Source organism: Ovis aries, unplaced genomic scaffold (assembly GCF_016772045.2).
Source record: "Ovis aries strain OAR_USU_Benz2616 breed Rambouillet unplaced genomic scaffold, ARS-UI_Ramb_v3.0 scaffold_87, whole genome shotgun sequence".
Taxonomy (NCBI): domain Eukaryota; kingdom Metazoa; phylum Chordata; class Mammalia; order Artiodactyla; family Bovidae; genus Ovis; species Ovis aries.
The window spans coordinates 1-72089 of record NW_024599828.1 but is presented as its reverse complement, the minus strand read 5'-3'; the positions used below and the strand labels follow the sequence as shown (position 1 = coordinate 72089).

Genomic DNA, 72089 nt, shown 5'->3' with positions numbered 1-72089 from the left:
GGTGGGAATCACAAGGAGAGGGGAACACTCAGGTCCTCAGTCCTCAAAGAGCTTCAGTTCAATCTGAACCCTCAGATCAGTGAACATGGAAAGTCGGCTCTAGCAGACCCTGAAATGGGCCATGTGACAATGAGAATGGCTGGGACAATCCCAGTGTGATATCCCACCATAGGGATTAACAATCTCCTTTCCCTTCTGGAAGTTTTCCTGGTTTGGATGATAAATTACATGTTCACCCTAGTGCCATCTTCCCCTTGCTCTGGCCAGGTACCTTCTTTGTGAGTTGGGGTACCCTACCCCTGTGCAGGAGGTTGGATGCTAAGATGTTAAAGGGTGCACAGGGACTGCTCAGCCCCGGCACAGGGTGGAGGCTTCATGTCAGCACCCTATGGAAGTTGAGAGCTGGCTGATGGGCTCAAAGAAGGCTTTGAGGAAGAGAGCGAATTTCAGGCATTCTAAAACCACAAACTCATGGAGCCATACAGAGGGTTGCTTGGTTCTAGGCGAAACTGCCCTGGATTTCATGCAAATGGCATTCCAAGGTGCTCTGCATTGGGGCACTGGGGACTTATTAGGGGTGATGAGGGCTACAATTGACCAATAGGGATGGAGAACCAGAGTAAGTTACCCAACCAACCCTGGAGTGGCCAAAGAGGGTGAGTGTGGGCCAAAGGAGGCTTCGCAGAGTTGCTGAGTTAAGTCTTCAAGAACGTGTTGTGGGCACTGCTATATTTAAGATGGATAAACTACAATGAGTTACTGTGTAGCACAGGGAACTCCGCTCAGTTATATGACAGCCTGGATGGGAGGGGGATCTTTGGGACCAGGATACATGGATACATATGGTTGAGTCCCTTTACTGTCCACCTGAAACTCAGAATATTGTTAATCAGCTATACTCCAATACAAAATAAAGTTTTTTAATAAAGTACAGATTGTGGAGATGCAGGAGAAAAACAGGCATTCTCTGCAGAGAAAACAAGGAACAGGAGTCAAAAGGAAAAAAACAGGGAGTGAGGAGAACTATGGACACTCTCGCTCTTTTCTAAAAATTGTATTGAATTGTGGCTGATCTTCAGTGTTGCGTTAAGTTCTGCTGCACAGCAATGTGACTCAGTTATACACATATAAAATCTATACTATTTTTCTTATTCATTTTCATGTGGTTTATCACTGAATATTGAATATAGTTCCTTATGCTCTACAGTAGGACTTTGTTGTTTTTCATTCCTCTGTTTCCCCAACTCCCAGTCCTCCCCTCCCCCACAGCCTTCCTCATGGCAACCTCATGTCTTGGCCCTTTTTGGTTTTGGATGAACTCTCATATCCCCTGCTGCTGAGAAAACCCCATGATACTTACCAAAAGAGGGAAATAAAATGAAGAATTGTGCTGGGTCTGGGTATTGGAGAAGTCCCAGGTAAGAGCTCAGGCTGACTGGTGTGTGTCTCTGACTCCCCCAGGATTCTAGAGGCCACTGCTTTACCACCTTTAAAGAGAACACAGTGAGGACATCTACAGAGAACTGGATCCTGGGTGACGTCTTCCTGAGGCTGTATTTCTCCGTGTATGATCGAGGAAATGACAGGATTGGCCTGGCACAGGCAGTGTAAATGCTTGGAGTGGTTCGGGTATCAGTAAGGCTGCTCTGAGCAAACACTCACTCACACTTAGGGCACTCCTGCCCAGGATGCTGGTGAACTGTATTTGGTGGTCTGCACACCCTATTCTCATGAAAGAATAAAGGGTTTCACTCTTAATGGTGCTGAAACAAATGGGTACCTCTGTTTGAGTCTGGGATGTGTACAATGATTGGGAAGGATCTAGAACAAAGTCTGAATCACATTTGAGAGGAGACCACTCCAACTGGATTTACAGAAAGTGGAGACTCATTGAAATGATTCTAGGAATCCAGGACACAAGAATCAGAGCAAATACAAAAATCTCAGTGACTGGAACCAAGAAATCAGAAGTCATCAGTTTTCTCTTTCTCACCCTCACTCTTTCCCTTTCCTCTTCTTTGAAGGTCTTAGCTTGACAAATTTCTTCCTTAAGGCTTCTACGCCTAATATGGGAGTTAGCTACCTGCCTTGTGTTTTATATCCTGAAGGCATCTCCTAGTAAGGAAAGAAGCTTGGAGCCATCAGAGTTCAAGGGTGTTCTCTGAATGACCCACCTCAGTTCACATGGGCAGTCCTAGATCAGCCATCCTGGCAGGGCAATGGGGTCCTATGATTGGCTTTACGTGGTCATTGGCCTGACCCAGCAGCGCACATGATTGCAGTTTCCTCCAGCACTACATGACTGAAGCTGGGGAGAGGCAGCCCCAAGGATAGTGACTGAAGATCGTCTAGGCCATGGAAGAATTTGTGATGACCCACCAACTCCACCACCTCCTCAGTCAGAGGAATTATAAGGGGTAATGAAATAGACTCTTTTCATCCAATCTCAGATGAACTTATCACTGGGCTTCTCCTCTAGGGCAGTTTGGGTGAGGTACTTCATGCAGAGCTGGTTCCCTCTTGTTCCCAAACCCCAGTCACCAGCTCTCTGCCACATATGCCTGCTCTGTCCTTTCCAGTCCTATTTGGTAAGTGATGGCCCCAGTGGATCCCTGAGCCATCCCCCTCCTTCAGGGCCCAGAATGCCCCTTCCTTGGCCTCCAATGCTTCTGGGGAGAATGAAACGCTTGTATCAGGAACCAAGGGTACACAGAGCCTTCAGCCTTTCAGAGCTTCCTCCTGGGGAGGAGCTACAAACTGTTTGCTTGGAGCTGTCATGGTTAGGCACTTTTGCAGTGGAAAAGCATCCGTTCTTTCCACCTAGAGGCCCTCAGTAGATGCCTCAGCTGAGTCAGGGGTCAGAGGTTGATTTCCTTTCCAATTGACTGGTTTGATCTCCTCATTGTATAAGGGACTCTCAAGAATCTTGTCAAGCACCACAGTTCAAAAGCTTCATTTTTTGGCATTCACCCTTTCTTATGGTCCAGATCACACATCTGTACATGGTTACTGGAAAAATCATAGCTTTCATACTACAGACCTCTGTAGCAAAGTGAGTCTCTGCTTTTTAATACACTGTGCAGGTTTTTCATAGCCTTTCTTCCTTCCAAGGAACAAGTGTCTTTTTTTAATATAAATTTATTTCGTGGCTGCAGTCAAGGTCCATAGTGATTTTGGAGCCCAAGAAAATAAAATCTGCCACTGTTTCCACTTTTCCCTCATCTATATGCCATGAAGTGGTAGGACTGGATGCCCTGAATGTTGAGTGTCTGTTTGTGAATAGTTTTTTGAATGTTGAGTTTAAGCTAGTTCTTTCATCTCCTCTCCTCATCACGAGGCTGTTTAGTTCTTCTTTGCTTTCTGCCATTAGGGTGTGTCATCTTTATATCTGTGGATGTTGATATTTTTCCCAGCAAACTTGATTGCATCTTGGGATTGATGCAAGCATATTGAATGATGTATCCTACATACAAGTTCAATAACCAGAGTGACAATGTATACCTTTTCATGCTCCTTTCACAAATTTAAATCTTTCATTTGTTCCGTGTCTGATTCTAACTGCCACTTTTTGACCTACATACAGACTTTCAGGAGACAGGTAAGGTGATCTGGTACTTGAATTTCCTTAAGAATATTCCACAGTTTGTTGTGGTCCACACGGTGAAAGGATTTAGCATAGTCAATGAAGCAGATGTAGATGTGTTTCTGGAATTCCCTTGCTTTCTCTATGATCCAATGGATGTTGGCAATTTTATCTCTGGCTCTTCAAGCTAGTTTGTACATTTGGAAGTTCTCAGTTCATGGAGAGTTGAAGCTTAGCTTGAAGGATTTTGAGCATTACCTTGCTAGCAAGTGAGATGAGCACAACTGCATGATAGGTTGAACATTCTTTGGAATTGCCTTTCTTTGGATTGGAATGAAAACTGACCTTTTCCAGCACTGTGGCCACTGCTGAGTTTTCCAAATTTGGTGACATATTGAATGCAGCACTTTTATAGCACCTTCATTAGGATTTTTGAACAGCTCAGCTGAAATTTGATCCCCTCCACTCGCTTTGTTTGTGGTGATGCTTCCTAAGGCACACTTGACTTCATACTCCAGTATATCTGGCTTTACATGAGTGACCCCAGCATCATTCCTATCCCGGTCATTATGACCATTTTTGTATAGTTCTTCTGTGCATTCTTGCTACCTCTTCTTAATCTCTTCTGCTTCTGTTTATCTTTGATTTTTCTGTCCTTTATTGTGCCCATATTTGCATAAAGTGTTCCTATGGTACCTCCAATTTTCCTGAAGAGATCTAGACTCTTTACAATTCTATTATTTCCTTTAATTCTTGCACTGTTCACTTACAATGACTTTCTTATCTCTCCTTGCTATTCTCTAGAAATCTGCATTCTACTGGGTATATCTTTACCTTTCTCCTTTGCCTTTCACTTCTCTCATTTTCTCAGCTGTTTTTAGGGCCTCCTCAGGCAACCACATTGTCTTCTCACATTTCTTTTTCTTGGGGATGGTTTTGGTGACCACCTCCCACACAATGTTACAAACCTCCATCCATAGTTCTTCAGGCTACCAGACCTAATCCCTCGAATCTATTTTTCATTTCCACTATATAATCATACGGGAATTGATTTAGGTCATAGCTGAATGTTCTAGAGGTTTTCCTTACTTTCTTCAATTTAACCCTGAATATTGCTTGCTTCTGCCTAAGCATTAGTGCCAGATCACCACCCATCACTCCCAGTGTGTGTGGAGCAAAAACACACAATTTGAGGACTGTTACCCTGGGTTTCTGCTTGGCTTTTCACTTGCTTAGCTGTGTCACTTTGATCAAGTCCCTTAACCTCAGTTTCCTCATCTGGAAAATGGGCACCATGATGATAATTCCAACTTGTAGATTGCATGCATGCCTGAAAAGAGTAAGTGACCCTGAGAGGGCTTTCTTTGTTTCTGAGTCTGGAAAAAATATGAATTATTCTCCCACCTGGAGAGAAGGAAATCATCTCTTTAGACGTTATGGCTGCCATCCTCAAGGCTAAATATTGATTCAAGCCAAATGACATCTATTTCTGAACCATGACACAGAACTCTGACTAAGCCAATGCTTCTATTTTCTGGGGTCCCAAAAGAGCTAATGATTACTGGCTCAGATTACTCCTTTCCTCAGCCTTACCAGTCAGCCTTTCCTTGCCAACTACTTCTAGCCTGAAATCACACTGCAAGGAGAGTTGTAAGGCTTTTGGTCTCTTGTCAGTTTCCCACATCTCCAGCATAGCAAGAAGTAGCTGTTATAGTTACTTGTCATAGCAACAACTATGGCAACCTGTACAGTCCAATCTCAGCCTGTTAAATAAAACTGTCCACATATGGCTTCTCATGTTTAAAATAACTACGGTGGCCTTAGAAACATTCTTGTGCTTGCTGTTTAACGATGAAATATGTGTGGACCTGACTTAGTTTTCTTTCCCAAGCATGATTCCAACCATATATTAAAGGAATCAGACATTTAGTCATCTAACTACCCACAGGATTTGACAAAAGCATACCACCCATTGTGCATTTCTCACTTACTTCAAAACAATATTGAAGTGATCTGCTGCAACAATCTGATACATTGGCATGTACACTCCAGTTGGGACACTTTATCTCTGAATTTGTATTCCACCTAGTGCAGAATGTCTACCATGAGCCTGGACCTCCAGCAGCTGATCACCTGATTTTTACAGACTCAGCCCACTCCATATCCCTTCCACATCCCTCAGTAAAATCTAGAGATCAAACTCAGTGAAAGTTCTCATCCCTGCAGAAAAGTGTTTTGTTTTGTTTTGTTTAGAAAACAATGTTTGTTAACACATTCAAAATTTTGTGCTCCTTGCCTTGGATTCAAGGACCTGCACCAGAGAATGGGAAGCCTCCGCTTCCACCTAAATCTTTCTCTGCTGCCACCAGTGCCAGAGGCTTCACTGAACCCTGTGTCCTCATTGGTATTGTTCAGTTGCTAAGTCATGTCTGACTCTTTGTGATTACATGTATGGCAGCAAAACAGGCTTCCCTTACTTTCACTATTTTGTGAAGTTTCCTCAAACTCATGTCCATTGAGTCAGTGATGCCGTCTCACCATCTCATCCTTTTGATCCTTCTCCTGCCCACAGTATTTCCCAGCATCTATGTCTCTTCCAATAAGCTGGGTCTTCACATCAGATGGCTTAAGTGTTGGAGCTTCATCTTCAGCATCAGTCCTTCCACTGAATTTTGCTCTACCAATTCCAAAACAAAACTCATGTTTCCAATCACCCAACAAAATTGAGCATTGATAAAGTTTAATTGAATAGGGATCTTCTGGGAAATCCCAGCACTGCAGCCCTGCCATTCTCTTACCATTCTCTCCACCTGGCATAGAATTGCTTCCCTACAGCTACTCCAGCTTGAAACCAACTGCCGACTCATCATTGTCAGCTATCCAGGAATTGTCCCTTCTTCCTTCCCCAAAGACTTCTGCCTGCTCCCTGATTGTCTTCTATACATCAATTCAGTTCAGTCTCTCAGTTCAGTTCAGTTCCGTCGCTCAGTCGTGTCCGACTCTTTGTGACCCCATGAATTGCAGCACGCCAGGCCTCCGTGTCAATCACCATCTCCCAGAGTTCATTCAAACTCACGTCCATCGAGTCAGTGGTGCCATCCAGCCATCTCATCCTCTGTCGTCCCCTCTTCCTCCTGCCCCCAATCCCTCCCAGCATCAGAGTCTTTTCCAATGAGTCAACTCTTCCCATGAGGTGGCCAAAGTACTGGAGTTTCAGCTGTAGCATCAGTCCTTCCAAAGAACACCCAGGGCTGTTCTCCTTCAGAATGGACTGGTTGGATCTCCTTGCAATCCATGGGACTCTCAAGAGTCTTCTCCAACACCACAGTTCAAAAGCATCAATTCTTCAGTGCTCAGCTTTCTTCACAGTCCAACTCTCACATCCATACATGACCACAGGAAAAACCATAGCCTTGACTAGACAGACCTTTGTGGGCAAAGTAATGTCACTGCTTTTGAATATACTATCTAGGTTGGTCATAACTTTCCTTCCAAAGAGTAAGCTTCTTTTAATTTGATGGCTGCAGTCACCATCTGCAGTGATTTTGGAGCCCCCAAAAATAAATTCTGACACTGTTTCCACTGTTTCCCCATCTATTTCTCAGTCATGTCCAACTCTTTCCTATATCATCGGGTGAAGCATGCAGGGCTCCCTGTCCATCACCAACTCCCAGAGCTTGCTCAAACTCATGTTTATCAAGTCGGTGATGCCACCCAACAATTTCATTTTCTGTCTTCTGCTTTGCCTCCTACCTTTAATCTTTCCCAGCCTCAGGGTCTTTTCTAATGAGTCAGTTCTACCCATCAGGTGGCCAAAGTATTGGAGGTTAGCTTCAGCATCAGTCCTTCCAATGAATATTCAGGACTGGTTTCCTTTAGGATGGACTGGTTGGATCTCCTTGTAGTCCAAGGGACTCTCAAGAGTCTCACCACAGTTCAAAAGCATTAATTCTTTGGTGCTCAGCTTTATTTATGGTCCAGCTCTAACATCCAGTCACGACTTCTCTCAAAATCATAGCTTTAATTGTACAGATCTTTGCTGGTAAAGTAATGTCTCTGCTTTTTAGTATGCTTTCAAGGTTTTTCATAGCTTTTCTTCCAAAGACCAAGCATCTTTTTTTTTCCACAGCTGCAGTCACTGTCTGCAGTGACTTTGGAGCCCAGGAATATAAAGTCTCTCTCTGATTTCATTGTTTCTGCAGGTATTTACCATGAAATAATGGAACTGGATGCAATGATCTTCATTTTTTGATCTGTACTTACCACATCAAGACCATCCCCAAGAAAGAGAAATGCAAAAAGGCAAAATGGTTGTCTGAGGAGGCCTTACAAATAACTTAGAAAAGAAGAGAAGCAAAAGGCAAAGGAGAAAAGAAAGACATACCCATATGAATGCAGAGTTCCACAAAATAGCAAGGAGGAATTACAAGAAAAAAAAAATCCTGCCTAAGTGATCAGTACAAAGAAATAGAGGAAAACAACTCAAAGGGAAAGATCAGAGATCTCTTCAAGAAAATTACAGATAGGGAGGGAATATTTCATGCAAAGATGGGCACAATAAAGGACAAAAATTATATGGACTTAACAGAAGCAAAAGATAATAAGAGGTTGAAAAAATATATAGAAGAACTGTACAAAAAAGATATTACTGACCCAGATAACCACGATGGTGTGATCACTCACCTAGAGCTAGACATCCTAAATTGCAAATCAAGTAGGCCTTCAGAAGCATTACTATGAGCAAAGCTAGTGGAGGTGATGGAATTGCAGTTGAGCTATTTCAAATCCTAAAAGATGATGCTGTTAAAGTGCTGCACTCAGCACTGTTTATAATAGCCAGGACATGGAAACAACCTAGCTGTCCATCAGCAGATGAATGGATAAGAAAGCTGTGGTACATATACACAATGAAGTATTACTCAGCCATTAAAAAGAATACATTTGAATCAGTTCTAATGAGATGGATGAAACTGGAGTCAATTATACAGAGTGAAGTAAGCCAGAAAGAAAAACACCAATACAGTACACTGATACATATATATGGAATTTGGAAAGATGGTAATGATGACCCTGTATGTGAGACAGCAAAAGAGACACAGATGTATAGAATGGACTTTTGGACTCTGAGGGAGAGGGAGAGGTTGGGATGATCTGGGAGAATGGCATTGAAACATGTATACTATCATGTAAGAAACGAAGCGCCAGTCTGTGTTCAATGCAGGATGCAGGATGCTTTGAGCTGGTGCATGGGGATGATCCAGAGAAATGATATGGGGTGGGAGGCGGGGGGGGGGGGGGTGCGGCTCAGGATTTGGAGCTTGTATACACCTGTGGCAGATTCATGTCAATGTATGGCAAAACCAATACAGTATTGTAAAGTAAAATAAAGTAAAAGTTAAAAAAAAATTTATTTAAGTGCTGCACTCAGTGTGCTAGCAAATGTGAAAAACTCAGCAGTGGCCACAGGATGGGAAAGGTCGTTTTCATTGCAATCCCAAAGACAGGCGATTTCAAAGAATGTTCAACTACCACACAGTTGCACTCATCTCACCTGCTACCAAAGTAATTTCTCCAAGCAAGTCTTCAATAGTATATGAACTGTGAAATTCTATATGTTCAAGCTGGATTGAGAAAAGGCAGAGGAACCAGAGATCAAATTGCCAACATCCGTTGGACCATAGAAAAGGCAAAAGAATTCCAAATACCTACTTCTGCTTTGCTGACCATGCAAAAGCCTCACTGTGTGGATCATAACAAACTGTGGGAAACTGTGAAAATACCAGACCATCTTATCTGCCTTCTGAGAAATCTGTATGCATGTCAAGAAGCAACAGTTAGAACTGAACATGGAACAATAGACTTTCCAAATGAGGAAAGGCATATCTCAAGGTTGCATAATGTCACCATGCTTATTAAACTTATATGCAAAGTACATCATGAGAAATGCCCAACTGGATGAAGCACAAGCTGGAATCAAGATTGCCAGGAGAAATGTCAATAACCTCAGATATGCAGATGACACCACCCTCATGGCAGAAAGTGAAGAGGAACTAAAGAGCCTCTTGATGAAAGTGAAAGAGGAGAGTGAAATCTGGCTTAAAATGCACACACAGAAAATGAAGATCATGGCATTTGGTCCCATCACTTCATGGCAAATACATGGGGAAACAATGGAAACAGTGAGAGACTTTATTTTGGGGGGCTTCAAAATCACTGCAGATGATGACTGCAGCCATGAAATTAAAAGATGCTTGCTCGTTTGAAGAAAAGCTCTGACAAACCTAGCAGCATTTTTTAAATATAAATTTATTTTAATTGGAGGTTAATTACTTTACAATATTTTATTGGTGTTGCCATACATCAACATGATTCAGGCATGGGTGTACACATGTTCTCCATCCTAAACAACCCCCCTCCCACCTCCCTCCCCATACCATCCCTCTGGATCATCCTCATGCACCAGCCCCAAGCATCCTCTATCATAAGCAGAGACATTACTTTGCTGAAAATGCTCAGTATAATCAAAGCTATGATTTTTCCAGTTGTCATGTATGGATGTGTGCTGGGAGCCAGCATGAGGAATCCCACCCATGACAAGGTCATGCGGCAGACATCTGATGACGCAAGGCGAGTCAGATCTCAGGGTTTCCCCCTGGTGTTTCTAGAGCATGTACCCCAAAAACCAAAAATCTGCCGGCCTTTGTACTCTGCTTTTCCACTCTCTGACACACTCTGCAAAAAGTCAACTCAGGACTTTAGTCTTCTACATTTGAAAGGGATGTTTCTGTTAAACCCCCTCTGATAGCTCTCTACCTTGCCTAACAGGTTCCCCCGGACTCTTACAGCTTGTGAATTGCTTACAGCCCCCCAACCGTGAGAGGCACAAAGCTTAAAAGCATCTTAAAGATACAGAACCTTTTCTAAAGAGCTAAAAATCATATTGGTGACGGGTTTTCACTGTTGACTCAATGATTGCTGCCAGGCCTCCATATTCGTTATCTTTTAGGCACCCGGGAGGATGTTATCAATGTAAACGGGATATGGAAAAAGATATATAGTAGTTTTGATGTTAGCAACACTAGACTTTTGAGTTAATTACTTTTCTTTTGTTATAAATCACTGTACTCCTTTTACTTGTTATAAGGCACTGTATCTTTGCTATGTAAGAATGTAACTTTATTTAGTGCTTTCTGAGAGTGGCACCAGACTTCGGGAAGATCAACACAAATAAATCTGGTTGACAAACCCTTATCAGAAAAAAGGCTGTAAAATGTTAATTGGCCCTTTTGGCTGGAAGATGATGCAAATCACCTAAGACCTGTGTATACAACTAGGCATGCAGAGAGAAAAGCCTGGTTTTTGATAAAAGTCTGGGCTTCTAACGCTGCATAATTTTGTATTACCCATTGATCTCTATGTACAATCAAAAAGGTATAAAAGGCCTTCTGGACAATAGAGGCCGGGGCCAGTCACTGGACTGGTTTCCCCAGTGTCTCCTCTTTAATTTCAGGCTGAATTCCCATCTGGGTCATGGAGGCTCACCATGTCTACTTACTTGTCCTGGCTTCTAAGATCCGTAAGAGAGAGAGCCCAAGGTGGGGCACTCTCCGATATTCAAACGGGCGACGGTGGCCCAACATAGATGCTGCAAGTTCCTTGTCTGGAACTTTATTGGTTTTCCACGTAAACCAAGTTATTCAGCCTCTTTTCTCCACTTAATTTTCCTACTACACTAATTCCTCCTAATCTAATCTTATATTTCTATATTAATAAATAAATGTTTCTCCTCACCTACACTGTCCACGCTTTGAATTTCCCTGGATCCACCAGGGCTGGACCCCAGCAGATGTGACAGTTGCACCATAAAGAATGGTGAGCAATGAAGAATTGATGGTTTTGAACTGTGGTGTTGGACAAGACTCTTGAAAGTCCCTTGGACTGCAAGGAGATCCAACCAGTCAATCCTAAATGAAATCAATCCTGAGTATTCACTGGCAGGACTGATGCTGAACCTGAAGATTCAATACTTTGGCCAACTGATGTGAAGAACTGACTCATTTAAAAAGACCTGTTGCTTTGAAAGACTGAAGGCAGGAGGAGAAGAGGACGATAGAGGATGAGATGGTTGGGTGGCATCACTGACTTGATGGACATGAGTTTGAGCTGGCTTCAGAAGTTGGTGAAGGACAGGAAGGCCTGGCGTGATGCATTCCACGGGTTTGCAAAGAGTCAGACATGACTGAGCGACTGAACTGAACTGAACATACCACATAGCAAATACTATTTGTAATTGGCATGTTTCTCCAGCAAGACGAGGCTTCCTAAGGCCCCAACACCTATCCCCATTAAAGTTTGCACCCATATACAGAAGTCAGTGCCTAGCTTTCACAAGGCATTCAGTGAGTTCTGATTGCAGGGGTACCTCCATTTTGGTAGACATAGAAGAGCAAAGGACACATTTATCCTTCTGTCTCAAACAACTACAAAATAGACAAGATAAATGAAAGAGTAGTTTTTTACATCAAACATCTGGCAGCAGAGAATGGATTCCTGGGGGGTGGCCAGGAGCAAGCAAGATGAGTTCTACAATTGCCCCAACTCTAGAAATAGTCTTCAACACATACAAGGAGTGGGTATCTAGGCAGAGACAAAAAGTCTCCCCAAGAAGAGAGATTTGAGACTCTAGATAGTTAAGAGTTCACAAGAGAAAGTTACACAGATAGAACTGTGGGAAGGTACAGATGATACCCTCCAGTTTTCAGTGGAGAGTTGATAGTACTGGTCAGAATTATAGGGAACAATCCGTGAGCCTCAAATTGAGCCAAGTCTAATTGTGTCCTCACCCACCAGAGTGGAAATTATTCATAATTACCATGACATCAGTAGGGCCTTAAAGACAATATTGCCTTGCTAGTGGGGAATAATAAACCTCATCTAAAGGTTAGTCTCATCTAAGCTTAAAAAACTGAACAACAAGCCTTCAAAAAGTACAACAGTTTCCAAGAAATTAACAGTGTTTGCAAACAGTGCCAGGAACAATTGATAATAATTTTTAAAAATCCAGCATCCAAAGGGTAAAAATGACTACATCTAAATCCAATTTTAAATTTCTATATAAATTGTGAAAGTATTTGTCCTAGTTCCTTCACAATATTATAAAGTAATTATCCTCTAATTAAGATATATAAAATTTTTTTAAAAAATTCCAGATGTGCAAAGAAGCAAGAAAATATACAAAATGGAAGAAAAATCAATTGGTAAAAACACAGTTCAATCATAACAAACAAATCTGGATATTTGCTGAGTCTTTCACATACAGCAGTGAAAAATTGTTTCCTCCTCTTTTGCACTTCTGGCTCTTTTCAACCAACCATGGCTGTTGTCCCACCTCCTGGGATCCTGGTCCTCTCTCACTTGCAGCCATGTTCCCATACGCTGGGCCTCAATTATGCTCAATGGAATTCCTATGCAGAGTGGCCATTAAACATGCAAAAAGGGAAAGAACAGGCAGCTCCTTACTCTCCTCTCTTGTTCATTCACTACATACATTCACTGAACACCTGTGTAGCAAATCTGTTACATACAAACCTTCAAGTTGAAAACTTTTACACATGTAAAAGTGTATTTGCATGTGCAATCACATCAGTTAGTTCACAGATCTGACACACATTGTCTTGGGCTCATCCCAGACAATTGGGTGTGCTTTTGTGTACTTTACTGTACAGAACTGTATGGAGTACAATAGTGTAGTATTTTTATTTCAAGCCTATACTGTCAAATGCAGCGGTAATATAGATGGCACTACTATTCTATTTTTATAAGTGTGCTTAGTTGCTCAGCTGTGTCCAACTTTGGCAATACATGGAGTGTAGTCAGCCAGGCTCCTCTTGCCATGGGAATTCTCCAAACAAGAATACTGGAGGACTCGGGTGGGCAGAGGGACGGTGGCAGAACCTGCGGGCTAGTTGGGAGGCTCACCCTCTGGGAGGAAGGGAAGTGGAGACCGCCGCTGCTGAGGAGCGAGGAGACGCCTGGAGGCCGAGGGTCAGGCCGCCGCTATCTCCTCCAGCAGTGCACACCGCAGAGATCGCGCAGCCGGCGGGCGCACCGGCCACCAACGGCGACCCTTCGCGCAGGTGGCAGTGTAGAAGCCAAGACGGGAGCTTCCAGAAGTACTTTCAGAAAAATAAGAGTGAACCTCAGAATGCAAACACAGGGATCTGAAAAACCACAGATGGAGAAACTGAGTCCTAAAAGGTTGCAACATCCTTGAAGTTATGCAAAGAACTAAAATAGCATATGGCTTATCTAGGAGGCAAAGATGGGAATTGCTTCTGCTTGATTGGCACCCTCTTGAAGAGAAATACTTTTGTTCAGCTTGTCCCCCAAATCAAAAAGATGGCGGAGGAATAGGACGGGAAGATCACTTTCTCCCTCACAAATTCCTCAAAAGAACATTTCAACACCGAGCAAACTCCACAAAACAACTTCTGTAGGCTGGCAGAGGACATCAGGCAACCAGAAAAGCAGACCATTGTCTTCAAAAACAGCATCCCCCCTCCCCACAGCACGACTGAACTAGTGAGCCTAAAAAACCAGCAAACAGAAGAAGTTAAACAGAGGGAACCACCTTGGAAGTGAGCCCACACGGCCCATAACATCAGAGAAGAGCCAGATATATTTTTAATATTTTTAAAATCATTCCTTTTTTTTTTTTTTGCTTTTTGCTTTTTTTTCTTTTTTTTCCTAGCTTTTTTTAAATTGTTAAGTCTTCTATTTCTCCTCTAATTTTTATTTCTATAACCTAGTATTACTATTTTTTAAAAAAAGACTTTTTTTTTTTAAGGCAAACACCATATATACTCTTTTGGATGGTTGTTGGTGTTTTGTTTTGTTTTGTTTTGTTTGTTTGTTTGTTTTTTAATAATTCTTTTTTTTCTTTCTTCCTTTTTCCTTCTGCTTTTCTTTAATATTGTATCTTTGAAAATCCAACCTCTACTCCAGATTTTTAATCTTTGCTCTTAGGTTTTTGTTGTCAATTTTGTACATTTAAAAACCCAAACTTCACTACCCAAGTTTACCTGAGAGCTAGATTACTGGCTTGACCACTCTCTCCTCCTCTGGACTCTCCTTTTTCTCCACCAGGTGGCCTCTGTCTCTTTTCTCCCCCATCTCTTCTCTATCCAACTCTGTGAATCTCTGTGTGTTTCAGACGGTAGAGAACACCTAAGGAACTGGTTACTGGCAGGATTTGTCTCTCTCCTACTCATTCCTCTCTCTTATCCTCCTGGTCACCTCTGTCTACTTCCTCCCTCTCCTCTGCCCTGTATAACTCTGTAAATACCTCTGAGCGGTTCAGACTATAGAGCGCACATAAGGAAGTGACTACTGGCTAGCTTGCCTCTCCTCTCTTGATCTCACTGCATCTCATTTCAGTTACCTCTAACTACCCCCTCCATCTTCTCTTCTCCTTGTAACTCAGTGAACCTCTCTGAGTGTCCCTCAATGTGGAGAAACTTTTCATCTTTAACCTAGATGTTTTATCATCGGTGCTGTATAGATGGAGAAGCCTAGAGGCTACTGTAAAAATAAAACTGAAAACCAGAAGCAGGAAGCTTAAATCCAAAGCCTGAAAACATTAGAGAACTCTTGAATTCAGGGAACATTAAGAAATAGGAGCCCATCTAATGCCTTCATACCTACACCGAAACAAAGCTCCACCCAAGGGCCAACAAGTTCCAAAACAAGACATACCACTCAAATTCTCCAGCAACACAGGAACACTCCCCTGAGCCTCAATATACAGGCAGCTCAAAATTATCCCAAAACCTTTGATGTCTCATAACCCATTACGGGTCACTCCACTGCACTCCAGAGAGAAGAAACCCAGCTCCACCCACCAAAACTCCAACACAAGCCTCCCTAACCAGGAAACCTTGACAAGCCACTGATAGAACCCCACCCAAAGTGAGGAAGCTCCATAATAAAGAGAACTCCACAAATTACCAGAATATAAAAAGGCCACCCCAAACGCAGCAATATAACCAAGATGAAGAGACAGAGGAATACTCAGCAGGTAAAGGAACAGGAGAGTTGCCCACCAAACCAAACAAAAGAGGAAGAAGTAGGGAATCTACTGGAGAAGGAATTCCGAATATTGATAGTGAAAATGATCCAAAATCTTGAAATCAAAATGGAAACACAGATAAATAGCCTAGAGACAAGGATTGAGAAGATGCAAGAAAGGTTTAACAAGGACCTAGAAGAAATAAAAAGAGTCAAAATATAATGAATAACGCAATAAATGAGATCAGAAACACTCTGGAGGCAACAAATAGTAGAATAACGGAGGCAGAAGATAGGATTAGTGAAATAGAAGATAGAATGGTAGAAATAAATGAATCAGAGAGGAAACAAGAAAAACGAATTAAAAGAAATGAGGACAATCTCAGAGACCTCCAGGACAATATGAAACGCTCCAACATTCGGAATTATAGGAGTCCCAGAAGAAGAAGACAGAAAGAAAGATCATGAGAAAATCCTTGAGGAGATAATAGTTGAAAACTTCCCTAAAATGGGGAAGGAAATAATCACCCAAGTCCAAGAAACACAGAGAGTTCCAAATAGGATAAATCCAAGGCGAAACACCCCAAGACACATATTAATCAAATTAACAAAGATCAAACACAAAGAACAAATATTAAAAGCAGCAAGGGAAAAACAACAAATAACACACAAGGGGATTCCCATAAGGATAACAGCTGATCTTTCAATAGAAACTCTTCAGGCCAGGAGGGAATGGCAAGACATACTTAAAGTGATGAAAGACAATAACCTACAGCCCAGATTACTGTACCCAGCAAGGATCTCATTCAAATACGAAGGAGAAATCAAAAGCTTTACAGACAAGCAAAAGCTGAGAGAATTCAGCACCACCAAACCAGCTCTCCAACAAATTCTAAAGGATATCCTCTAGACAGGAAACACGAAAAGGGTGTATAAACCCGAACCCAAAACAATAAAGTAAATGGTAACGGGATCATACTTATCAATAATTACCTTAAACGTAAATGGGTTGAACGCCCCAACCAAAAGACAAAGACTGGCCGAATGGATACAAAAACAAGACCCCTCTATATGCTGCTTACAAGAGACCCACCTCAAAACAAGGGACACATACAGACTGAAAGTGAAGGGCTGGAAAAGATATACCACGCAAATAGAGACCAAAAGAAAGCAGGAGTGGCAATACTCATATCTGATAAAATAGACTTTAAAACAAAGGCTGTGAAAAGAGACAAAGAAGGTCACTACATAATGATCAAAGGAACAATCCAAGAAGAAGACATAACAATTATAAATATGTATGCACCCAATATAGGAGCACCACAATATGTAAGACAAATGCTAACAAGTATGAAAGGGGAAATCAACAATAACACAATAATAGTGGGAGACTTTAATACCCCACTCACACCTATGGACAGATCAACTAAACAGAAAATCAACAAAGAAACGCAAACTTTAAATGATACATTAGATCAGTTAGACCTAATTGATGTCTATAGGACATTTCACCCCAAAACAATGAATTTCACCTTTTTTCAAGTGCTCATGGAACCTTCTCCAGGATAGATCACATCCTGGGCCATAAATCTAAACTTGATAAATTCAAAAAATTGAAATCATTCCAAGCATCTTTTCTGACCATAATGCATTAAGATTAGATCTCAATTACAGGAGAAAAACTATTTAAAAATTCCAACATATGGAGGATGAACAACACACTTCTGAATAACCAACAAATCACAGAAGAAATCAAAAAGAAATCAAAATATGCATAGAAACGAATGAAAATGAAAACACAACAACCCAAAACCTGTGGGACACTATAAAAGCAGTGCTTAGAGGAAAGTTCATAGCAATACAGGCATACCTCAAGAAACAAGAAAAAAGTCAAATAAATAACCTAACTCTACAACTAAAGCAATAGAAAAGGAAGAGTTGGAGAACCCCAGAGTTAGTAGAAGGAAAGAAATCTTAAAAATTAGGGCAGAAATAAATGCAAAAGAAACAAAAGAGACCATAGCAAAAATCAACAAAGCCAAAAGCTGCTTCTTTGAAAGGATAAATAAAATTGAAAAACCATTAGCCAGACTCATCAAGAAGCAAAGAGAGAAAAATCAAATCAATAAAATTAGAAATGAAAATGGAGAGATCACAACAGACAACACAGAAATACAAAGGATCATAAGAGACTACTATCAGCAGTTGTATGCCAATAAAATGGACAACGTGGAAGAAATGGACAAATTCTTAGAAAAGTACAATTTTCCAAAACTGAACCAGGAAGAAATAGAAAATCTTAACAGACCCATCACAAGCATGGAAATTGAAACTGTAATCAGAAATCTTCCAGCAAACAAAAGCCCAGGTCCAGACGGCTTCACAGCTGAATTCTACCAAAAATTTCGAGAAGAGCTAACACCTATCCTCCTCAAACTCTTCCAGAAATTGCAGAGGAAGGTAAACTTCCAAACTCATTCTATGAGGCCACCATCACCCTAATACCAAAACCTGACAAAGATGTCACAAAAAAGAAAACTACAGGCCAATATCACTGATGAACATAGATGCAAAAATCCTCAACAAAATTCTAGCAATCAGAATCCAACAACACATTAAAAAGATCATACACCATAACCAAGTGGGCTTTATCCCAGGGATGCAAGGATTCTTCAATATCCGCAAATCAATCAATGTAATTCACCACATTAACAAATTGAAAAATAAAAACCATATGATTATCTCAATAGATGCAGAGAAGGCCTTTGACAAAATTCAACATCCATTTATGATAAAAACTCTCCAGAAAGCAGGAATAGAAGGAACATACCTCAACATAATAAAAGCTATCTATGACAAACCCACAGCAAACATTATCCTCAATGGTGAAAAATTGAAAGCATTTCCCCTAAAGTCAGGAACAAGACAAGGGTGTCCACTTTCACCGCTACTATTCAACATAGTCCTGGAAGTTTTGGCCGCAGCAATCAGAGCAGAAAAAGAAATAAAAGGAATCCAAATTGGAAAAGAAGAAGTAAAACTCTCACTGTTTGCAGATGACATGATCCTCTACATGGAAAACCCTAAAGACTCCACCAGAAAATTACTAGAGCTCATCAATGAATATAGTAAAGTTGCAGGATATAAAATCAACACACAGAAATCCCTTGCATTCCTATACACGAATAATGAGAAAGTAGAAAAGAAATTAAGGAAACAATTCCATTCACCATTGCAACGAAAAGAATAAAATACTTAGGAATATATCTACCTAAAGAAACTAAAGACCTATATATAGAAAACTATAAAACACTGATGAAAGAAATCAAAGAGGACACTAATAGATGGAGACATACACCATGTTCATGGATCGGAAGAATCAATATAGTGAAAATGAGTATACTACCCAAAGCAATTTACAAATTCAATGCAATCCCTATCAAGCTATCAGCCACATTTTTCACAGAACTAGAACAAATAATTTCAAGATTTGTATGGAAATACAAAAAAACCTCAAATAGCCAAAGCAATCTTGAGAAAGAAGAATGGAACTGGAGGAATCAACTTGCCTGACTTCAGGCTCTACTATAAAGCCACAGTCATCAAGACAGTATGGTACTGGCACAAAGACAGACATATAGATCAATGGAACAAAATAGAAAGCCCAGAGATAAATCCACACACATATGGACACCTTATCTTTGACAAAGGAGGCAAGAATATACAATGGAGTAAAGACAATCTCTTTAACAAGTGGTGCTGGGAAAACTGGTCAACCACTTGTAAAAGAATGAAACTAGATCACTTTCTAACACCGCACACAAAAATAAACTCAAAATGGATTAAAATTAAAAGCTTCTGCACAACAAAGGAAAATATAAGCAAGGTGAAAAGACAGCCTTCTGAATGGGAGAAAATAATAGCAAATGAAGCAACTGACAAACAACTAATCTCAAAAATATACAAGCAACTTCTGCAGCTCAACTCCAGAAAAATAAACGACCCAATCAAAAAATGGGCCAAAGAACTAAATCGACATTTCTCCAAAGAAGACATACGGATGGCTAACAAACACATGAAAAGATGCTCAACATCACTCATTATTAGAGAAATGCAAATCAAAACCACAATGAGGTACCACTTCACACCAGTCAGAATGGCTGCGATCCAAAAATCTGCAAGCAATAAATGTTGGAGAGGGTGTGGAGAAAGGGAACCCTCCTACACTGTTGGTGGGAATGCAAACTAGTACAGCCACTATGGAGAACAGTGTGGAGATTCCTTAAAAAATTGCAAATAGAACTACCTTATGACCCAGCAATCCCACTTCTGGGCATACACACCAAGGAAACCAGAATTGAAAGAGACACATGTACCCCAATGTTCATCGCAGCACTGTTTATAATAGCCAGGACATGGAAACAACCTAGATGTCCATCAGCAGATGAATGGATAAGAAAGCTGTGGGACATATACACAATGGAGTATTACTCAGCCGTTAAAAAGAATTCATTTGAATCAGTTCTGTTGAGATGGATGAAACTGGAGCCGATCATACAGAGTGAAGTAAGCCAGAAAGAAAAACACCAATACAGTATACTAACACATATATATGGAATTTAGGAAGATGGCAATGACGACCCTGTATGCAAGACAGGGAAAGAGACACAGATGTGTATAACGGACTTTTGGACTCAGAGGGAGAGGGAGAGGGTGGGATGATTTGGGAGAATGACATTCTAACATGTATACTATCATGTGAATTGAATCGCCAGTCTATGTCTGACGCAGGATGCAGCATGCTTGGGGCTGGTGCATGGGGATGACCCAGAAAGATGTTATGGGGAGGGAGGTGGGAGGGGGTTCATGTTTGGGAATGCATGTAAGAATTAAAGATTTTAAAATTTAAAAATAAAAAAAAAAAAAAAAGATCTAAATGTAAGATCAGAAACTATAAAACTCCTAGAGGAGAACATAGGCAAAACACTCTCAGACATAAATCACAGCAGGATCCTCTATGATCCACCTCCCAGAATTCTGGAAATAAAAGCAAAAATAAACAAATGGGATCTAATTAAAATTAAAAGCTTCTGCACAACAAAGGAAAATATAAGCAAGGTGAAAAGACAGCTTTCTGAATGGGAGAAAATAATAGCAAATGAAGCAACTGACAAACAACTAATCTCAAAAATATACAAGCAACTTATGCAGCTCAATTCCAGAAAAATAAACGACCCAATCAAAAAATGGGCCAAAGAACTAAACAGACATTTCTCCAAAGAAGACATATGGATGGCTAACAAACCCATGAAAAGATGCTCAACATCACTCATTATTAGAGAAATGCAAATCAAAACCACAATGAGGTACCACTTCACACCAGTCAGAATGGCTGCGATCCAAAAATCTGCAAGCAATAAATGCTGGAAAGGGTGTGGAGAAAAGGGAACCCTCCTACACTGTTAGTGGGAATGCAAACTAGTACAGCCACTATGGAGAACAGTGTGGAGATTCCTTAAAAAATTGCAAATAGAACTACCTTATGACCCAGCAATCCCACTGCTGGGCATACACACTGAGGAAACCAGAATTGAAAGAGACACATGTACCCCAATGTTCATCGCAGCACTGTTTATAATAGCCAGAACATGGAAACAACCTAGATGTCCATCAGCAAATGAATGGATAAGAAAGCTGTGGTACATATACACAATGGAGTATTACTCAGCCATTAAAAATAATTCATTTGAATCAGTTCTGATGAGATGGATGAAACTGGAGCTGATTATACAGAGTGAAGTAAGCCAGAAAGAAAAACACCAATACAGTATACTAACACATATATATGGAATTTAGGAAGATGGCAATGATGACCCTGTATGTAAGACAGGGAAAGAGACACAGATGTGTATAACGGACTTTTGGACTCAGAGGGAGAGGGAGAGGGTGGGATGATTTGGGAGAATGACATTCTAACATGTATACTATCATGTAAGAATTGAATCGCCAGTCCATGTCTGACGTAGGGTGCAGCATGCTTGGGGCTGGTGCATGGGGATGACCCAGAGAGATGTTGTGGGGAGGGAGGTGGGAGGGGGGGTCATGTTTGGGAACGCATGTAAGAATTAAAGATTTTAAAATTTAAAAAATTTAAAAAAAAAAAAACTACATCATGGGATCCAGGCCCATCCTTCATGGCAAATAGAAGGAGAAAATGTGGAAGCAATGACAGATTTCTGGATGCTGCCTGCAGCCATGAAATCAGAAGTGTTTTGCTTCTTGGCAGAAAAGCTATGAGGAACATAAACAGTGTGTTGAGAAGCAGAAACATCATCCTGCCCAACAAACTGGTAGATATTTGGCTTTTTCATTTGGATTCCTAAAATTTCTGTCCAGTCCCCACTGGTCTTTGAAGTCCCTCAGGTTTCTGGTTCTTCAAGATTCCCAAGATTATTTTGTGCATTTCTTGACCCAGTCCTGAAATCAGCCATCTCTTTAAGAATCTATGGATTGTCTGTTGGGAAATACATTTAGAAGCTACATGTTAGACCTCAGAATAGCCACTGTTATCAAGTTGTCATTGCTTCTAAGCTCTACATTGGTCAGAATAAGAAGTACATTTACCCTAAAAAATAAAATAAAAAGGAATATAATTAGTTGGTACAAAATTATGCTTTCAGTTCAAGATTTAAGACAGTAGGGTTTTAATTAAACTTCTTTATGTTATGTGTGAACCTCTTTTTCTAACCAGTGAAAGTGATTCTTCAGAACAATATTAGTTTTAATTATTGACTTGCTTTTACCTGTTAAGAGACATATGATTCTGTTACAATAACAGAAACAAAATCGGAACAGCAGGTTGTTGAACATAGTTTCAGATTTATTTTCTTTTCATTTTCTTTGGTTTTCTTTTGGATGGGCAGTATTTTTGTTTGTCATTAGAAGATATTCCACTTTGAATGTAGTCATAATTTGAATTTTAAAAACACTTAATTAATGTGTTGTTACATGCAGCTAGTCACCAACTTGATACAATCAGATTTATTATTCTTTCTCCTCTATTTCACTCAGTCCTGTCCGACTCTTTGCAACCCCATCGACTGCATCATGCCAGGCTTCCCTATCCATCACCAACTCCCAGCACTTGCTCAAGCTCATGTCCACCAAGATGGTGATGTTATCCAACCATCTTATCATCTGTCTTCCTATTCTCCTCCTGCCTTCAATCTTTTCCAACATCAGGGTCTTTTCCAATGAGTCCATTCTTCCCATCAGGTGGGCAAACAGTTGGAGCTTCAGCTTCAGCATCAGTCCTTCCGGTGAATATTCAGGACTGATTTCCCTTAGGATGGACTGGTTTGATCCCCTAGCAGTCCAAGGGACTCTTAAGAGACTTCTCCAACACCATCGTTCAAGGGGCATATACGTTTGTCATTTGTCAGTGATGTGATATTACCCTTGTTGGAATTTAACCACCAAAACTGAATTTAAACAATATGCAAAAATGAGGATTAAAACACAGTGCCCCATCTATACACATTTGGCAACCAGGAGAGGCTCCTGTTGTATTCAAGGGACAGGCATGAATAGATCTCATGCCGGAATAGGCCCTGAAAGTCCTGGATGAGTCATTAAACCCGATTGTCTTTACTTTGGCTGCCGCAGTTGTTTTGTGTTCTTTGATTGGTAAGACATTTCAAAATTATTTTTGTATGTTTCATGTGGCAGACAAAATCTTTCATGGCATAGACCCTATGGAAAAATTACACCCAAAATATCTCCATTTATCTTCAGCAGTTAAATTTGCTGGTTTGTATGTCCCTAATGATCTTTATTTATAAATAGAGAGGAAACAAACATGTTTAGTATGCATTCAGTCCCTTTGGAAATCATCCAACTTGAATTTCATACCTTCTTTCCCCAGGGCACTCCCAACTCTAGGCCAGAAATAAAAACCTGCAGAGACTGAAGGCTGATTCTAGCACATCGCTGTGGAGATTTCATGCCCACTGTTTTTTCAGGGGAAAAAATTAGTTGCTAATATTAAAATCAGTATATTGTACATAAATATACAACCTGCTTTCCACATGGTTGAAGTGGAGGAAAGGCTGCTCCCAGTGGTAAGGCCTGTGCTGCCCCAGGGTCCAACATGACAACCTAGTCCTAGTATCATTTCTCTTGCCTCCTGGGGCCATGAGTTTGTAAGAACTAGACTGCTAGCTGTCTTAAGATAAAGACTACTTTTGTCTTGATCAACTTTGACTTTGAAGCCTTTAACCCAGAACCCAGCACACAGTTCTTCCTTGTACATTTGTTGGATGATATAAAATATCTTGTGGATGCATATGACATTTCTTCCAATACTGAAAGCATGCAATTGAAGTACTGCTCTGCCCTAAATCTTTGATGCAGCCTGGCATCATAGGTGCCTCTGATGTCTGCCATTAGACCCACTACCTAAAGCCAGTTGTATGTCCCTGGGCTGTCCCTGAAGTCTTCACTTTGCCATTCGACAACTTATCCTCCTAGCAATCTCTTCTCCAATGAAGACAGAAATGCATATCTCATGAAGTGGCTAGGAAGATGACATGAAACCACGAATGATGAGCATGGCCACTAGTATCCATTTTCATGATGTTTTTAGCAGTTTTTTCTCCAAGTAGGCAAGATTCTCCGTCTTCTTAGATATCCATGCAGATCAGTTTGATTTTCAGCCAAGCTTCAAAGAAGAGATTACAGTTGAATTCTCTGTATTCTGAGAAGCTTCAAAGTCCACTCGCCAAGGACACTGATAGAGGTAAAGATTTTATCTTGAGATTTCTGGTTTTTTCAGGCCTTTTAGTGGCCTAAAGGGGAAACTTAGTGCAGGTCAGAGCATATATAACTGGGAGCTCCTGGTCACCACTACATGCTAGGAACCCAAACTTCTTTGAGTACCTGGAGCCAGGAAAGAAACATGAAGTGGCTTGTGCTCCTCGGGCTGGTGGCCCTCTCAGAGTGCATAGTCGAGTAAGTATGGGGACTGTAAGCAGCAGCATCTTCCTTTCTCGGATTTTTCCTTTCATCTGATTATTCTTCCACCCATCAGGTTTAGAAGAGAATTGAATATTTCCCTGACAGTCTTAAAGTTCACTTCTTACTTATTGATAAGTACCTTGCTATAGGAAGGTAGCAAGGGTCTTGGCGTAGATTTGCATGGTTGCACAACTCTTGGAGTCCAGTCATCTCACGATCTATTGAAAATGGAACTCCTTGCAATTGTTCAGTGCACAGTCTATGCAGATGTAGTTGTGGTCCTGTGGAATAGCACTTTTTCTACATTTTATTCAACATGTCCTCTTTGTTCTCTCTCTACTTCAGTATGTATATGTCTATGTCTGCATCTCTGTATCACTGTCATTTATCTCTCCATCTCTTTGGAAGTCTCTGTGAGTGTATTTCTCTCTGTGTTGTTTTCCTTTCTTTTAAATTTCATTTGACTCATCCTTCCTTCTCAAGCCTCTGAATTTCCCTAACTTGTTCCTTATCTCCTAGATTCTTCTTTCAACTCTCTCTTCTATTTCAACTTAGAGAACGAGTGGAATAGCTACTTATACACTGTTTTATATCTGACAAGCAGTGTGACCACAGCCAACTCACAAACCTCTTGCATTTCAAATTCTTCCATTGTAAAGAGGACAGGAATCCCACTTCTACCTCCTTCCTGAGCTTCTATGAGAAAGATACAGTGGGATGGCAACAGCAATGCTAATGGCTGTCACTGTTGAGACTTCTTATTTATCAGGTACCTTATATCCATCACTTCACTTATCCCCCAAATATTCTATTTGGAGGGTGGGAATTATTACATTCCACCTTTTACCAAGGGAGAGACTGAGACCCCACATGGTCAAATGGCTTACCCAAGATTACAGAACAGAACCTATTTTCAAATCTATGTATTTCCCATGGTATATGCATAAAGTTCTGATAATAATGTGACACTTATAAAAGTGATTGGGAAATACACAGTGCCATTACAATGACATTTATACCTTAACAGATACAGCTAATTGTTGCTTCTTTGTTTTCTTTCCCAATGATCGGTGAAAGAATACCTCTAATGAAAGTGAACGTCATGCAAGAAACCCTCAATGAAAAAAGCTTGCTGAACAATTTCCTGAAGAAATACGCTTATAGACTGGCCCAGAATTCTACTCGTAACTCAAAAATGGCTTTTGTACCCATGAGGAACTTCCTGGATGTGAGTCTATTGGGAGGAGGTGCTCCCCCGCGCCCCCTGGTGGTGTGGTTTAGCACTAGGGCTCATCTGCAGGTGGCAGATCAGATGTTGGGGCTGGGACAGGGGCAGAAGGCAGGGACACTGGGGAACAGGGACCCCATTCCCAGAGGAGAAGGCATTCTCATCCTCTTGGCCTGTGGTGACTAGGCCCTGAAATGACCAGGTGGCAGGTAAACATCCATTTTTGTGGCAGGTAAACCTCCATTTCTGTGTCAGAAATGTGTCATTAGTTGAGGGAGATTGTTTTCTGAACTAAGTGAGGCACTCAGTTACAGATAAAGGGTGACCATCTCTGATCAAAAGGTAAAGCCAACTGCAAAGTAATTGTGAATCCCCAGGCAGAGGAATTCAACTTCCACAGGTGCAAGAACCACAGGTGTAAAAATTTACCAAACCCCTATTCTGTGTAATAACATAAGAATCTAACTGTGATTATTTTTATTAGATTAGGAAAAGGGGCTCATTCTGCTTTCAAGAATGCCCAGGCCAGCCTGGGAGCGAGGCAAAGAGTAAATATATGTCAAATGAAAGGGTCACCTGTGTGGTGTTGATTGAATGTGGTTTGAGTTTAGAGGAGAGAGTGGTGTTGATCAAAGAGGACCTCCTGTAGATGGAGGTGCTCAGGTTGGGTTTGGAGAGACTAGAAAGCTTCTCAAATGGAGGCACCAGGACTTCCCTTGGGGTCCAATGGTCATGACTCTGGGCTTCGAATGCAGGAGGTACTTCTTCAATGCCTGGTCATAGATTTAATATCCTTCATGCTGTGTAGTGCAGGAAATAATATCAAATGCAGGCACCTCTCTGAGAAAGATTGTGAACTTCATGGTGGTTGGAGAGTGATCTCAGGAGACATGTGACACCCAGAGGGAGGCAGCAGTGTGGAAATCGAGGGGAGCCAGATCTACACTAACCCACCCTTCCTGGTCCCCATAGACAGCCTACGTGGGTAACATCGCCATTGGAACACCCCCTCAGCAATTCCGGGTTGTGTTTGACACGGGCTCATCTGACTTGTGGGTGCCCTCCAACTTTTGCACCAGTCCCGCCTGTTGTGAGTACAGACACCTCCCAACCCACCCATCTTTTACTTGTCTGACACCCCCCTTTTTCATCATTGGCACCTGACACTCATCTGACAGTGTGTCTGACTCATCTGACAGTGTCACTCTCTGACACTCATCTCTTGTGTCTGCAGATTCACACATTACCTTCAAGTATTGGGAGTCTTCCACCTACCGGCATACGACCAAGCCCTTTGAAATCGCCTATGGATCTGGGAGAATAAAGGGACATCTTGCTTATGACACCATTCAGGTAATGTGTAAACAGAAGCTGAGTCAGGACTGGGAACGAAGTGACCACAGCTACAAAAAAGATGCAGGACCAGCTGGCAGGGCCCATCCTACACTAACTCCCCTAGTGATTACCCACAGGGTTCTGTGCCTGGGACGACAGCACCCATGGTGCCGTACAAACTCCCAGATTAGTTAACCCAGAGAGTACCTTGGGATGTGGACTTGCAGCTCCTCTGCCCATAAGCAGTTCAAGGTTCATTTTGCTGGGAGCTAGAAGAGGAGGAGGGAAAGCACCCACTTTTAAATTCTCAGAATGTTCCAAGCACTTTCGGGTAGTAACTGGTTTAATCCTGCAACAACCCTACACAGCAGGTACTTTGATTAGCTCATAATACAGATGAGGTAATTGAGGTGCAGACAGCAAGGGCCTTGCAGAGGTCACACATGTGGTAAGCAGTGGAGCTGGGCTGGCTTTTCAGGACTTAAGTTGCCGTGGGGTATTTGGGGCAGAATCAAACTGATCTGGGGACCCTGGTGGCAGTCAAGTCTTTCCGATATCCAAGATGGAAAGAAGTGGTACAGAGATGTCAGAGAGGCCTGATAAATGAGTTCTCACTCTTGGGGACCTTTGAGAGTCTAATGAAACTTATGACCTCCCTCTCTCAAAGTACCTGAGTAGTTCTCCTCTCTCTTTTATTCTCTTTCTCTCACAAACACTCACACAAACACACACATGTCCCCAAAAGTGTATTTCCCAGGCAGTATCTTCATAGAACCCTGCAAGCAACATTGTATTTTTGGCTTCTGTCTTCCTGGGCAGATGCAGAATCCACAGTATATTATAGTGAATTCAGTCCATTTCTGTCATGAGGTCATAGTGATGACAAAGAGAAGACTGTTCTGCTCCCTACTTATATTGTCCCGAACGGGGCACCATTAGGTCCTGTCCTGACTTTTTTTTTTTTTTTGTCCTGACTTTTTTTTTTTTTTTTGCCCCAACTGTACAGAAGAATTGAAGCCAATTTGACTCAGGCAGATGTTTTTCAGAGGGGCAGATTTTTGTTGTTGTTGTTTGTTTGTTTTGTTGTTGTTATTTTTATTTTTTTAATTTTTATTTTTACTTTATTTTACTTTACAATACTGTAAAATCCACAACCCCTCACAAACGGAATCCAAATTTTCCTTAGCTTGGTCTAACCGTCTGAGGTCTACCAAAAACACAGCCCAGCCTCAGTTCTTCTCTAAGGATTTAATGGCAAGGCACCCTAGCCCAGTCCTAGCCCTACTTCACAAATCTGTAAGTGGGAACACTCTTCTCTCCCCTCAGATTGGGAACCTTGTAAGTACTGACCAGCCATTTGGTCTAAGCCTGGAGGAGTATGGATTTAATGGGTTACCCTTTGATGGCATCTTGGGCTTGAACTACCCCAACAACTCCATCTTAGGAGCCATCCCCATCTTTGACAACCTGAAGAAACAAGGTGCCATTTCTGAGCCGATCTTTGCCTTCTACTTGAGCAAGTAAGTCTGAGCTGGACAAGCCCTTTCTCCAAATTAGCTTAAGATGTTTCAGTGGCAAGAAAATTATCGAACACTTGATACAGAAGTATCCTGAGAGATAATCTAACCCAGGAAAACTATGTTCCCAGGGCCCCACCTTGCATCATTACTGGCCCTTATAAATAAAGCTTTATTGGAACACAATCATGCTCCTGGGTTCAAGAGCAGCGGTTTGGAGTAGGGGGGTGAGTGGAGATGAAGCCTAATGCAAGGTATCAGGATGTGAGTTGGAAGAAAAGGCAACAAGATACACTGATGATTTTGAAATGGATGGAAAGAGAGGGATGGTGGAAATCTTTCCTTCCTCATTAACATTTCACTGGGAGCCCAGATCAGCTACACAATTTGCAGGAGCCAGTGCAAAACAGAAGTGTGGGACCCAAAATGAAAGTGTGGGAATCCTTTTTCAACAAGTATTGGGATTTGAAGCCAGGGAAAGCAGAGGTTGAGTCCCCTACTGAGTGTGGGGCCCTATGGACAGCACAGGTCACAGGCTAGTGGTGCCAACCCTGGGTGAGCCTTGAACTCACACCTTTAGCACTTTCAGGCCTTGATTTTTCTGGCCTGAGACAAGGGGAAGCCAAAACCTTCAACACACTGTCTTCTGAGGGTATCTCTGAGCACTCAGGTCACAGAAGGTCCAGAACTCTTCAGAAGTTTGGGTAGGTGGAGCCCAGGGAAGGTGGCCCAGATTCTACCCTCCTCTGTGCCACTTATTAGTCAGTAACTGACCTTGGTCCAGTTTACAATCGCTCATAGCCTCAATGTCTGCATCTGTAAGTAGGGACATTATCAGGGCCTTGATGGGTGGACAAGCACAGTCCTGACAGTGCAATTGTTACTGTCGTCCAAGAATCACCCTCTTCCTTCTTTCTACAGAGGCACGGTGAACGGCAGTGTGCTGATGTTGGGTGGGGTGGACAAAGCCTACTACAAGGGACAGCTCAACTGGATACCATTGTCCCGAGTGGGTGACTGGCGTATAAACTTGGACCAGTAAGCTTCTCCCTCTGAGGGTCACCCCAAGTGATGCTCCCACACCAGTACACGGACACAAAGCAGACACACACAAATGCACTCACAGACATACACCAGACATATACACCATCCACGGTGACACATACAGACACACAGACACACACAAACACAACGGCAGGCACATATAAACACACAAGCAGATACATACAAACACACAGAGACATACATTGCATAGGCAGATGGACACACAAGCAAACACACAGAGCCACATACAAATACACACACAAACACAGAAACACGCAGATACAAAAACCACCCATGGATTCATAATTGCCCCAGGCCTCCTGACCAGGGCTCTCTCCAGGGTCCTTAACAGGGTTCATAAAGGCCTGTGCAGCTGGGGGAGGGTTTCACCCCTGAGTGTGAGGTGGGGAACATGGTTAGCGGACCCTACAGTGTAGTGAAAAGAGAATCAGAGAGAATTTCCTCAGCCTGAACAGAGCTGTGATAAGATGACCAACTGTCCATGTTTACACAGGACTGAGGAAGCTCTCAGTTCATATAAATGTCAATTTAAACATAGGGAACATCCTGAACAAATGGGAGAAAACTGGTCTCCTTAGGGAGAAGCTAGCCAGCAGTGGAGAGAGGTTGGCCACAGTCTTGAGATCTGAAAGCAACTCATAATAAGACACCCCACTTAACCTAGCTACCTATTGTTTATCCTAAGCACACAGTGGAGAAGCTGCTGTAACTGGGAGAACAGGAAGGTGGGATCTAGGAATGGCTTGAGAACAAGGGGAAATAATTGATGGGATTCTGTGTAGTATCCTCAGACAAATGCGGACCTGTCCTTTGGAGGTCCCCTGGGCTACTCAGGTATCGCATGGCCAGGGCATCAGTGTCTGAGCTGGGTGAGTGAGCAGTGCTGAGATACCCTCTCCCAGGGCAGCTGGTCTCCTCCACCCCATGAGAATCTGCTGTTGCAGGGAACCTCCATCTTCACTGTGTATTTGACCCATTTTTGTTCAACACCAGATACAGTTCTGGTGGTCCTCATTCATTATTTTCACAGTCTTCATTCACTCATTCAACAGACAAGCATTGTGCATCCACTCTGGGCCAGGCACTTTAGGGATGTGATGAGAAAAAAATTACCCTCACATCTGAGAAGGCAAATGTACAAGAAATGCCTCACAGACATAGTGAATTGTCACTTTGGTACATGCTAGACATGAGGAAGGGTCTACAGAGAATGACCAAGACAGGAGACTGATGTACACCGAGGAAAAGACTTCACTGAAACCATGACAGTTAAGCTGGAATCTGGAAGAGGAGAAGAAATTTGCTAGTCAAAGGAGAGGGGGTCTTCTAGGAAGGAAGGCCAGCTGTGTCAAGGTACAAAAAGCCTGGTATATTCAAATATTGCATTCAAGGATGTCAAGGAAGGTGTCATGTCGAGAGCAAAGTAAAAGAGTCAGGAGAGAGATGTTGCCTTGACATCTCTGAAGGGCTGTTCAGGAGACAGTCTGGAAGGGGGCAGCTCTGGGGAGACTCAGAGTTACCTTGATGCTTTTTGTTCCACTATCTCTCAGCATCTCCATGAAAGGAAAGCTTATTGGTTGTTCTGGCGGTTGCGAGGCCCTCGTGGACACAGGGACATCATTGATCAACGGCCCAACAAGACTGGTCACTAACATTCAGAGGCTGATCGGCGCCATGCCCCTGGGTCCCAAGGTGAAGGGTCATGCCACAGGGTCACTCTCAGTCTCCACACACAACAAGGATCTCCAGGGCCAACCTCTCTCCCTCTCTCTCTAACAGCACTACGTTTCCTGTTCTACCATCAATATCCTGCCCTCTATTATCTTCACCATCAATGGCATCAACTACACTCTGCCAGCTCAAGCCTACATCCTCAAGGTGAGGGGACAGCCTTGAGGGTTGGTTCTCATATAGGAACTTGCAGAAACCCTTTAGCTGGTTCAGGGACGAAGGCACCCTCTGCAGGCCATGTCACACCATGGCAGATGCTCCTGAGCCCCTGTACCTGGGTCAGTGCCTCCCACAAAACCAACCACTTGAGAGTAAAGGTCAGTCTGGGGCACTGATCTTCCTGAAATAGATGTGGAGACACCACCCCGTGCTGGCCTGGTATGAATCACCAGAAGAGGGGAACACTAAGGACCTCAGCCTCGGAGAACTTCAGTTCAATCAAAGCCCTCAGATGCATGAACACAGAAAGTCAGCTCTAGCAATCCCTGAAATAGGCCATGTGACAAGGAGAATGGCTGGGGACAGTCCCAATGTACTGTCCCACTATAGGGATTAACAGTCTCCTTTCCCTTCTCGAAGTTTTCCTTGTTTGGATACCCTAGTCTCAGCTGCATCTTTCTGTTGCTACGCCCATGTGCCCCCTTTGTGAGTTGGGATACCTAAGCCCTCTGTGGGTAAGTTGGATGCTAAGGTGACCAAAGGGCGCACAGTGACTGTACAGCCCTGACACAGGGGGGAGGCTTCATGTCAGCTCCCTGTGGGAGCTCAGAGCAGGCTGATGGGCTCAAAGAAGGCTTTGAGGAAGAGAAGGAATTTCAGTAATTCTAACCCCACAGACTCATAGCACAATAAGGGGGCCTGCTTGTCTCTAGGCAAATCTACACTAGATTTCATGCAAATGGCACCAACGGTGCTCTGCAAAGGGGCAATGGGGACTTTCTAGGGGTGATGAGGGCTACAGGCTGACCGGTGGGGGTGGAGCATGAGAGTGAATCACCCAGCCATTCCTGGAGTGACCAAAGCAGGTTAGTGTGGCTCCAAGGAGTTTTCCCAGAGGGCCTCAGTGAAGACTTAAAGAACGTGTTGTGAGAACTGCTATTAATGTATTTAACATGCATAACCAACAATGAGCTACTGTATAGCACAGGGAAATCTGCTCAATGTTAGGTGGCAGCCGGGATGGGAGGGGTATCTTTGGGACAAGGATACATGTATATGTATGACTGAGTCACTTCATCATCCACCTGAAACCCAAAATATTGTTAACACCTACACTCAAATACAAAATGAAGGTTTTTAATAAAGAACAGGTTGTGGGGATGAAGAAGAACGGGCAACATCTGCAAGGAAAACAAGAAGCAGAAGTCAGTAGGAAAGAAACAAGAGAGTGTGAAGAGAGCTATGGGACACTCTTGTTTTTTTCTAAAAATTTGTATTGAAGTATAACTAATCTTCAATGTTGCCTTAAGTTCTGCTGCATGGCAAACTGACTCAGTTATACACATACAAAAATATATATTCTTTTCTTATTCTTTTTCATTACAGTTTATCACTAGATATTGAATATATTTCCATGTGCTCTCAGTAGGACTTTGTTGTTTATCATTCCTCTGTATATTACTTTGCATCTGATAATCCCCTACTCCCTGTCCTCCTCTCACCCACACCCTTCCTTCTGGCAATCACATGTTTTGGCCCTTTTGTTTTGGATGAACCATCACATCCAAAGCTGCTGAGAAAATCACCTGATACTTACCAAAAGAGGGAAATAAAACAAAGAAGTGTGCTGAGTCTGGATATCGGGGGGAGTCGCAGGTAAGGTCTCAGGCTGACTGGTATGTGTCTCTAACTCCCCTAGAATTCTCAAGGCGGCTGCTTTAGCACCTTTAAAGGAGGCACAGAAGTTTTTAAACACAGAGAGACCTGGGTCCTGGGTGACATCTTCCTGAGGCTGTATTTCTCAGTTTATGATCGAGGAAATAACAGGATTGGCCTGGCTCAGGCAGCGTAAATGCTTGGACTGGTTGAGGAATCAATCAAGCTGCTCCAAACACACACTGGCAAAAACTTAGGGCACTCTTGCCCAGGGATGCTGGTGAACTGCATCTGGTGATCTGCAAACCCTATTCTCAGTAAAGAATAAAAGGTTTCACTCTTAATGGTGCTAAAACAAATGGGTGCCTCTGTTTGTGTCTGGGAGGTACATAATGATCAAGAAGGATCTTGTGCCAAGTCTGAGGCACAACTGAGAGGAGCCCAACTCCAACTGGCTTCAAGGAAAGGGAGAACTTATTGGCTGGATTCCGGGGATCTGGAACATAGGAACCAGAGCAGATCCAAAGATCTCAGTGACTGGACCCAAGAAATCAGAAGTCATCAGTTTTCTCTTTTCATCCTTGCTGTTTCTCCTCTCTCTTCTTTGATTGTCTTAGCCTGACAGCTTTCTTCCCTAAGGCTTCTACACCTAGTGAGGAACTCCAGAGCTACCTGCCCTAGGATTTTGTATCCTGAAGTCTAACCCATAAGAAGAGAAGCTCAGAGACATCAGGATTCTAGGGAGTGCTCTGAATGGCCCACCTCAGATCACATGTCCAGCTGGAAACCAACCATCCTGGCAGTGCCATGGGGTCCTATGAGTGGCTTTACATGGTCATGTGGCCCTAACTCAGCAGCAAACATGATTGTCAATTTCCTGCAGAACCACGTGACTGGAGCTGGGTAGTTGTAGCCGCAAAGATAGTGGCTAGGGAATGGTCTAGACTATGTAAGAGTTTATGACTCTTCCACCACCAACTCCACCATCTCCTCATTCCGAGGAATTATAAGGGATAATGAAAATATTCTAATCATCCCATCTCAGGTGAACACTGGCAGTGGGATTCTGCTCCAGGGGTTCTGTGTGAGTCCATCATACTGAAAGGATTTGTTTTTGTCCCCACACCCCAGTCACCAGCTCTCTGCCACACACGCTTGCTGTGTCCTGTCCAGTCCCACTTGACAAGTGATGGCCCCTGTGGATCCCTGAGTCATCCTCCTCCTGCAGGGCTCAAATGCCCCTTCCTTGGCCTCCAACTCTGCTGGGGAGAATGCAACTCATATATTGGGGCACCCAGGGTACACAGAGGCTTCAGCCTTTCTGAGCTCCCTCCAGGTGTGGTGCTACAAACCATTTGGTTGGAGCTGCCATGATTAGGCACTTTTGGAGTGGAAGCATCAGTTCTTCCCACCTGGACACCCTTGACAGAGGCCTCATCTGGGACAGCAGGGGTCAAAGATTGCTTACCTTTAGGATTGACTGGTTTCATTTCCTTGCTCTGTAAGGGACTCTCAAGAATCTTCCCCAGCACCACTATTCAAAAACACCAGTTCTTAGGTGCTCTCCATTCTATAATCTCACATCTGTAAAAGACTACTGGAAAAAGCCATGGCTATGACACTACAGACCTTTGTCAGTGATATCTCTGCTTTTAATACATTGTCCAGGTTTGTCATAGCTTTACTTCCAAGGAGCAAGTGTCTTTTAATTTCATGGCTGTGGCCAAGGCTTATGGTGATTTTGGAGCCCAAGAAAATAAAATCTACCACTGTTCCCACTTTTCTTCCATCTACTTCCCATTAAATGCTGGGACTGAGTGCCATGATCTTAGTTCTTTGAATGCTGAGTTTTTAAGGCAGCTTTTTCCTTTTCTCTTTCACCCTCATCAAGAGGCTCTTTAGTTCCTCTTCCTTTAGGGTGGTAACATCTTCATATCTGCTGTTGTTATTTCCCCCAGCAATCTTGATTCCAGCTTGGGATTATCCAGCCCAGCACTTTGAATGATGTGTCCTCAGTTCAGTTCAGTGACTCATTTCTGTCCGACTCTTTGCAGCCCCATGAACTGCAGCCTGTCCATCACCAACTCCTGGGACCTACTAAAATTCATGTCCATCAAGTCGTTGGTGCTATCCAACTATCTCATCCTCTGTCATCCCCTTCTTCTCCTCCCTTCACTCTTTCTCAGCACCAGGGTCTTTTCCAATGAATCAGCTATGCCTATCATGTGGCCAAAATATTGGAGTTTCAGCATCAACATCAGTCCTTCCAATGAATATTCAGGATTGATTACATTAGGAATGACTAGTTGGTCTCTTTGCAGTCCAAGGGACTCTCAAGAGTCTTCTCCAACACCACAGTTCAAAAGCATCAATTTTTCAGTGCTCAGCCTTTTTTATAGTCCATCTCTCACATTCATACATGATTACTGTAAAAACCATAGTTTTGGCTATACAGACCTTTGTCAGCAATGTAATGTCTCTGCTTTTTAATATGCTGTCTAGTTTGGTCATAGCTTTTCTTTCAAGGAGTAAGTGTCTTCTAATTTCATGGGTGTTGTACCCATCTGCAGTAATTTTGGAACCCAAGAAAATAAAGTCTGCCACTGTTTCCACTGTTTCCCCATCTATTTGCCATGAAGTGATGGGACCAGATGCCATGAACTCAGTTTTCTGAATGTAGAGTATTAAGTCAGCTTTTTCACTCTCCTCTTTCACTTTCTTCAAGAGGCTCTTTATTTCCTCTTCACCTTCTGCCATAAGGGTGGTGTCACCTGCGTATCTGAGGTTATTGATATTTCTCCGGCTTGTGCTTCATCCAGCCTGACATTTCACATGATGTACTCCGCATATTAGTTAAATAAGCAGGGTGACAATATACAGCCTTGATGTACTCCTTTCCCGATTTGGAACCAGTCTGTTTTTCCATGTCTGGTTCTAACTGTTGCTTCTTGACCTGCATACAGATTTCTCAGGAGGCTGGTAAGGTGGTTTGGTATTTCCACCTCTTGAAGAATTTTCCAGTTTGTTGTGATCTACACAGTCAAAGGCTTTGGCTCAATCAATAAAGCAGAAGAAGATGTTTTTCTGGAATGCTCTTGCTTTTTCTGTGATGCAATGGATGTTGGCAATTTGATATCTGGTTCCTCTGCCTTTTCTAAATCCAGGTTGAACTTCTGAAAGTTCATAGTTTGTGGACTGTTGAAGCTTAGCTTGGAGAATTTTGAGTATTACTTTGCTAGCATATGAGATGAGTGAAATTGATAGGACAGTTCTTTCACACTACTGCCCTTGGCGAATTTTGAGTATGGCTTTGCTAGCGTGTGAAATGAGTGAAATTGAGAGGGAAATTCTTTCACATTGCCCTTCATTGGGATTGGAATGAAACTGACCTTTTCTAGTCCTGTAGCCACTGCTGAGTTTTCCAAATTTGCTGCCGTATTGAGTGCAGCACTTTAACAACATCATCTTTTAGGATCTGATGTAGCTCAACTGGAATTCTATCTCCTCCACTAGCTTTGCTGGTAGTGATGCTTCCTAAGGCCCATTGAGTTCACATTCCAGGATGTCTGGGGCTAGGTGAGTGATCGCACCATTGTGGTTACCTGGGTCATCTTTTTTGCATAGTTCTTATGTGTATTCATGCCACCTCTTCTTAATATCTTCTGCTTCTGTTAAGTCCATACCATTTCTGTCCTTTATTGTGCCAATGATTGCATGAATGTTCCCTTGGTATCTCTAATTTTCTTGGAGATATGTCCTACATATAGGTTAAACTACAGAGTGACAAAAACCTTGTCATGCTCCTTTCCCAATTTTGATCATTCAGCTGCTGTTCCATGTCTGGTTCTGTCAGTTTTTGAACTGCATACAGATTTTTCAGGAAACAAGTAAGTGATCTGGGACTCCCACTTCTTTAAGAATATTCCACAGTTGGTTGTCGTCCACACAGTGAAAGACTTTAGCATAGTCAGTGAAGCAGATGTAGATGTTTTTCTGGAATTCCCTTACTCTCTGTATGATACAATGGATGTTGGCAATTTGATCTCTGGTTCCTCCACCTTTTCTAATTCCAGCTTCTGCAGCTGGAATCTCTCAGTTCATGTACTGTTGAAGCTTAGCTTGAAGAATTTTGAGCATTACCTCCTAGCAAGTGAGATGAGCACAATTGTTCGGTAGTTTGAAAACTCTTTGGAGTTACTGTTTTTAGGGATTGAAATAAGGATGACCTTTTCCAGAGCTGTGGCCACTGCTAAGTTTTCCAAATTTGCTAACATATTGAGTGAAGCACTTTACAGCATCATCTCTTAGGACTTTTAACAGCTCAGCTGGAATTCCATCACCTCCACTAACTTGCTCTGAGTAATGCTTCCTAAGGGCCACTTGATTTCATACTCCAGGATGTCTTGCTTTACATGAGTGACCCCAGCATCATGCCTATCTGGATCATTAAGACCTTTTTGTGTAGTTCTTCTGTGTATTTTTGCCACCTTGTCTTAATCTCTCCTGCTTCTGCTAGGTCCTTGCCTTTTCTGTCCTTTGCGTCCATCACTGCATGAAATGTTACCATGGTATCTCCAGTTTTCTTGAAGAGATCTCTAGTCATTACAATTCCATTGCTTTGCTCTATATCTAGATTTTCTTGTCTCTCATTGCTATCCTCCGGAAGTCTGCACTCCATTGGTTATATCTTTCCCTTTCTCATTTGACTTTGGCTTCTCTTCTTTTCTCAGCTGTTTTTAAGCCCTCCTCAGACAACCACTTTGACTTCTCCCATTTCTTTTTCTTGGGAATGGTTGTGGTCACCACCTCCTGTACAATGTTACAAACTTCCACCCATAGGTCTTCAGGCACTCTGCCTACCAGATCTAATCCCTTGAATCTATTTGTCACCTCCAGTCTATAATTGTAAGGGATTAGGAGACTCTTGAGAGTCCCTTGGACTGCAAGGAGATCCAACCTGTCCATTCTGAAGGAGATCAGCCCTGGGATTTCTTTGGAAGGAATGATGCTAAAGCTGAAACTCCAGTACTTTGGCCACCTCATGCGAAGAGTTGACTCATTGGAAAAGACTCTGATGCTGGGAGGGATTGGGGGCAGGAGAAGAAGGGGACGACAGAGGATGAGATGGCTGGATGGCATCACCGACTCGATGGACATGAGTCTGAGTGAACTCCAGGAGTTGGTGATGGACAGGGAGGCCTGGCGTGCTGCAATTTATGGGGTCGCAAAAAGTCAGCAATGACTGAGTGACTGAACTGAACTGAACTGAGGTCATACTTGAATGTTCTAGTGATTTTCTTACTTTCTTCAATTTAAACCTGAATATTTCTTGCTTCTTCCTAAACAGTGCTAGATCACCTCTCTCCACCCGCCGTGGGTATGGAGCAAAAACACACAATTTGAGTACTGGGTTTGTGCTTGACTTCTCACATGCTTAGCTGTGTAACCTTGATCAAGTCCCTTAACTTCAGTTTCCTCATCTAGAAGATGGGCACCATGATGATAATTTCACCTTTTAGACTGCATGTGTGCATGCAAGTGGTCCAGAGAGGCTTTCTGAGTTCCTGACTCTGAATTAAATATGAATTATTCTGCCTCCTGGGATGGGGCAATCTTTTGTTTAGAGCTTCTGGCTGCAATCCCCAAAACTAAATACTGAGTCAAGCAAAATAACATCTATTTCTGAGCCATGACACAGAACTCTGACTGAGCTGATGTTTCTGTTTTGGTGCTCCAATAGAAGCTAAAACACTGGCTCAGATTACTCCCTTCCTCAGCCTTACCAGTCAGCCTTTTCTTGCCAAATATTTCTAACCTGAAATCACACTACAAAGAGAGTTGTAAAGGCTTTTGGTCTCTTGACAGTTTCCCACATCTCTAGCATAGCACAAGAACTGTTACTATGGCAACCTGCACAGTAAAATTTCAGTCTCTTAAATGGAACTGCCCTGTTTGGTCCCTCATGTCTAAAACATCTGCAGTTGCCTTATAAATCTTCCTACACTTTCTGTTTAATGAAGAAATATGTGAAATGAAGAAATGGTGTAACCAGACTTTCAGTCATCTAACTGTACACAGGAATTGACCAAAGCAAACCCCCATCATGCATTTCTTGCTTGCCTCAAAATACCATTTAAGTGATCTGCCGCAACAACTTCATACATTGGCATGTACACTCCAGAAGGGAGACTTTTTCTCTGGATTTGTTTTCCACCCAGTGCAGAATGTCTACCATGATCCTGGTCATCCAGCAACTGGTCACCTGGTTTCTGCAGACTCAGTCCACTCCAGGTCTTTTCCACATCCCCAACAAAATCTAGAGAACAAACTCAGTCAAAGCTCTTACTCCTGCAGAAAACAGTCTTTTTATTTTTTTAACGTTTTGTAACACATTCAAAATCTTGTGCTCCTTAGCTTGCAATTGAAGGACTTGCATCAGTGCCCAGCAGTCTCCACTTGCTTCTAAATCTTTCTCCCTTCCCACCAGGACACCAGCTTCTCTGGATCTTATGTTCTTGTTGTTGTTCTTCAATTGCTAAGTCAAGTCTGACTCTTTGTGATTACTTGGACTGCAGCAAGCCAGGCTTCCTTGTCTTTCACTATTTCCCAGAGTTTCCTCAAACTCATGTCCATCAGGTTAGTGATACCATCCCACCATCTCATCATGACATCCCCTTCTCTTCCTTCCCACAATATTTCCCAGCATCAGAGTCCAATGAGCTGACTCTTCATATCAGGTAGCCTAAGTATTGGAGCTTCATCTTCAACATCAGTCCTTCCGTTGAATATTGCTCTACCACTTCCAAAACAAAACTCATGTTTCTATCACCTGGCAATATTGAGCATCGATAAAATTTAATAGAGCTGGAATCTTGTTCTTTGGGAGCTCCCAGCACTGCCGCCTTGCCTTTGCTCTTACCATTCCCTCCACCTGGCTTAGAATTTCTTCCCTACAGCTTCTCCAGCCTGAAAAGGCCTACCAACACATTACTGTCAACTATCCAGGAGCTGTTCCTTTCTCCTTCTCCAAAGACTTCTTCCTGCTCCCTGATGGTCCTCTGTACATACCACATAGCAATTATTATGTAGGAATCAGCATGTTACTTCAGCAAGACTGGGGCTCCCAAGGATCCAACGTATGTTCCCCATCATGTCTGCACCCCTTCATGGAGGTCAGTGCCTAACATGCACAAGGTGCTCAATGAGTGCAGTCTCCATTTTGGCAGACAGAGAGAAGCCAAGACCACATTTATCTTCCTGCCTCAAACAGTTCCCAGCTAGACAAAATAAGTGAAACAGCAGTTTTTGTACATCAAACATTAAGCAGCTGAGAATGGATTCCTGAGAGGGTGGAGCAAGCAAGGTGAGCTCTACACTTGTCCCAACTCTAGACCGAGTTTGCAACACGTGGCACAGGGAGGGGGAATGCAGGCAGATCCAAGTAGTCTCCCCAAGTTGGGAAAGAAAGAGATGGAACTCTAGAGTTCACAGGAGAGAGCTACACACAGAGAACTGTGGAAGTCTGCAGGAGATAGCCCTCCAGTTTTCAGCTGAGAGTATTGATCATATTTAGAAGGAACAACCATTGATTTTCAAATTGAGCCAAGTCTAATTGTGTCCCCACCCACCAGAATGGAAATTATTCAATTCACAGGACATTGGTAGGGGACTGAAAACAGTATTGCCTTGCAAGTGTGGAAAATTAAACCTAGTCTAAAGGCTGGTCTCATCTCAGCTAACAAAACTAATAGGAAAGCCTTCAAAAGTACAGTTGTTTCCACAAAATTAACAGTGGTCCAAAACAGTGCCAGAATACTTATCAAAATTTTAAAATATCCAGCATCAGACAGGGTAAAATTTATAACATTCAACATCCAATTTAAAATTTCTGTACAAACTGTGAAATTATTTGTCCTAATTCCATGATAATATTGTAAATTAATTGTTCTCTAATTAAGACAAATTCAGTTTATTTCAGTCACTCCATTGTGTCCGACTTTTGCAATTCCTTGGACTGGGGCAGGTCAGGCTTCCATGTTCATACCAACTCCTGGGGTTTGCTCAGACTCATGTCCATGGAGTCAGTGATCATATCCAGTCATCTCTTCCTCTGTTGTCTCCTTCTCCTCCTACCTTCAATCTTTCCAAGTATCAGGGACTTTTCAAATGAGTTAGTTCTTATCAGATGGTAAAATTATTGGAGCTTCATCATCAGTCCTTAGAATGAATATTTGGGACTGATTCCCTTTTAAATTGACTGGTTAGGCCTCCTCGCAGGCAAAAGGACTCTCAAGCATCTTGTCCAGCACCACAGTTCAAAAGCATCATTTCTTTGGCACTGAGCTTTCATTACGGTCCAATTCTCACATCCATCCATGACTACCAGAAAAGTGATAGCTTTGACTAGATGGACCTTTGTCAGCATAGTAATGTCTCTGCTTATTTTATGCTGTCTAGGTTTGTCATAGCTTTTCTTCCAAGGAGCAAGAGTCTTTTAATTTCATGGCTGCAATCACTATGTGCAGTGCTTTTGGTGCCCGCCCCCCCCCAAATAAAGTCTTTCACTGTTTCCATTGTTTCCCCACCTATTTGCTACGAAGTGGTGGGACTAGATGATGTGATCTAAGGTTTTTGAATGCTGAGTTTTAAGCCAACTTTTCACTCTCCTATTTCACTTTCAAGAGGCTCTTTAGCTCTTCTTTAATTTCCGCTATAAGGCTAGTGTCATCTGCATATCTGAAGTTATTGATATTTCTCCCAGTCATCTTGATTCCAGCTTGTGCTTCATCCAGCTGGGCATTTCCCCTGATGTACTCTGCATATAAGTTAAATAAAAAGGGTGACAAAATACAGCTTTGACATACTGTTTCCCAATTTGGAACCAATCCGGTTCTAACTGTTGCTTTTTGACATGCATATAGGTTTCTCAGGAGGCAGGTAAGATGGTCTGGTATTCCCATCTCCTTAAAAATTTTGCAGTTTGTTGTGATCCACACAGTCAATGGCTTTAGTGTAGTCAATGAAGAAGTAGATGCTTTTCTGGAATTTTCTTGATTTTTCTATGATCCAATGATGTTGGCATTTTGATGCCTGGTTCCTTTGCCTTTTCTAAATCTGACTTGAACATCTGGACATTCTCAGTTCACGTATCGTTTGTAGCCTAGTTTGGAGAATTTTGAATATTACTTTGCTAGTTTGTGAGATGAGTGAAATTGTGCAGCAGTTTAAACGTTGTTTGGCCCTACCTTTCTTTGATTTGGAATGAAAACTGACCTTTTCAAGTCCGGTGGCCACTACTGAGTTTCCCAGGTTTACTGGCATATTGAGCAGTAAGTGAACTGAATTGAAAATCTCTCAGTTGTGTCTGACTCTTTGTGACCCCATGAACTATACTGTCCAAGGAATACTCCAGGCCAGAATACTAGAGTGGGTAGCCATTCCCTTTTTCAGATGATCTTCCCAACCCAGCAGTCGAACCCACGTGTCCTGCATTGCAGCTGAATTCTTTAGCCACTGAGGTGCCAAGGAAGGAGGATAGCTTCCCTGAAATAGCTCAGCTGGAATTCCATTTATTACTTATTAAGATAAATAAGTAAATTTTAAAAGATGTGCAAATTTTTAAATTCCAGATGTGCAAAGAAGCAAGGGAAAATTAAGAATGAGGGGAAATCAATTAGTAGAAACACACTTAAAAATATAGTTTACAGAATTAGCAGGGAAAGACATTAAAATCTTACTTCAATTATAATCCTTATATTCATTAGGTAAAGAATATTGAGCATATTAAATAGATATATGTAAAATAGTAAAGGACAGACTGTGGGAAAAATAATTGTGCATCAGAGAGCTTTGAAACAACTTTAAGAATACCAGAATATATGTAACTGGAATATATGTTACAGGAAGTAAAAGACAGGAGAATAGAGAAAAGAACTGCAAAATTACTGGCTGAAAATTTTCCATAAATGATGAAAACTTAAACCCATAAACATAGAAACTCAACTCAAGTACAACTTCACAAAGGCACATCATAATTCATCGTTTAAAACAATCAACCAGAGAAATGTAGCCAGAAGGAAAAAGAGGCAAAGAACAAAAATAAGAATGACAGCAGATTAAGCATATGAAACAATGTTAGCCAGAAGATGCTGGTACCACATCTTAAAATGCTGAGAGAAATATAATTGACTCAGAATTCTATACCCAAGAAAAATACATATCAAAAACAAGATAGAATACTTTCTCAGACATACAACTATAAGACTGCATCACCACCAACAGACCAATGTAACAAGAAGTGTTTTTTAAAAGGCCTCAAGTCAGAAGGAATTTTAAAGGCAATGGAAATCTGGATCCACAGGAGGAACGAACAGTACCCCAAATGATAAACATGTAATGTATATTGAAAGGTGAATAAATGGACTTCCCCAGTGGTCCAGTGGTTAAGGATCTGCTTTGCAATGCAGGGAATGCTGCATCTTTGCCAGAGAACTAAGGTCCCACAGGCCACTGAGTAATTAAGCTTGCATGTCTCAAATAGAATTTACATGCTGCAAGTACTGAGCTTGCCCTCCTCAAGTAGAGAGTCCCTACCACAAGGAAGATCCTGCATGCCACACTAAGACCCAACACTGTCATCAGTTCAGTCACTCAGTCGTGTCCGACTCTTTGCGACCCCATGAACTGCAGCACACCAAGCCTCCCTGTCCATCACCAACTCCTGGAGTTCATTCAAACTCACGTCCATTGAGTCAGTGATGCCATCCAGCCATCTCATCCTCTGTCGTCCCCTTCTCCTCCTGCCCACAATCCCTCCCAGCATCAGAGTCTTTTCCAATGAGTCAATTCTTCACATGAGATGGCCAACTGTCATAGAAATGATAAATAAATGATTTTTAAATAAAATAGTTTTTCCTTTCTAATTAATTGCTTTAGAAAATAATTGACTGTGTACAACAAGGATAGTAACAATGTATTATGTAATTTATACTGGATGTAGAAATGAAATGTTTAACAATAGCAAAAAGTACAGGATAGAGGAAATGAGAATATAATATGATTAGGTTCTTATTCTACATGTAAAGGTACAAAAGATCACTTGATGATAGACTGTGGACGTTAAAGGTGCATACCATAAATCTTAAACCTACCATTTAAAATAAGAGTTATAGTTAATAAAGGGAATTGTAAAAACTACTCAGTCACAAATAAGTCAGGGATAAAACGAGAAATGGGAAGAAAACATAGGACATATTGAAAAGAAACACCATGATGATAGAATTAAACCTGACTAGAGTTAACCCCTCAGATGTGAACCCAGATTGAATATATAACTCAGGCCCCAGATGACAGCAGATCCCCATGCATGGCACTCTACAGAAGAAACAGAGCTTGTCAGGTCCCAGGGCCCCATGTGCCTGGGCACAGAAAAGCCCCAAAGTTTATATGGAACAGTAAGTTAGAAAACTTCAATCATACAAAGTACATCCTCTGTTTATAAAGAAATTACATTAGAAATCAATGTTCACTAGACAAAAAGAAGAATAAAGTGATGGCCTTCCCTCTTTTACGACTCTAATTCTGCCCGAGAGGGAGCAAATAAATTGACAGAGCTTAAATCTATTCAATACTAGACATATTTGACCTGGGATACATGTTTTATTTTCATGGTTCAGTCTCTTCTCTCCTTTCCTATCTGGCTCATCCTAAGCCACAGGGGCTACTCTTCTAAACCACAGATCAATCACTACACACAAATTGGGATGGTATTTGCTAAATCGTTCACATAAACCTGTGAAAACTTGTTTCTTCTTATTTTGTACTTCTGGTCTTTTCAGCCAACCCTGGATCTTGTCCCATCTCCTGGGACACTGGTTCTCTGTCACTTGCAGCAATGTCTGCATGCACCAGGCCTTGATTATATCCAATGGCTGTTCAGCTACAGTGCTATATAGCCAGTTGTGTTAGCTGGGTCCCTAAGTAAATTTTCTGGACTTATGAAGAAATTGGGATTTTGAATGCCATTTGAAATGGAACCTGTTCATATACAGGGAACTTACTCTCCTGCTAAGACCTGTGGGTACAAATGTGAACACATCACCTCCAGGTCCAAGGATGCCACATTCTTGGTTGGAATTTTAGAGGAAACACAAGATCTCCCTATTCTAGCCATCTTAGTGCTTCAAAGGACCTTGATCAAGAACAAAAATATTAAAGTAATACTAGTCATCATATTTCTACCCACTTCAAGAAGTGTTGATTAAGCTCCTCAGTACTGGATCTTGTTATACTGATGGGCTGAATAGAGAAGTGATGTGAACAGAAGTAAGGAAGGTGAGACAGGTAGATCAGAATGTGAGGTAACAAAGACAAGATATTTAAGAAGCTGAGGTATTGATAGAGATTTGGAACCAGAATTGGAAAAGCAGTTTTCAAAACAAATGGTCATGCGGTATGTATAATTCTCACTTCAGTCCTTAGAAGACCTCTACTGACCAGAGATCAGTACTCTGATCTGATCTGATCAGATCGCTACTGTCATTTTTTTTTTTTCCTGGAACACAAGTCATATCCATCTATCTGTTTCTCACTGCTTCTCCTTTTCCTGGCTCCAAAACTGTGTGCAGCAATTCAGTCTGATCCATCCAGAAATGTTTTTTCTCTTTGAGCCAAGGGCTTAGAGCTGCCTACAAAATTCTCTATTCTCTACTCCTTTTCAAAACCAAGTGTATTTTGTAATGTGGCAATGTTCCCAGTAGTTAAAAGACTGCATTTCCTACCTGCCTGTGCTCTTGGTCATGACTGGTGACTTTGTGATATAGCGAACCTGTAAGAGGGATTTCTTGGAAGGCTGCTTTCAAGGAGCTGACTCAGCTAAGAGATGAGTCTCTTCCCCTCCCCACCATCTGCCAAATTGCTGTCTGGATTTCACTTGTGATGGCTGGAACACCTGCAGTTGTATTGGACCACCAGATAACGTTGGAGATGGACTCCACTCAAGCTCTGGATGGCCCCCTCCAGATTTGTTTCAGAAGAAGAAAATTCAAGTTTATCTTGTTAAAATTATGGTGTTTTAGGTTTTTGCAATGTGCATCCAAACTTAATCTTGATACTACTATGTGGTTAATATGGTATAGCCTTGTTATTTTGTTGGGTTTAGTGAATATATTTATTTTTTAAATTTGTTTTATCTTTATTTTATAAATTGATTCATAAACCACAGTCATACCTAAGTTGTATAAATGCAGAATAATGATTTCAAACATGCTTTCTTATAGATTTTGAATTTTTAATCTTTATCTTTTTCTTTTCTTTCTTGTTTTCTCTGTATTTGTTCAGTCGAGGCCATATCCTCTCATAATCACATCTATATGCATATCTACAGGCTAAAACAGGCTGAGAGCATGGTAGAGAGAACCAAAGAAGAACAAAGCACAAGGACATGAATGAAGGGTGGTGGCCCTTGTTATTCATCATGAATGTTTTACAGTAGGATCACATTCCCCTGCCCTCCTGTGTGCCCACCACCCCCAGGTTTGCCATGACCATGGAAGTTACTTTGGCCAGTGGAATTAGAGTAGAAGTGATACATCACCTCCAAATAGAAGTATTGTCTGTCCCACAGCTGGAAGACAGATGTAATGACAGGATCTGGAGAAGCTACGTTAGACCAGAGGTAAGTATCACAGGTGGAAGATGCAACAAGAAAGAAGTGGGTCCTCATCACTGTGGAGTGACCTGGACTATTATTATAAGAACAAGAGATGAAATTGTATTTAAGTGTATTTAAAACAATGTTATTTAGGGTCTGATTACAGAAGTTGAACCTGTAGCCTAGCACTCATAATAGAACAACTGATCTTTGTGTTAGCCTTGTTTTGACATTAGAGTCTGGTATAATGAGACAAGATCTACTGACGTATACTTACAAGTGAGTCAAGTGACAGCCCTGCCCTCTGGAAACTGTGATCTAGTGTGGGTTTCAGAAACTCAAGTAAGAACAAAGCCACATGGCAGGGACAGCTTCAAGATGCTGTAGGAACACTTAGGAGGGGAACCTAAATCAGTCCTGATCTCAGGAGGTTGCTTGCAGTAGGGGACAACACTCTATCAGTCTCCTCAAAAATAGGCCATAGTGCCAAGTTTCATGTAAAAGTGATTGATTTCCAAGTCCCTCCCAGAAGGATTTCCCTTTTAATCCAGTGATTAGGAGTCTATCTGCTGGGTGCTTGGAATATGCATTGGAGATCTGGTTGGGGAAGATTCCAGATGCCGCAGGCAAATTAAGCCAGTGGGCCACAATTACTGAGCCTGTGTGCCCTAGTATCTGTGATGTGCAACATGAGAAAACACTGGAATGAAACACCCAAGCACAGCAACTACAGGGTAGCTCCTGCTCACTGCTGATAGAGAAGACTTGAGCAGTGAAGACCGAGTGCAGCCAAAACTTTTTTTTTAATTTCTGCAAAAGAAACCAGTGAGGTCACAGGGGAAGAAGGACAGGAGAAAGGATGAAACCACCCCTGGTCTGATTCCTTGCAAGTCTTGGAGAGGGAAGCTGCAGCCTGTTCCCACAAGGAACTCTGAAACATAAGTTGTGCCCCAAGCCAAGGCTAGGGAGCTGATATTTCATACTCCCTCCAACACCTACCTCTCATTCTTCAACTAACACCTAGCTTATGTCTACAGGCCATTGTATTAGATCCTCTAAAGACAAAATCAAAGATGACACTATAAGAAAAAGGATACCAAAGCTCAGGAAAATGCCATCTCGGATAATGTCAAGATTTCTACACTACTCTGCCCTCTGCAGCATCATATCTGGAAACCTGTGAGTATAAAGAGCCCCACGGGTCTCTAGATGTAATCTTTTTTTTTTAAGTGGCTTTAATTTATATAGGACTATAGTTGATTTACCATATTGTGTTAGTATTAATTGTATGGGGAATTAATTCCATTCTACATACACATGCATCCATTCTTTTTAGATTCTTTTCCCATACCTGTTATAGAATATTGAGTAGAATTTCTGTGCCATATAGTAGGTCCTTGTTGATTATCTATTTTATATGTAGTGATGTGATTATATTAATCTCAAACTCTCAATTTATCCCTCTCCCACCTTACACTTTGCTAATTATAATTCTGTTCTTGAAGGAGGGAAGTACAGGCAGTGTCTACGGGCTCTTTAATGGATCAGGCTCTGTGCTTGTGAGAGTGGAGTGGCCAGGGAAGGTAAGCGTGAGAGAGACTCATTTGAGATGATGCTAAATGTTGAGAAGGAGCCAGCCATGCAGAAAGCCAGGAGAAGAATATTCTAGATGCAGGAAACAGCCACTACAAAAGCCTAAGGTAACCAAGCTTAATAAATGACTACTCTTCCACCTACAATCTTCCTTCCACACTTGGAAGATGGTCACAGCTCACCCACCAGCACCTCATTACATACTTCACTTGTGAGTTACCAGCAATGCACCATCTCATCCTCCCCAGAAGGGAGACTGAGGTTGTCACAGGGCTGCTGTACTCAGGATTGTGTACACAAACTGGTTATCACCAGGGGAATCAGGTGCCAGGGTCACCACCAGTGACTCTATCTATGTGTGCTTGTCCTCAGGGGTGGAAATTCCAGGGAACTGATAGAGCCAAGAAACAGGGAATCGCTCTTGTCTCATCTTGCCCTGTGTGATCCTGTGGCCCCTGACCACACTGCTCTCTGCCCAAAATCTCTTTCCTCTACTCCTTCTACAAAGGTGACTCACATTAGCAACTGACCCTGAAGCCTGGTGGCTGGTATATAACTCACAATCAGCAGACCCAGAAAAGCCCAGCCTTGCGTTTTGTCTCTTTTACCCAATCAGATCCATAAATCAAAGTCCCCAAAGAACATGACTGGTTCACCCCTTCTCAAAGCCTTCAAACTGCCAAGGTCTTTTTTCAACATCAAAGAGGGAACGCATCCCTTAAATCCAGGTTAGTTGCAGCCCGCTGAATCTCACTCAGCCAAAGGTTCCCTGAGGAAGGAGGAAGACACTGCATCTAAGCTGCCAGAAGTCTGAGAAGAAAATGTTACTTGGTGTGAACCCAGGTCGATTTGACCCAGTTTCCCAAGGGTCTGTGTTGTGTGAATGAGGAGCCAGAGCTCTGGGGCTGCTGAGCTGTGAGTGAGTCAGGCACCACCTGCGTGACAGCCTCCAAGGGCCGCTCCAGCTGGGGCTGCCCCCACTGTGCCTGGAACCCAGCAGAACCAGCTCCAAGTATTGCTTTCCTGCTTCTACATGAAGGCATGTCTGCTGATAGAATCAGAGCCAGATTTGTGGGTCAAGGGAAAAGGAACTTTCACTCTGGTGTCGGCAGACCTCTAAGAATGGCCTAGCAGTAGATACAATTGATGATATTTCCCTTCCTGGAGCTCTCTCCTCCACCCTGAGAACCAGAGGACCTGGGTCCCAGCACTTCCCCATCCCACCTAGAGCATTAGGGTGAGCCATACACCCCAGGATTTGGTTTCCCAGCTCTTGAATGAGGGATACTGGACTTGTTTCAGAACACTTGCTCCAGACTGAAGTTCAATGTCAATCAGTGAGCAAGTGGCTCAGAGGTGCATGTCGCTGAGGGTGCTGAGGCTGCATCTGGTATGCAAGGGGCTGTGACTGCTTGGTGATGTCCATGGATCCTGAGCTCAGAACAGGAAGTGGTAGACCACTTGGACACAGCTGCTGTGACACGGAAAACCTTAGAGGCCTTGGCCCCGGAAATTTTCTGCCACTTGGGTTCTGTGGGATGAGATCAAGTAGTTATAAGTCAGAAGTTATCAAGTGGGAAGGCTGTAGATTTCAGCAGATACTCACGTTGGGCTGTTGAATCAGCTCCCTAAAAGAATTATGGAAACAAGATGCAAGAAGATTCTTGGATAAATTTCATAATATTTTAAATATTTTTGAATAGGTCGTCTTTTGGATGACCTGCCATGTTGCTGACTGGCTGGGGATGATGCCCACAGTTAGAGTGGAATCAAAGGGCCCCTGGGGAGGCTGTCCCTCTCCCTGTGACTCATTAGCAGTGAGTACAGCTCTATCCCCTCCATGTCTAGAGCAGGAATTCAAGCAGGAAGGAAGTGTCCTCCAGCAAGTTTAACCAGAAGACCCAGGTAATTCTTGCCCTTTGATAGGAACCATTCTTTCCCAATGCTTCTTCCTTCATATGTCCTGAGCAACCTGCCCACCTCTTGGTGACTAGGTTGTGAACTCCTCCACCCTCCTCTTCAATCTATCCCCACAGGCCCACTTTGGCTTCCTCCCTACCCAGGCCCTGCCCATCACCTGCTGCTGCTGCTGCTAAGTCGCGTCAGTCATGTCTGACTCTGTGTGACCCCATAGACGGCAGCCCAACAGGCTCCTCTCTCCCTTGGATTCTCCAGGCAAGAATACTGGAGTGGGTTGCCATTTCCTTCTTCAATGCATGAACGTGAAATGTGAAAGTGAAGTCTCTCAGTCGTGTCCAACTCTTAGCAGCCCCATGAATTATAGCCTACCAGGCTTCTCCGTCCATGGGATTCTCCAGGAAAGAATACTGGAGTGGGTTGCCATTGCTTTCTCCATGCCTATCACCTGCAGATAGCACTAAAGAAGAGAAAACCAGGGAGGGGTGGTCCAGTTAATTCTTTCTAATAATAACCACATTCCTTCTTTCTCCAGACCCTGTCCTGAATCATTAAGATTTCCAGCTGGATAACTAAGCAGCTTAGCACAGGAGTAGAGATGCAGATAGTGGTGGGGGTAGAGTTGTTAGGTGCAGTTGGCAATTTTCAGATGACAGGAGAAGACCTGGAATAATGAGCATGTGTGTCTCCAACCACTGTCTCACTGGGAGCCTGCCTGAATCTGCTACCTTGAGCCCCACAGTGTATCACTAAAGACAGAAACTTCAAAATGGACATTGTGTAAATTTCTTATTACAAAATGGTTTCAAAGATAACAAATACAAGAAAGAATAGTGTCATGAACCCTGTATTTCATCATTTGGCATCAATAACTACAAAGCTACTCTTAGTCCCACAGACTGTCATAGCCTGGAGACTATGCAAGATCAAAGTGGTGGGCAGTTGGGTTCCTGGTGAAGATACTCTTGATTTGCATCAGTTCTCTTCTTACGATGTTCTCATATGTGATGTGGGAGCGGGAGGAGGAAGAGGGAGAAGAGAGAAAAGAGGTAGAGGCTAATCCCATCATGGGGGCCCCACCATTTAAATCCCATGTCAACTTAGTACCTCCTAAAGGCAATACCTCCTAATACCATCACATCAAGATTTAAGGATCAGAATTTGGGGATGGACACAATTCAATCCATTGCAGCTATGCAGATCTGCTTTTAAATCAAGACAAACCCTCGTTTAATTTCCTGTTTTTACAGTTTATTCATTTTTCCTGAAGCATTTTAAGGAAGAGATGACCATTTCACAAACTATACATAATGAGTATTTGTGGGAAAATGCTATTATGTACAAAATACGGTATTTTGTTCCAAAGAAAATAAACATCTCATACTGATAGCTTATGGTGAACAATGTCAGATTCATGATCTCTGAAGAAGATTTAGCTTTAGGACCAGGAATCGGGCTTGATCATTCAAGAGCTTTTGTGTAAGAGTTTTTAAAATAAGTGAGAGACAGGGAAAGTTTCTGACACAGACATCAAAAGGGGGCAGAGAGTGCCCCACTCACTAGTCTTCAGCAAGGGAATTATATACTTTTTTAATTTAGTGATTACAATAAATCAAAAGAATGTCTCGAGGTTGTAAAATTTTACCAGACCCACTCCTACAATTTACATTTTAGGATAATAGGACTAGAACTTAACAATAGAAAGATCCTACCAGACCCACTCCCATAATATACATTCTAAGATAGCAAGCGGAGAAGGCAATGGCACCCCACTCCAGTCCTCTTGCCTGGAAAGTCCCATGGACGGAGGAGCCTGCTAGGCTGCAGTCCTTGGGGTCGCTAAGAGTCAGACACGACTGAGCAACTTCTCTTTCACTTTTCACTTTCATGCACTGGAGAAGGAAATGGCAACCCACTCCAGTGTTCTTGCCTAGAGAATCCCAGGGATGGGGAGCCTGGTGGGCTGCCATCTATGGGGTCGCACAGAGTCAGACACGACTGAAGCGACTTAGCAGCAGCAGCAGCAGTGAGATAGCAAGATTAGTCAGAATCAGGAAGGAGAAACTGTCCTCAAGCAGGACACATTCAGTTCATTTCAGTTGAGTTCAGTCACTCAGTCATTTGTAACTCTTTGTTACCCCATGGACTGCAGCACACCAGGCCTCCCTGTCCATCACCAACTCCTGGAGTTTACTCAAACTCATGCCCGTTGAGTTGGTGATGCCACCCAACCATCTTATCCTCGGCTGTCCCCTTCTCCTCCCAAATTCAATCTTTACTGGCATCAGAATCTTTTCAGATGAGTCATTTCTTCACATCAGGTGGCCAAAGTATTAAAGCTTAGTTTCAGCATCAGTCCTTCAGGACTGATGAATGAATATTCAGGACTGATTTCCTTTAGGACTGACTGGTTTGATCCCCTTGTAGTTCAAGGGACTCTCAAGAATCTTCTCCAACACCACAGTTCAAAAGCACCAATTCATTGGTGCTCAGCCTTCTTTATGGTACAACTCTCACATGCATACATGACTACTGGAAAACCATAGCTTTAACTATGCAGAACTTTGTGGCAAACTAATGTCTCTGCCTTTTAATATGCTATCTCAGTTCAGTTCATTTCAGTCACTCAGTCATGTCCGACTCTTTGCAACCCCATGAATCGCAGCACGCCAGGCCTCCCTGTTCATCGCCATCTCCCGGAGTTCACTCAGACTCACGTCCATCAAGTCAGTGATGTCATCCAGCCATCTCATCCTCGGTCATCCCCTTCTCCTCCTGCCCCCAATCCCTCCCAGCATCAGAGTCTTTTCCAATGAGTCAACTCTTCACATGAGGTGGCCAAAGTACTGGAGCTTCAGCTTCAGCATCATTCCTTCCAAAGAAATCCCAGAGTTGATCTTCAGAATGGACTGGTTGGATCTCCTTGCAGTCAAAGGGACTCTCAAGAGTCTTCTCCAACACCACAGTTCAAAAGCATCAATTCTTCGGGGCTCAGCCTTCTTCACAGTCCAACTCTCACATCCATACATGACCACAGGAGGTTTGTCATAACTTTTTTCCAAGGAGCAAGTGTCTTTTAATTGCATGGATGCAGTAACCATCTGCAGTGATTTTGGAGCCCAAGAAAAGAAAGTCTGTCACTGTTTCCATCTTTTCCCCATCTATTAACCATGAACTGATGGGACCAGATGCCATGATCTTAGCTTTTTGAATGCTGAGTTTCAAGCCATCGTTTTCACTCTCTGCTTTCACCTTCATCAAATGGCTCTTCAGTTCCTCTTCAAGTGATGTCATCTGCATATCTGAGCTTATTGATATTATTCCCTAAAGTCTTGATGCCACCTTTTTCTTCATCCAGCCCAGCATATTCTGTTTTATTCTGCATATAAGTTAAATAAGCAGGGTGACAATATACTGCTTTGATGTACTCCTTTCCTATTTGGAATCAATGCATTGTTCCACATCCAACTGTAGCTGTTGCTTGACCTGTCTACAGGTTTTTCAGGGGCAGAAAAGTAGGTCTGTTATTCCATTCTCTTTAAGAATTTTCCTGTTTGTTGTGATACACATGTTCAAAAGTTTAGTGTAGTCAGTAAAGAAGTGGGTATTTTTCCAGAATTCTCTTGCTTTTTTATGATCCAATAAATGTTGGCAATTGGATATCTGGTTCCTCTGCCTTTTCTAGATCCAGCTTGAACATCTGGAATTTCTCAGTTCATGTGCTGTTGAAGCCTAGCTTGGAGAATTTGAGCATTACTTTGCTAATGTGTGAAATGAGCAATTGTGCAATAGTTTGAAGATTCTTTGCAGTGCCTTTCTTTGGAACTGGAATGAAACTGACCTTTCTAGTCCTGTAGCCACTGCTGAGTTTTCCAAATTTGCTGGCATATTAAGTGAAGCACTTTTACAGCATCATCTTTTAGGATTTGAAATAGCTCAACTGGGATTCCGTTACCTCCATTACCTTTGTTCATAGTGATATTTCCTAAGGCCCACTTGACTTCACACTCAAGGATGTCTGATCTATCAGTCAGTTCAATTCAGTTCAGTCACTTAGTTGTGTCCAATTCTTTGCAACCCTATGAATCGCAGCACGCTAGGCCTCCCTGTCGATCACCAACTCCCGGAGTTCACTCAAACTCCTGTCCATCGAGTCAGTGGTGCCATCCAGCCATCCCATCCTCTGTCATCCCCTTCTCCCACCCCCAATCCCTCCCAGCATCAGGGTCTTTTCTAATGAGTCAGCTGTTCACATCAGGTAGCCAAAGTATTGGAGTTTCAGCTTCAGCATCAGTCCTTCCAGTGAATACCCAGGACTGATCTCCTTCACTCAAACTCCTATCCATCGCATCGGTGATGCCATCCAACCATCTCATCCTCTGTCTTCCCCTTTTCCTCCTGCCTTCAATCCTTCCCAGCATCAGGGTCATTTCCAATGAGCTGGTTTTTTGCATTAGGTGGCCAATTGCATTGGAATTTCAGTTTCAGCATCAGACCTCCCAGTGAATATTCAGCCCTGATTTCCTTCAGGATGGACTGGTTGGATCTCCTTGCAGTCCAAGGGACTCTCAAGAGTCTTTTCCAACACCACAGTTCAAAAGCATCAATTCTTTGGCACTCAGCTTTCTTTGTAGTCCAACTCTTACATTCATACATGACCACTGGAAAAACCGTAGCCTTGACTAGATGGACCTTTGATGGCAAAGTAATGTCTCTGCTTTTCAATATGCTACCTAGGCTGGTCATGACTTTGCTTCCAAGGAGTAAGCGTCTTTTAATTTCATGGCTGCAGTCACCATCTGCAGTGATTTTGGAGCCCCAAAATAAAGTCTGACACTGTTTCCACTGTTTCCCCATCCATTTCCCATGAAGTGGGACCAGATGCCATGATCTTAGTTTTCTGAATGTTGAGGCTGAAGCCTACTTTTTCACTCTCCTCTTTCACTTTCATCAAGAGGCTCTTTAGTTCTTCTTCACTTTCTGCCATATGGGTGCTGTCATCTGCATATCTGATGTTATTGAGATTTCTCCCAGCAATCTTGATTCCAGCTTGTGCTTCTTCCAGCCCAGCGTTTCTCATGATGTACTCTGCATATAAGTTACATAAGCAGAGTGACAATATGCAGCCTTGATGTACTCCTTTTCTTAATTGAAACCAGTCTGTTGTTTCATGTCCAGTTCTAACTGTTACTTCATGACCTGCATATAGGTTTCTCAAGAGGCAGGTCAGGTGGTCTGGTATTCCCATTTCTTTAAGAATTTTCCACATTTATTGTGATCCACAGTCAAAGGCTTTGGCATAGTCAATAAAGCAAAAATAGATATTTTTCTGGAACTCTCTTGCTTTTTCCATGATCCAGCAGATGTTGGCAATTTGATCTCTGGTTCCTCTGCCTTTTCTAAAACCAGCTTGAACATGTGGAAGTTTACAGTTCATGTATTGCTGAAGCCTGGCTCAGAGAATTTTCAGCAGTACTTTACTAGCGTGTGAGATGAGTGCAATTGTGCAGTAGTTTGACCATTCTTTGGCATTGGCTTTCTTTGGCATTGGATGAAAACTGACCTTTTCCAATCCTGTGGCCACTAATGAGTTTTCCAAATTTGCTGGCATATTGAGTGCAGCACTTTCACAGCCTAATCTATACTTGAGCTAAAAATTGTTATTGGAATATTTCATATGCAGATATATATCTCTTATGATACTACTTCATGAGGCTCATATTTTTCTGCTGCCTCACTTTGGTAGATGCTGGAATGCAGTGGGTTAAGATGTTGCCAACCTCATGAATCCACTATGAACATCCCCTTCTATAGTTCACTTATGGTTTCAGCGTCCATTGTAGACCTTTGCCTAGAATTATTTCATGAGAACATTTCAAAATAGTGCTTTCCTATTTCTATTACTCCTTTGAATTTAATTCCTGAAATTCTTTAATCTAAATAATATTCCTTTTACTGTTTGTAATTACATGAAATATGTTTCATAGATACAAAAACAGCTTCAATATTGATTATTTTCCTTTCTTAGTGCTCAGAATGGTGAGTTGGTGCCCTAGCAATCTGTCACAGTGACAAATTAGATGTTGTCTATTAACATCTAGACACCTTTGGCCAGCTTAAAACTAAATATTAAAAAACTAAGGTCATGGGCTCTACCCCGATTACTTCATGGCAAATAGAAGGGAAAATGTGGAAGCAGTGACAGATTTCTTCATCTTAGCCTCTAAAAGCACTGTGGATAGTAACTTAAACCATGAAATCAGAACATGGTTGCTTCTTGCCAGGAAAGCTATGACGAACATAACCAGTGTGTTGAAAAGCAGAGACATCATTCTGCTGACAAAGGTCCATATAGTCAAGGTTATGGTTTTCCCACTGGCTACATACAGTTGTGAGAGCAGGACCATAAAGAAAGCAGAGTGTCGAAGAACTGATGACTTTTTACTGTGATGCTGATAAAGAATCCTGAGAGTCCCTTGGACAGCAAGGGATCAAACTAGTCAATCTTCAGGGAAATCAACCCTGAATATTCATTGGAAGGAATGATGCTGAAGTTGAATCTCCAATATTTTGGTCACCTGTGTTGGAGACTGATTCATTGGAATAGTCCCTGATGCTAGGAAATATTGAGGGCAGAAGGAGAAGAAGGGTCAGGGGATGAGAGGGCTGGATGGCATCACCAATGCAATGGGCATGAACTTGGGCATACTCTAGGAGATGGTGAGGGACAGGGAAGTCTGGCGTGCTGCAGTTCATGGGGTCAGAGAGATCTCGACATGACTGGGCAACTGAACAACAACATTACCATTTGAATTTTCTGACATATATACATATAATTTATTTCAATCGATTGGAATTTATGCTAAATGAATTCCTAAGCTTTCTGTCGAGGCCCCACTGGTCTTTGAAGTCCCTCAACTTTCTGGTCCTTCAAGATTCCCAAAATAATTTGGTGCATTTCTTTACCCAGTCCTGAATCACACATCTCATTAAGAAGCTATGGATTGTCTGGTGGGAATGCATTTAGAGGCTACATGTTAGACCTCCGGATAGTCACTGTTATCAAGCTGTTGTTGTTTCTAGGGTTTACAGTGGTCAGAGCAAGAAGTAGAGATATTCCTTAAAAAAAAAAAAAGGAATATAATCAGTCGGTACAAACTTATGATTTCAATTCAAGATTTCAGACAGCAGGGTTTTACATAAGCTTCTTTATGTTATGTGTGAACCTCTTTTCTCTAACTACTGGAAGTCTTACTTCAGAACATTAGCTTTAATTACTGACTTGCTTTAACTTGTAACATACATATGATACTGTCATAATAATAGAAGCAATATCAGCAACAATAAGTTGTCGAATATAGTTTCAGATTCCTTTCCCTTTTTTCTTTTGGTTTTCTTTGGTTTTGTTTTGAATGGGCAGTATTTTTGTTTGTCCTTAGAAGATATTCCTCTGAATATAGAGTCATAATTCTGAGTTTTAAAGCCATTTAAGTAATGTTTTGTTATATGCACCTAGTTACCAACCTGATACCATTATACTTATTAGGCTTTGTCCTCAATTTGATGGATGTGATTATCTATTTCTTGATTTGGTAACACATTTGCATCATTGAATATCAAAGTATAAAACAACAAATAAAAGAAACTCACTTCCCTGTCCTTCACCCATAAATTACATTTTAGTAGTTTTTTGCTAATTTTCCTACTCATCCTAAATGACAATAGACATATATGTGTATATGGAAGAAACAAACTATAACAACCTTTTTGAACTTTCTTCTTTTAAAAACTAAATAAACAGTGCACTCCGAAGAAGTCACCCAACCCACTCCTCCCTCCATCCACATTATACCCAGTTGTTGGGATGCCCTGTTCCTTATTCCACATGTCCCTGTGGATGGTCACTTCTGGTACCTTGCTGATATTTTACTTTTAAGAACAATATGCAGTAGATGGTTTGTTCAAACAGCTTTTTCTATTTTCACCAGTGTATTATTTGAATACATCCCTAGATGTAGAATTGCTGAGTTAAAGGGCAAGTTCAGTTCAGTTCAGTTGCTCAGCTGTGTCTGACTTTTGCAACCCCATGGACTGCAGCATGCCAGGCTTCCCTGTCCATCATCAACTCACAGAGCTCACTCAAACTCATGTCCACTGATCAGTGGTCGGTGATGCCATCCAACCATCTCATCCTCTGTCATCCCCTTCTCCTCCTGCCTTTGATCTTTTCCAGCATCAAGGTCTTTTCCAATGAGTCAGTTCTTCCCAACAGGTGGCCAAAATATTGAAGCTTCAGCTTCAGCATCAGTCCTTCCAATGTATATTCAGGACTGGTTTCCTTTAGGGTTGACTGGCTTGATCTCCATGCAGTCCAAGGGACTCTCAAGAGTCTTCTCCAACACCAAAGTTCAAAGGGCATATATGTGTGTCATTTGTCAGATGACGTCATACTCCCCTGTGGGGATTTAACCACCAAAACTGAATTTAAACAATGTGCAAAATGAGGCTTGAGACACACTGTCCCATCTATACACACCTGGTGACCAGGAGAGGTTCCTTTTTTACCCATGGGACAGTCCTGGATAGGTATCATGCAAGAATAGGCCCTGGAAGTCCTGGAAGGAGTCATAAAACATGATCATCTTTACCTGGGCTGCAACAGTTTTGTCTTCTTTGGTTGGTAAGACATTTCAAAATATTTTTTTGTATGTTTGTTTTGGCAGACAAAGTTTTTCACTGTATAGACCCTACTGGGAAATTTTATCAGAAATATATCTATTTATCTTCAGCAGTTACATTCATCAGTTTATATGTCCCCGATGACCTTTCTTTATAAATAGAAAGAAAACTAACATGTTTAGTATGCATTCAGTCTCTTTTTAAATCACTTAATTTGAATTAAATCCCTCTCCATCCCATCTGCACTCCCACCTCTAGGCCAATAATAAAACCTGCATAGAATGAAGGCTGAACTCAGGGCACCATTGTGGGGATTACAGTCCCACTGTATTCTTCGCGGGGGGGGGTGGGGGTGGGAATTAGTTGCTAACATTAAAATCAGTAGATTATACATAAAGATCCACTCTTCTAGCATCGTTTGCAAACATGGCCAACTGGCCTGCTTTCCAGCATGATTGAAGTGGAGGAAAGGCTGCTCTAGTGGTAAGGCCTATGCTGCCCAGGGTCCAACATGGCCACCTAATCCTAGTATCATTTCTCTTGCCTCCTGGGGGCCATGAGTTTGTGAGAACCAGAGTGCTAGTTTGCATAAGATAAACACTACTTTTGTCTTGATCATCTTTGACTTTGAAGCCTCTAACTCAGAACCCAGCACACAGTTCTTCCTTGTACATTTGTTGGATGATATAAAATATCTTGTGGATGCATATGACATTTCTTCCAATACTGAAACCATGCAATTGAAGTACTGCTGCTAAGTCGCTTCAGTCGTGTCCGATTCTGTGCGACCCCATAGACAGCAGCCTGTCAGGCTCCCCGTCCCTGGGATTCTCCAGGCAAGAATACTGGAGTGGGTTGCCATTTCCTTCTCCAATGCATGAAAATGAAAAGTGAAAGTAAAGTCACTCAGTCGTGTCCGACTCTTCTGCCCTAAATCTTTGATGCAGACTGGCGCCATAGGTGACCCTGATCTCGGCCATTAGATCCACTACCTAAAGCCAGCTGTATGTCCCTGGGCTGTCCCTGAAGTCTTTGCTTTGCCATTTGACAACTTATCCTCCTAGCAATCTCCTCTACAACTGAGGACCACAAACCACACCTCATAAAGTGGCTAGAAAGACCACATGAGATTATAAATGGTAGCATGGCCCCTAGTATTCATTTTTATGATGTTCTTAGCAGTTTTTTCTTCATGTTGGCAGGTTTACCATACTCTTAGATGTCCATGCAGATCAGTTTGGTTTTCCAGGCAAGTGACAAAGAAGAGATCAAAGTAGAATTCTCGTATTCTGAGAATTTTCTAAGACCATTCCCTAAGGACAATGATGGAAATAAAAATTTTATCGAGAGACTTGTATTTTTATCAGATCCATTAGTGCCCTAAAGGGGACAATTAGGGCAGGTTAGAGCACATATAACTAGAAGCTCCTGGTCACCACTGCATGCTAAAGGACTAAAGCTTCCCTGAGTACTTGGAGCCAGGAAAGAAGCATGAAGTGGCTTGTGCTCCTCGGGCTGGTGGCCCTCTCAGAGTGCATAGTCATGTAAGTACAGGGACTGCAAGTGGCATCATCTTCCTTTCTGGGATTTTTTCTTTTTCTAATTATTCTTCCACCCATCGGGATTTGAAAGGAAAAGAATATTTCCCTAACAGTCTTAAAGTTCAATTCTTACTTGTTGATAAGTACCTTGCTATAGGAACTGTGGGTCCCAGGATCTTGGCATAGATTCGCATGGTTGCACAACTCTTGGGGTCCAGTTATGTTGTGACCTGTTGAAAATGTAACTCCTTGGAATTGTTCAGTGCACAGCCAGTGCAGATATAGACATGGTCCTGTGGAATAACATTTTTCTACATTTTATTCAACATGTCCTCTCTGTTCTCTCTCTGCTTCAGTGTATATGTCTATGACTGCATCTCTGTGTCTCTCTCATTATGTCTCCATTTCTTTGGAAGCCTCTGTGAGTGCAAATCTCTCTGTGTTGTTTTCTTTCCTTTTAATTTTTCTTTTGCATTGTCCTTCCTTCTTGAGCCTCTTAATTTCCTTATTTTGTTCCCTATCTCCTGGATTCTTTTTCTCAACCCTCTCTTCTATTCAACATAGAGAAGGATAGAGCTGCTTAAACAGTGTTTTACATCTGACAAGCAGTGTAACCACAGCCAACTCACAATCTTCCTGCATTTCAAATTCCTCCCCTGTAAAAAGAGGATAAGAATTTCCCTTCTACCTCCCTCCCTGAGCATCTTGAGAAGGATAGAGTGGATGGCAACAGCAATGCGAATGGCTGTCATTGTTGAGACTTCCTATTTATCAGGTACTTTATATCCATCACTTCAGTTATCCCCAAATATTATATTCGGAGGGTGGGAATTATTACTTTCTACCTGTTTACTGAGGGAGAGACTGAGACACCACATGGTTAAATGGCTTACCCAAGATTATGGAACAGAACCTGTATTCAACCGCGTGTCTTTGTCATGGTACATGCATAAAATTCTGACAATAAGGTGACACTCATAAAAATGATTGGAAGATACACAGTGCTATTGCAATGACATTTATACCTTAACAGAGACAGCTAATTGTTGCTTCTTTGTTTTTCCCCCAATTTTGGTGAAAGAATACCTCTAACAAAAATGAAGACCATGGGAGAAATTCTCAGTGAAAACAACTTGCTGAACATTTTCATGAAGGAACACACTTATAGACTGTCCCAGACTTCTACTGGTAACTCAAATATAACTTCTCTACCCATGAGGAACTTCCTTGATGTGAGTGTGTTGGGGGATGGTGCTCCACATGCGCCCTGGGGTGTGGCCTAGCATTGGGGTTCTTCTGGAGGTGGCAGGTGGGATATTGGGGCTGGGGCTCCTGCAGGAGGCAGAAACACTGAGAAACAGGGACCCCACCCACAAGAGAAGGCATTCTCATCCTCAACTCTTCGTATGTGGTGACTGGGACCAGCAATGACCATGTGGCAGGTAAAAATCCATTTCTGTGTCAAAGATGGGTCTTTAGTTTGAGGGAGATTGCTCCTTCTAAACTAAGTGAGCCACTCAGTTACAGATGAAGAGTGAGCCATCTCTGGTCAAAAGATAAAGCCAACTGCAGAGCAAGTGTGAATCCTCAGGCAGAGGAGTTCAACTCCACAGATGCAAGAACCACAGCAGTAAATGTTACTGAACCCCTCATCTGTGTAAGGCAATAAGAATCTAAGACTATGGTTATTGTTATTATATTAGGAAAAAGGGCACATTTTGTCTTCAAGAATGCTCATGCCAGCCGGAGAGATAGGCAAAGAGTAAATACACATCAAATGACAGGGTTACCTGTGTGGTATTGATTGGACATCGTCTGAGTTTAGAGGGAATGGCTGGGGTTGATCACAGGGGACATCCTGGAGAAGGAGGTGCTCAGGTTAAGTTCAAAGAGGAGACAAGAGATCGTCTCAAATGAAGGCACCAGGACTTCCCTGGAGGCCCAGTGCTTATGACTCTGGGCTTCCAATGCAGGAGGTACTGCTTCAATGCCTGGTTGTAGAGTCAATAACCTGCATATAGCATAGCACAGGAAAAAATATCAAATGCAGGCACCTCTGTGAGCAAACGCTGTGAGCTCCACAGTGGTTAGAAAGTGATCTCAGGAGACATGTGACACCCAGAGGGAGGCAGCAGCGTGGGAATCAAGGAGAACCAAATATACACTAACACACTCCTCCTGGACCCTATAGCTCATCTATGTTGGTAATATCACCATTGGAACACCCCCTCAGGAATTCCAGGTTGTCATTGACACAGGCTCATCTGACTTATGGGTGTCTTCCATCTTTTGCACCAGTCCAGCCTGTTGTGAGTACAGACACACCCCAACCTACCTTCTTTCACTTGCCCTGCCACCCTGTTCTACACCCTTGACACCTGCCTGACAATCATCTCTTATGTGTGCAGATAAACACAATACCTTCAAGTATAACGAGTCTTCCACCTATCGGCCTACCCAAGAGATCTTCAAGCAGAATCATGGATCTGGGATAATCAAGGGATTACTTGCTTATGACACCATTCGGGTAATGTATAAACAGAAGTTGAGTCAGGACTGACTATGGAGTGACTACTGCTTACAAAACAGATACAGAACCAGCTGGAAGAACCTGACCTCCCTTAACTGCCCTAGGGATTGATCATCCTACCCACAGTGTCCTTTCCCTGGGGAGACAGCACCCTTGGTGACATACAAACTCCCAGATTAGTTAACTCAGAGAGTGCCTTGGGCTGTGGACTTGCAGCTCCTCTGCCCATGAGCAGCACAAGTTTCATTTTGCTGGGCGCAAGTAGAGGGGGGAAAGCACTGATGTTTATATTCTCAGACTGTCCTGGGCACTTTCAGGTAATAACTGGTTTAATCCTGCAACAACCCCACACAGCAGATGTGTTGATTAGCTAACGATACAGATGAGGAAGCTGAGGTGCAGACAGCAAGGGCTTGCTGAGGTCACACATGTGATACGTGGTGGAGCTGAGCTGGCTTGTCAGAACCAAAGCTGGTGGTGGTTGTTTGGGGAAAGGATAAAACTAATCGGGGAACCCTGGGTGCGGACAAGCACTTCAGTATCCAGGGTGGATAAGCAAGAGGCCAGAGATGTAGGGGGGCCTGATAAGTGTGTTCTCAACGTATGGGGCCTTTGAGAGTCTAATAAAACCTATAGCCTGCCTCCCCCCAAAGTACCTGAGTAGTTCCCCTCTATCTCTTACTGTCTCTCTCTCATACACAGTAGCACAAACACACGCATATCCCCAAAAGTGTATTTCCCAGGTAGTAGTTTCATAAGAACCCTGCCAGAAACATTGTAAAATGGACTTCTGTCTTCCTGGGCAGATGCGGAATCCATAACACATAACAATTAATTCAGTCTTCTTCTGTCACCAGATCACAGCGATGCCTAAGAGAAAGCTATCTGCCCGCTACTCATTTTGTCCTCAAGGGGGAACCACTGGGTCCTGACCTGACTCTGTTGCCCCGCCTGTGTAGAAGGCTTGAGGCCAATTTGACTCACACAGAGTAGATGTTTTAACATCTATTACCCACACAAATGGAACCCAAATTCCCCTCCCAGCTAAGTCTAACTATCTGATGTTCACCGAAGAGAAAGCCGGGCCTCAGTTCTTCCCTGAGGATCTAATGGCAGTGCACCCAGCCCAGTCCCAGCCCCGCTTCACAAATCTCTAAGTGGGAATACTCTTCTCTCCCACAGATTGGGGACCTTGCTATCACTGACCAGCCATTTGGCTTAAGCCTGGAGGAATATGGGTTTGAAAGTGCACCCTTTGATGGCATCTTGGGCTTGAACTACCCCCACATGTCCGCCATAGGAGCCATCCCCATCTTTGACAACCTGAAGAAACAAGGTGCCATTTCTGAGCCTGTCTTTGCCTTCTACTTGAGCAAGTAAGTCTGAGCTGGACAAGCCCTCTCTCCAAATTAGCTTGAGATGCTTCAATGGCAAGAAAATTATCGAATACTTGATACAGAAGTATCCTGAGAGAAAATCTGGAAAACTATGGCCCCAGGGCCCCGCCTGGCTTCACCCAGGCTTTTATAAATAACATTTTATTGGAACACAACCCTGCTCCTGGGCTCAAGAGCGGCAGGTTGGTGTAGGTGGTGAAGGAGAGGAAGACTAATGCAAGGTGTCAGGATATGAGTTGGAAGAAAATGCAACAAGATTTCTAGATGAATTTGAAATGGAAGGAAAGAGAGGGACAGTGAAATCTTTCCTTCCTCTCTAACATTTCACTCAGTGCCCAGGACCACTACACAATTTGCAGAAGCCAGTGTAAAACCAAATTGTGGAACCCAAACAGAAGTGTGGGTTCCCTTTTCAACAAGAATTGGGAATTTCAAGACAGCGATAGCAGAGGTGTGGGTCCTGTTGATGTGGGGTCTCATGGATAGCACAGGTCACAGGCCAGGGAAGCCAACCTTGGGTGAGCCTGAACCCACACCTTTCGCACTCTCAGGCCTTGATTTTTCTGGCCTGAGACAAGAGCGAAGCCAAAACCCTTCGGCACACTGTCCTCCGAGGATATCTTTGACCACTCATGTCGCAGAGTTCCCGGGCCTCTTCAGAAGACTGAATGGGTGGAGAGTGGCCAGGTGGCCCAGTTTCTAACCTCCTCTGTGCCACTCATTAGCCCATGACTGACTTCAGTCCAGTTCTCAATTGCTTCTCGTCTCGATTTCTGTATCTGTAAATGGGGACATTATTAGGGCCTTGATGGGTGGATAAGCACAGCCCTGACAGTGCTGTTGTTACTGTCCTCCAAGGATCCCCTTCTCTCTTCTCTCTACAGATGCAGGGGAAGGACAGTGTGGTGATGTTTGGTGGTGTGGACAAAGCCTACTACATGGGAGAGCTCAAGTGGCTGACCCAAGCAGGTGACTGGCGTGTAAACATGGACCAGTAGGCCTTTCCTTCTGAGGGTCAGCCCAAGTAATGCTCCCACATATGTACATGGACACAAGCAGATACACCCAAATGCACTCACAGACACATAGTCAACAGACATATACACCACCCACAAAGACACAGACAGACACACAGACACATGCAAACACACAAGCAGGCACATAAAAACACAAGCAGACCAATTAAATACACAGACACACTTAAACAGGCATAGGCACACAGAGACTCACAAGCAAACACGCAGTGACACATACAAACACACAGATACACAAACCACCCATAGGTTCACAATCGCCCCACGCCTCCTGACCAGGGCTCTGACCAGAGTCCTTAACAGGCTCCAGAGAGGCCTGTGTAGCTAGGGGAGGACTGCACTGCTGAGTGTGAGGTAGGGATCTCTGTTAGAGGACCCTACAGTGTGGTGAAAAGAGGAACAGGGAGAGTTTTCTCAGCCTGAACAGAGCTGTGATAAGATGACCAACTATTCATGTTTACACAGGACTGAGGAAGCTCTCAGTAGGTATAAATGTTGGTTTAAAAACAGGGAAAGTCCTGAATAAATGGGGAAAACTGATCTCCTTAAGGAGGAGCTAGCCAGCAGTGGAGAGAGGTTGGCCACAGTCTTGACACCTGAAAGCAACTCATAATAAAAGACACCCTACATGATCATAGCTACCTATTGCCTACCCTGGACACACAGTGCAGCAGATGCTGTAGCTGAGGGAATCAGGAAGGAGGGATCCAGAAATGTCTTGAGAACAAGGGGCAATAATTGATGGGATTCTGTGTAATACCCTCAGAAAAAGTGGCTCTGTCCTTTGGAGGTTCCATGGGCTACTCAGGTATCGCCTGGCCAAGGTCTCAGTGTCTGAGCTGGGTGAGTGAGCAGTGCTGAGATACCTCTCCCAGGGCAGCCAGTCTTCACCATCCCTATGAGAATCTGCTGCCCCTGGGAACTTCCGTCTTCACTGTGTGTTTGACCCATTTTTGTTTGACTTCAGATATAGCTCTCTGATTGTTCTTCATTCATTGTTTTCACAGTGTTCATTACTCATTCAACAGACAAGCATTGTGCATCCACTGTGTGCCAGGCACTTTAGGGATCTGATGAGAATAAACTTGCCCTCACATCTAAAAAGGTAAATGTACATGAAGTGACTCCCACACACAGTGAATTATCACTTTGGTACATGCTAGACATGAGGAAGGGTCTACAGAGAGGGACCAAGATAAGAGACTGATATACACCACGGGAACGACTTCCCCAAAATTATGACAATTAAGCAGAAATCTAAAGGATGAGAAGTTATCTAGAAAGGGAAAGGGAGGTCTTCTAAGAAGGAAGACCACCTTGTGTCAAGGTACAAAAGAGCCTGGTGTATTCAAGTGCTGCATTTAAGGGTGTCAAGTTGCCATGTCCAGAGCAAAGGAAGAGTCAGGGAAAGAGATGAAGGGATATTCAGGAGACAGTCGGGCAGGGGCAGCTCTGGGGAGACTCAGAGTAACCTTCATGTCCACTTTGTCCCACTGTCTGGCAGCATCTCCATGAAACGAAAGGTTATTGCTTGTTCTGGAGGATGCCATGCTGTTTTGGACACCGGGACATCACTGATACAAGGTCCAACAAGTCTGGTTAATAACATCCAGAGGCTCATCCGTGCCACACCCCATGGTTTCAAGGTGAAGGGTCATGCCAAAGGGTCACTCCCAGTCTCCATGCACAACAAGGATCTCCAGGGCCAACCTCTTTCCCTCTCTCTCTAACAGCACTATATCTCATGTTTTGCCATCAATATCCTGCCCTCTCTTGTCTTCACCATCAATGGCATCAACTACCCAGTACCAGCTCGAGCCTACATCTTCAAGGTGAGGGGACAGTCCTGAGGGTTGATTCTCAAACTGAAACTTGCAGGAACCTTTTTTGGCTGTTGCTGGGAGGAGGGCGCCATCTGCAGGTCTAGTCTCACCATTGCAGGTGCTGCTGAGCCCTGTGGCTGGGCCAGAGCCTCCCACTAAATAAACCACTTGAGAGTGAAGGGCCGTCTGGGACATCGATCTTCCTGAAATAAATGTGGAGACACCACCCGATGCTAGCATGGTAGGAGTCACAAGGAGATGGGAACACTAAGGTCCTCAGTCCTCAAAGAGCTTCAATTCAGAGCTCTCAGATGCATGAACATGAAAGTCAGCTCTAGAAGTCCCTGAAAATAGGCCATGTGGCATGGGGATGGCTGGGGACAGTCCCAGTGTGCCGTTCCACCCTAGGGATTAACAGTCTCCCTTCCCTCTCCGTGTTCTCCTTGTTTGAATGGGATAAATGATGTGGGGTACCTGGACCCCCTTGTGGAGAGTTTGAATGCTAGAGCACATAAGGGGACCCTGTGACAGGCTTCATGATAGCTCCTAAGGGGAGTTCAGGAGCAAGCTCTGAAGGGCTCAGAGAAGGCTTTGAGGCAGATCCAGAATTTCAGTAATTCTAACCCCCCACCTCATGGAGCTAGCTACAAGGAAGCCCACTTGGTTCTGGGGCAAATCTACACTGGATTTCATGCAAATGGCACCCCAAGGTGCTTTGCTAAGGGCACTGGGCACTTATTAGAGTGATGAGGGCTTCAGACTGATAGGTGGGGTGGAGCACCAGAGTAAGTCACCCAACCATTCCTGGAGTGGCCAAAGAGGGTGAATGTGGATCCAAGTAAGCTTCCCGAGAGGGCCTGGAGCTAAGTCTTAAAGAATGAATTGTAAGCACCTCTATGAATGTATTTTAAATAGCTAACAAACAGCGAGCTACTGAATACAGCACAGGGAATTCTGCTCAATGTTATGTGGCAGCCTGGATGGAAGGGGAATCTTTGGGACAAGGATACATGTATATGTATGACTGAGTCACTTTACTGTCCACCTGAAACTCAGAATATTGTTAATTACCTATACTTGAATATGAAAGTAAAAGTTATTTTTAATAAAGAACAGGTTCTGGGGATGCAGGAGAAGAACCAGCATTCTCTGCAGAGAAAACAAAGAGCAGGAGTCAGAAGGAAAGGAACAGGGAGTGTAAGGAGAACTATGGGACACTCTTGTTTTCGAAAAATTGTATTGAAGTATGGCGGTTCATGGGGTCACAAACAGTGGGACACGACTGAGTGACTGAACTGAACTGGACTGGTGGCTGATCTTCAGTGTTGCTTTAAGTTCTGCTGCACAGCAAACTGACTCAGTTGTACACATACAGAAATACATATTCTTTTTATTCTTTTTCACTGCTGTTTATTGAATATAGTTTCTTACACTCTACAGTAGGATTTTGTTGTTTATCATTTCTTTGTATATTGCTTTGTTTCTGATAATCCCAAATTTTCTATCTTCTCATCCTCTACACCCTGCCATATGGCAGCCACATACCTTGGCCTTTCTCATGTGGGATGAACCCTCACATCCCCAGATACCAAGAAAATCACCTGATAGTAAGCAAAAGAGTGAAATAAAACCAAGAACTGTGCTAAATCTGGATATTGAAGGCATTTGCAGGAAAGGGCTCAGGCTGACTGGTGTGTGTCTCTTGACTCCCCCTAGATTCTCTAAGGCTATTGCTTTGCCACCTTTAGAGGAGGCACAGAGCAAGATAACATCTCAGAGACCTGGGTCCTTGGTGAAGTCTTCTTGAGGCTGTATTTCTCAGTTTTTGATCGAGGAAATGACAGGATTGGCTTGGCACAGCAGTGTAAATCTTGGACTGGTTCAGGAATCAATCAGGCTGCTCCTAACACACACTGGCTCACACTTAGGACACTCCTGCCCAGGATGCTGGTGAACTGCATTTGGTGCTCTGCAAACCCTATTCTCAGTAAAGAATAAAATGTTTCACTCTTAATGGTCCTGAAACAAATGGGTGCCTCTGTTTGGGTCTGGGAGGTGCATAATGTTTGGGAAGGATCTGGAACCAATTCTGAAACACAAGTGAGAGGAGCCCAACTCCAACTGGCTTCAAGGAAAGGGGGACTATTTGGAAGGATTCTGGGGATCTGGGACATAGGAACCAGAGCAGATCCAAAGATCTCAGTGCCTGGACCTAAGAAATTAGAAGTCGTCAGTTCTCTTTCTCATCCTCACTCTTTCCCTTGACTGCAAAGAATATAATCAATCTGATTTCACTATTGACCATCTGGTGGTGTCCATGTGTAGAGTCTTCTTTTGTTGTTGGAAGACGGTGTTTGCTATGACCAGTGCATTCTCTTGGCAAAACTCTGATTACCCTTTGACCTGCTTCATTTTGTACTCCAAGGCCAATTTGTTGATTATGATGGCTACTCCAATTCTTCTAAGGGATTCTTACCCACAATATAATGGTCATCTGAGTCAATATCCTCCATTCCAGTCCATTTTAGTTTGCTGATTCCTAAAATGTCCACGTTCACTCTTGCCATCTCCTGTTTGACCACTTCCAATTTGCCTTGATTCATGGACCTAACATTCCAGATTCCTATGCAATACTGCTATTTACAGAATTGGACATTGCTTCTATCACCAGTCACATCCACAACTGGGTGCTGTTTTTGCTTTGGCTCTGTCTCTTCATTCTTTCTGGAGTTATTTCTCAACTGATTTCCAGTATCATATTGGGCACCTACCAACCTGGGAAGTTCATCTTTCAGTGTCCTATCTTTTTGCCTTGTCATACTGTTCATGGGTTCTCAAGGCAAGAATATTGAAGTGGTTTGCCATTCCCTTCTCCAGTGGACCATGTTTTTAGAACTCTCCACCATGATATATCTGCTTGAGTGGCCCTACATGGCATGGCTCATAGTTTCATTGAATTTGACAAGGCTGTGATCCATGTGATCAGATTGGTTAGTTTTCTGTGACTGGTTTTCATTCTCTCTTCTGATGGAGAATAAGAGGCTTATGGAAATGTCCTGAAGGGAGAGACTAACTGAGGGGGATACTGGGTCTTGCTCGAATGGGTAGGGCCATGTCCAGTTCAGTTAAGTTCAGTCTCTCAGTCTTGTCTGACACTTTGCCACACCATGGAGAGCAACACCAGGCCTCCTGTCCATCACCAACTCCCAAAGTTTACTCAGACTCAAGTCCATTGAGCTGCTGATGCTATCAAACCATCTCATCTTCTGTTTCCCCTTCTCCTCTCTAGCTTCAATCTTTCCCAGCATCAAGGTCTTTCCAAATGAATCAGTTCTTCGAATCAGGCAGCCAAAGTATTGGAGTTTCAGCTTCAACATCAGTCCTTCCAATGAATATTCATGACTGATTTCCTTCAGGATTGACTGCTTGATCTCCTTGCAGTCCAAGGGACTCTCAAGAATCTTTTCCAATACCACAGTTCAAAAGCATTTCAATTCCTTTTGTGCTCAGCATACTTTATAGTTGAAATCTAACACCTATACATGATTACTGTAAAAACCATAGCTTTGACTAGACAGATCTTTGTTGGTAAAGCAATGTCTCTGCTTTTTAATATGTAGTCTAGGTTGATCATAACGTTTTTCCAAGGAGTAAGCTCTTTTAATTTCATGGCTACAGACATCATCTGCACTGATTTTGGAGCTCCCCAAGATATAGTTTCTATTCCAATCCCTAAGAAAGACAATGCCAAAGAATGGTCAAACTACCACACAATTGCAGCCATCTCACACGCTAGGACAGTAATGCTCAAAATTCTCCAAGACAGGCTTCAACAATACATGAACCATGAACTTCCAGATGTTCAAGCTGGGTTTTAGAAAAGGCAGAGGAACCAGAGATCAAATTGCCAACATCTGCTGGATTATGGAAAAAGCAAGAGAGTTCCAGAAAAACATTTATTTCTGCTTTATTGACTATGCCCAAGCCTTTGACTGTAGATCACAATAAATGTGGAAAATTCTGAAAGACATGGGAATACCAGACCACCTGACATGCCTCTTGAAACCTATATGCAGGTCAGGAAGCAACAGTTAGAACTGGACATGGAACAACAGACTGATTCCAAACAGGAAAAGTACATCAAGGCTGTATATTGTCACCCTGCTTATTTACCTTATGCAGAGTACACATGAGAAATGCTGGACTGGAAGAAACACAAGCTGGAATCAAGATTGCCAGGAGAAATATCAATAATCTCAAATAATACCACCCTTATGGCAGAAAGTGAAGAAGAACTAAAGAGCCTCTTGATGAAAGTGAAACAGGATAGTATAACAGTTGGCTTAAAGTTCAACATTCAGAAAAAAAAGATAATGGCATCCAGTCCTATCACTTCATGGCAAATAGATGGGAAACGAGTGGAAACAGAGGCAGACTATTTGGGGGCTCCAAAATCACAGATGGTGACTGCAGCCATGATATAAAAGATGCTTACTCCTCAGAAGAAAGTTATGAGCAAACTAGACAGCATATTAAAAGCAGAGACATTACTTTGCCAACAAAGGTCCA

The 72089-nt window shown here is 42.7% G+C and overlaps 2 protein-coding genes and 1 pseudogene across 5 annotated transcripts in view; all 3 read left to right on the top strand.

Annotated features, from left to right (window-relative positions):
• Positions 1–1758, top strand: part of LOC101101846 (pregnancy-associated glycoprotein 1-like) — an 8899-nt gene extending 7141 nt beyond the window's left edge. Inside the window, exon 9 of the mRNA XM_042242660.2 lies at positions 1462–1758. Within this exon, the coding sequence (XP_042098594.1) occupies positions 1462–1611 (150 nt within the window). The 3' untranslated portion in view covers positions 1612–1758. The remainder of the gene's footprint in view (positions 1–1461) is intronic.
• A 22745-nt stretch (positions 1759–24503) lies between these two features.
• PAG5 (pregnancy-associated glycoprotein 5) lies at positions 24504–44211 on the top strand. Of its 4 annotated transcripts, none has more exons than NM_001009793.3 (9): positions 24504–24658; positions 25742–25892; positions 26865–26982; positions 27127–27245; positions 28554–28747; positions 29666–29782; positions 31360–31501; positions 31589–31687; positions 33399–33714. In NM_001009793.3, the coding sequence occupies exons 1-9, from the start codon at positions 24558–24560 to the stop codon at positions 33549–33551; spliced, it is 1194 nt and encodes a 397-aa protein (NP_001009793.2). In that variant the 5' UTR covers positions 24504–24557; the 3' UTR covers positions 33552–33714. The 4 variants fall into 4 exon arrangements, 3 of the variants coding, with proteins under 3 accessions (NP_001009793.2, XP_042098592.1, XP_042098593.1); XR_009599084.1 differs by lacking the exon at positions 33399–33714 and adding an exon at positions 43258–44211 and having other exon boundaries at positions 24529–24658; positions 31589–33355; XM_042242658.1 differs by lacking the exon at positions 29666–29782 and having other exon boundaries at positions 24529–24658.
• A 15835-nt stretch (positions 44212–60046) lies between these two features.
• On the top strand, positions 60047–69384 carry LOC101122899 (pregnancy-associated glycoprotein 1-like; annotated as a pseudogene).
• The last annotated feature ends 2705 nt before the right edge of the window (positions 69385–72089 follow it).

Bases quoted from the DNA above. Each gene is read 5' to 3' on its own strand.
- PAG5 (NM_001009793.3), top strand. From the start codon at position 24,558: ATGCTAGGAACCCAAACTTCTTTGAGTACCTGGAGCCAGGAAAGAAAC. The intron at 25,893-26,864 runs GTGAGTCTATTG...TGGTCCCCATAG, and splicing joins CCATGAGGAACTTCCTGGAT to ACAGCCTACGTGGGTAACAT. The intron at 31,502-31,588 runs GTGAAGGGTCAT...TCTCTCTAACAG, and splicing joins CCATGCCCCTGGGTCCCAAG to CACTACGTTTCCTGTTCTAC.